The sequence below is a fragment of the Panicum virgatum genome, chromosome 8N (genome assembly GCF_016808335.1).
Source record: "Panicum virgatum strain AP13 chromosome 8N, P.virgatum_v5, whole genome shotgun sequence".
NCBI lineage: Eukaryota > Viridiplantae > Streptophyta > Magnoliopsida > Poales > Poaceae > Panicum > Panicum virgatum.
In genome coordinates, this window is record NC_053152.1 from 32,379,939 (window position 1) to 32,452,027 (window position 72,089).

The window sequence follows — 72,089 nt, forward strand, 5'->3', positions numbered from 1 at the left end:
GAGTAGTTCCTCTCTTGGTAGTGGAGCTGTAAGAATTGGCGGTGACTGGAGATGATGCTCAAGGTTCTTGAGTGCTTCCATGGCTTCTGTAGTCCACTCAAACTTATCTTGTCGTTTGAGGAGCTTGAAGAAGGGTAGGCCCTGTCCACCAAGTCTAGACAAGAACCGATTTAGGGCTGCCATGCAGCCTGTAAGCTTCTGGACATCCTTGATTGTTGTTGGAGTGTCCATGGCCATGATGGCATTGATCCTCTCGGGGTTAGCTTCAATTCCTCGGTGACTAATGATGAACCCGAGTAGTTTTCCAGATTGTACGCTGAAGACACACTTTGTTGGGTTAAGTTTCCAACAAAACTTTCGGAGGCTATTGAATGTTTCTTCCAAATCAGATATGAACTGGTCCTGGCTCTTAGTCTTGACAACGACATCGTCAACATAAGCTTCAACATTGCGATGTAGCTGGCCAGCAAAACATAGCTATATCGCACGCTGGTAGGTAGCACCAGTGTTTTTTAACCCAAAAGACATGGTCTTGTAGGCGTATGCCCCGTATGAAGTGATGAATGCCATCTTGATTTGGTCTTCTTCTTTCAGGGTAATCTGGTGATAGCCTGAATAGCAATCGAGGAAGGATAGTAGGACACATCCTGCTATTGACTCGATTACTTCATCAATACAAGGTAGCCCGAAAGGATCCTTTGGGCAAAGCTTGTTCAGATCAGTGTAGTCGACACACATCCTCCAATCATTGTTGTTCTTCTTTTGGATGAGTACAGGGTTGGCCAACCACTCGGGGTGGTAAACCTCTTTGATGAACCCTGTTGCGAGAAGTTTTGCCAGCTCCTTCTTGATGGCTTCTCGCTTGTCTGGGGAGAAATGTCGTAGTCGCTGCTTCTTTGGAGTAGTTGTGGAATCGACCATTAGGGCATGCTCGGTCAACTCCTTGGGCACCCCTGGCATATCCGCTGGCTTCCACGCGAATACGTCTCCGTTAGCCCTAAGGAAATTGACGAGTTCGAATTCCTATTTGTCGCTCAGGCCAGCTCTGATAATAGCAGTCTTGGAATCATCTCCCACTTGTAGCTGGATGGACTTGGTGCCCACATCTCCAGCTAGTTTTACCGTCTGGATCGACTTCTTTGAGGGCATTGAGTCCTTGTTGAGTGATAGCTCCTTGGAGGCAGCGAGTATCTCTCTCACGGAACTGGGTAATTGGATGCTGGAGGCATGGACAATTACCTCCTTGTCACACTCAAAGGACTTGAGGAGGTCCCCACGTAGAGAAAGGACTCTTGTGTTTCCTGGCATCTTGAGGAGTAAGTAGATGTAGTGAGGCACGGCCATAAATTTGGCCAGTGTTGGTCTTCCCAAGATGGTATGGTAGGATGATTCTAAGTCGGCTACTTCGAACTTAATGTACTTTGTCCGGAAGTTTTGCTTCGTACCAAATGTGACTGGTAGGGTAACCGAGCCAATTGGTGTAGAGGAGTTTCCTGGAACGATGCCGTAGAAGGGAGCTTTACTTGGCGTAAGTAAGCTCATATAGTTGAGGCCCATCTTCATCAATGTGCTTGCAAAGATCAGGATGAGCCCACTACTACCGTCGATAAGTACTCGATTTAGCTTGGAGCCCTGGACGACCGGGTCGAGTACTAGTGGGAACTTTCCTGGTTCAAAGAAGCTGGTCCATTAGTCCTCCCTGGAGAAGTAATGGGGACCTCGTTGTATTTCTAGGGTCTCTGAATTGCAGGCTCGACTGAGAGGATTTCCCTTAGTAGTAGCTTCTGGGCTCACTTGGAAAAGCTTGGGTCTCCTCCAAATATGACGTTGACCACGTTTTCGGGCTTCTGGAACACGTCAGGGTCTTTCTTGTCATCATCATCCTCCTTGTTGGGCTTCTTCTTGGGTGCATATGGCAGCGGGTACTGGAAGGACTTGCGTATGATTGTGCACACGAACATCGAGTGGTTACTCTTGGGGTGGATCGGGCACCTCTTGTTATGCAGGATCTTGTCGAACTGATCCTGAGGCTTTTCTGTTTTCTACCGCGCGGGGTGCGATCCATAGTGCCGACGGTATCGTCCGACTTGCGCTTGCGCGTAGGATCCTGCTGGTTACTGGGGCCTCCACAATCATTGTTACGCTTCCCATTGTTGTCGTTGTTACAGCGTGCGAAGCGGTTGCGCTCTTGTTCCTCCTCATCTGCCCATCGCTGCATCATGTCGCGTAGTGCCACCACCGTTTTGGGATGGTTACGCCCAAAATCACGGTAAAGTGATTGGGTGGTTATGCTGTCGTGGAAGTAGTGGATGACATCTTCATCAGAGACGTTGGCGATGGTTGCCCTTGTGTCGAAGAAGCGCTTGATGAAGTACCTGATGCTTCGCCTGGCTGTTGCTTGCAAATTGCAAGAGCATGTCAAGTAGCTACTCGATGTAGAGATCCCTGGAAGTTGTCGATGAAGACCTTCTTGAGATCCTCTCACGAGTGTATGGACTCGCGTGTCAAGCTCTCCAGTCAGGTGAGAGGTGCGGGCTCTAGGGCCATCGGGAAGCAGAGGACCTTGGTGTAGGTGTCTCCTCCTACAACATTGATAGCGGTCGAGTATAAACGTAACCATTGAGCAGGGTCTTGCTTACCGTCGTACTTCTGGATGTTTGTGGGTTTGAAGTCCTTTAGGTACTCGATGTTGTCGAAGATGCTACTCAGGGCTGGAAAGCATTCGAAGTTGTCTGCAAGATGTGCTTGGCGTCTTGCGTTGATGATATCCCGTGCATCCATCCTAGAGTCGGCTACTTCTTCATGGTTGCGTCCAGGATTGTTGTTGCGGTTCTGTTGAGGCCTCAGAGCTTGGATTGCTGCAAGTTGTCCGCCCCAAGGGCGATGGCTGCTAACGACTGCTTGGTCCTCTTGGTTTCTTTGGTTTTGCTGTTGTAGTTGACGGTGATTGCCTCTCGGGGTGCGGCTTGCTTGAGGTGCTGCTGTTGCAGTAGCCCTGGATTGGGTGCCATGAAGTGAGGACAAGGGATGTTGTCTCTCGAGTTGTTCCACGGCGTGGCGAGTAAGCTGTATGATGCACTCTGTTTGTGGGTTGCGTGGCATCTGCATGAGGCGCAAGGTAGCTTCTATCACTGCGGCGATGGGAGTGGTGAAGATTGGATCTGCTACGTTGTCGAATTCCCGGTTAAGATTACACGGGTCGATGTGAGCGCGCTCGGTAGCTCAGGCCCTGTGCTCCCCCCCTGCGTTGATTTCTTGCTCTGCAGGCTATTCGAGTAGCTTCATCTTCATCTTGTGGGGCTTCTACGATCAGATCGTCGTCTGAAATCAGATATGGAGTTTCATTGGGATCATGCTGACTGGGAGCGCCCCCATCTTGTCGATTAATCACGGAGACCAGACGCTCAAGGGTGTAGCTTTCAAAGTCTGATTCATAATCAGCTAGTTCAGTTCCCCTGGAGTCGGTTTCCCGTATGGGTGTAAGGGGGGTACCATGTTGGAATAGAAGATCATTGATGCTGGCAACTTCTCGAAGGTTGTCGAGTAGTTCCGCAAATGAGTAATCATGGCAGGACTTGAGTTGGATTTTCGCCAGCGCATCGATTAAGGGATCCAGATTGTCATTGGATGACTCATCTGAGTCCGAGTATATGTCAAAAACGGGTGCCCCCCGGCTGGCAGTGGCTGAGAAGTTCTCGACGCATAGTGTTTGATCCGAGCTATCTTCATATGAAGAGTAGAGGGATTTGATCATCCACTGGTAGGCAGATGACGCATTGTTCAACCCAAAGATGGGTTGAGAAAAAAGAGTCTCAACCCGAGTAGGACCCAAGCAGAAGTCGATCTGAGTCCGAGTAGAACTCGATTTGTCGTCGAGTTTCAGCTCGATCTCTTTGGCGAGATTGGGAAGCAGCATGTCGCCGTGATCATCTGATCCAGTGATGGCATTGCAACTTTCTGATGAGATTGTCTTCGGCTCGACGAGATTGGCTAAGTGGCTATCAAAGCCACCTGAGCCATTGGCGATGCAGACCCATCAGTCGAAAATGAAGGTGGTGCCTTGAGGAAACGCCATGGTGCTGAAAGCGAAGGTGGCCATCGAATTCGCCGATGAACTCGCCAATTCCCCTACCTGGCGCGCCAGCTGTCGGTGTTTACTGCCAAGCTTGCTTAGGGATACCCTTAGCAGTAGGATTGTAGGTAGGGATTGACTGCTCTAGAACTCAATGGTGCAAGGGACACAAGGATTTAAACAGGTTCGGGTCGCGAGGTGCGTAATACCCTACGTCCTGTGTGGTTGCTTGTATTGCCTTAGGTGTTGATGTGTTTCAAGGGGGGTCCCTGCCCGCCCTTATATATACGGGGGGGGAGACAGGGTTACATGGAAAGTCCTAGCCCAATATTGTTGGAGTCCTACTTACAACACGGTCGGGTAGTTTCCTTGTACTGCAGCTAGTTCTATGCCTATTCGGGTAGTTACAAGAGCGGTAAGGTACATCCATGTGCTATCCCTTACTCTAGAACATTCTATGCCAATAAGCAGTCCCGTTACCCCGGGTCTAACAGTGCTTGCAAGAAATTAACAGAGCAACTATTCATCATTTCCTTTAAGCAAGGATATAAACAAGGTTCTAGCATTATAGCACGGGAGTGAATCTTATTTGTTGAAAACAATTTTATTTTGGTTTTTTAAGCAAATTTGTATGCATGTTTTATTTATTATTTTTTAATTTATTTTTATTAAAGGAGAAAGACAACTCTCTTTACTTTTATGGCATTTGCAGCAGGAAGCATGATAGGAATGTAAAGCACGAGGCACTTGAGGCACTTACCTAGCGGATTCTCCCCCAAGCTTAGACCTTGTTGAAGATTTACCTTCAACGGCCACCATAGTGCTCCTTGGTATTCATTGTTCCACATTTCAACCAGGGATTCTTTAATGAATATGTCAAGGATGCTTGTGTCAAGCATCGGCAGGATCTCTTTGATTGTGAGTGCAGCTTCACCTATGAGCTTAAAATACAATCTTCCTCCTTGCGATTGATGTTGAGCTAAGTTTCTCAGTCTCTATTCTTTGATCATCTTCGCCTTGCTGCGGAACTGTCTCTCAAATATGAGAGGGTATCCATGTCCAACTTGTGCGACGAAGTGTTGCGGAACTGTCTCTCAGAGTTGAGATGGTATCCATGTCCAACGTGATGAGGTTGTTCACATTCGCTATGCTTATGTTGCCCTGCATACAGGGTTCTTCGGGAGCAGCTCTGTGTCTAGCACGCGAAGTTCATGGGACGAAGATATTCTGGTGTGGGCACAAATCTTGTTCCTTTAACAGTGCGCGCGATACGCAAGACACGCTGCCAAGGGACTTGGTCACCGAATATCTTCTGCTCCTCATGGTACGAACCTAATCGCGTCCACCAACTCTAGCCACGTTGTAGTGGGGACAAAGGAGTATGACTATACTTGAACTTGAGCATTTTGCCGATAATTGCTCCATAATCACCCAAGGGGTTTTCAAGCTATTGTGATCCACTTGAGAGTGATACCGTGTGTATCATGGATGCTTTTTCTCTTCTCGGATTGTGTTGGGTAGGGTTGCACTGTACTGATAACAGGTTTTCTTTCTGACAGCACAAGAGGCGCTGAGCCATACTGCTGTCGGACTCGCTGGGTTCCATCTTGGTTCCCATTCTCCGGAGAAGTTTTCCTGGTAGACTTTTTGAAAAGTCAACCATGCATAGGGTGGTCAAGCCCTAGTGATCCAAACTCTCAGTGTGCCTTGCATATCATAAGGAATCCATCTAGGTAACTTTTCGCTATTTGAGTGCTGGCCTCAATCTAGTTCCACGTGCAAATTTCATTGAACTAAGGGGTGTTGGTGACAACATTCTTTAGTCTTTCCTGCAAAAGTTTATTGAACAAATACCCGAAGGTCCAAGAGATACTAGAATCTAACTTGATGACCAGGAGTAGTTGCTCCTATGCTAGCCTCAAAGATTTAGTTAGCATGGTCCTTATTTGTTGCCAAAATTCTATTGGTTTTTCTATTTTTATTTGTTGTTCACCATTTATCTTTCCTTTTTTTTGGCATATCTCAAGACAAAGTCTGAGGACAAACTGCAACAACATGAGGTATCTAATTATGAAAATGAGGGGTGTTTCCGTAATGTACTCACAGCGATATGTCTCCTTATATCCTTTGCTATGTTGATGAAGTGTGACTTCAGACCTTGCTTTATCTTCATAGTGAATTGAACTTGGAGACCTTCCCACTCGAATGAGCCTCCTACATGGGTTAGTCCACACCAATACACACGTGACATCTATGCACGTATTTTGCTCTTGATTCATTAACCATTTTCAACTCCATGTCAAATTTGATTAAAGAAGGCTAATTAATCGAAGCACCACGCTTAATTTAAATGAGCCTATAAGCATACCGTACACAAGTACACTTAAACTAGAGCATACGAGATAGATGAAGCATAATCATGGAAGAGCTCAATTCATATGGAAATAAAGATGAGCAAAGTTATGGCAAACCTCGGGCGACCTCCCGGAAGGGCTCAGTTTTGGGTCAAAAGCAGGACCTCTCACATACTCGAATTCGTTTGATGCCAGCAGTCCGAGGACAGAGAACCTATTGAACTTGCTGCAGCATTGATTCCATCTTGCATCTCCTGATTATATGGTAATTCCTCTTCTTGTGCATTGCGATGATTATGACCTTGAGTTGAACAACCCGCATCGAAGTTCCTGCAGTTGCACAGAGGGTTTTCCAAACATCCTAGACTAGGAATCATAGTCTAAGTCCAAATCATGGTGGAGTGCAGTGTGTTTTTTTTTATAAATAAGGGGAGATGGTGTGTGGAAATAAAAAAAATAAGGTTTTTTTATTTTCTTTTTTAGGGGTATGGAAAAAATTGGTGGTTTTGAACGAAAAGGTGATAACAAAAGACAAACGATAAAATAATATCCAGCTCATCACTTCCCGATAACAGCGCTAGAAATGCTTGCTGCCATTTTATAAGCCTTTAGAATAACTCCAGAAGTGCACAGAACACCATTGTAGCATTTCACTCAAGAGTATTCCAGAGTATCGCATTTCCCATGGGAAGCAGTTGAGCAATGGATACTATGTTATCAGTCATCTAAATGTCATCACCTATTCCAAACAAATGGTATGGAAGGAAGGGAAAGATAATGGCACGCATCCTCACCACAAGGATACTGATAGCCGGGAGTGAAACAAGTCAAGAGCATGGTTCCTATGATGGGTCATTCTCATGCCAAGGGGTAGGAATGTAGGTTAAGGTAGCACTGTACGAGAGGTATAGAAGCTGCGAGGGAGATGGCTTGCTATAGAACCCGAACACAGTGGAAATGTAATCTAGGATTATCTTTCATTCACTTTGGCAGCCTAAGAGAAGGACTCAAACTGGGATGCGAAGAGAGTCCAATGTCCGTCGGCAACTACTGCTATGAAAACACCAGAACGTGGTGGACTGCAAAGGATGGACAGGGCTGTCACCACCTGTCACCTACCACTGCGATGCCGTGGGGTGGAACACAACCCAAGATAACTATCAAGTCTAAGCACCATGCCTAAACTGTCAAGTCACTGACTTCTGCCTCACGTTAAGGAAAGAAGAAATCCCAAATGGATAGAACTTGCTACCACGCGGACAAGGGATCCCGGGAATGAAAGAAAATACTAGAGAACAACCCAGCAACTTAACTCCACAACTATTCCGGTACTAATCTAAACATTAGAAAGTACTGTGGAATGTAAATAAGGCATGGAAGAAATACGGAGAAAACCACTATATTAAACAGGCAAAGTCTTACATAAAAGTAAAGATACAATGGAACTCATACCAAGACTCCTGAAGACAACTCCAGAACCGAAGAGAGCTCCTGACTCTAACTCTCGAACTAACCTTTGAATTACGCGGGGAAGCGCCACCTGAAGAGGTGCCTCCCCAAGTGGGAGAGAAGTGGTGAGGGATGGTACAAGTGAGAGTGAGGGGAGAGGGGTCCTATTTATAGCTTGGAGGTGACTTGGGAGAGTGGAGATGCTCATGGAATCCAAAGGGAATCCTCTCCTCTAATCATTCTCCTGCTGCCACCATGCGTGGGTTCCACCACCTCCAACCTCCTCATGTCAGTTACTTGCCACCATAAAAAGATGGGCTGATTGCGTGGAAAAGTTGGGCCAGCCGGCCTCACCTAGGCTGGCCGACCTATGATTTTTGGCCTTTGCTTTGCATCTTCTGGATTTAGCTTCTGGAGGCCATCAACTTGCTGCGCAAACTGATGGTTATCGATTTCACTGAAGTTGGGGCCGGCTGGCCTAGATGAGGCCGGCTGTTGACATTTCTTAGCGTCGCCACTAGGAGGGGTTAGTTCCTAGCAACGGTGCCACGGAAATGCCGTTGTACAGTTGACATTTCTTAATGTTTACAGAAGGATCCGCAAGCGCACGGATATACCGTTGTAGCATTTCACCCGGAAGTATTCAGGGTATCGTTATTTATATTTTCCCAAGGGATGGCAAGGTTGTGTAAAGTTTATTTACTAGTTCCATAATCATGACACATATGAAGTAAGATGAAGACCACTAACTATACAGGGGTAAGTGATAAATAATAGATAATCAGGGGTAATGTGACACACACAGAACAAACAACTCTCATGAATAAAGAATAAACAAGCAATCCTAAGGTTAGTGGGAGCATAGGCAAAGATCCTAGTATACTATTCATGTTAGCTGATAAGTTATGTTAGTCACATGCTTAGAACTACAGGTGCCGGGAAATTAGGGACATCAGGGAGAATGACCCGCACTGGAGAACATCCAGTCCCATTTCATCTTTGCATGAACTCCTACACGATACCCGAACATCGGGGAGTACGCTAACTGAGAAGCAGCTTCCCGGCGGACCGACAGGCTTGTCACCACCTGCGGTCTACCCCAGTCACACCGTGGAGCACCGTCATATCTGAAGGATCCCGCATACCCGGGCACCATGCCCGCATATGAGGTCACTACCCTAGCACCCCCGGGTCCCCCAACCTTCGGAACGACAGGTAAGATGCTAGAGCAAGCCCGAAAGCACAATTAACCGATATCCTTACCCAGATCATTTGGTCTAAGCAAGCAACTACTATAACTTGAATAAGCACAGATCAAGGCTAAGCAAGCTACTAACATAGCAAGATAACCAAGAACGAACTCACTATGAATAGTGTTGGCGCTCCTTAAGTACCCATTTTACTATATGATTAGGAGTTGTTTTGGTAAATTCTACGGGATGATTCATGTACTAACCCACCACTTGGCACCCGAACTTGACCTTTTTCGATTTTGTCCTGAATTTTGGAGCATGTTGCATTTTGACAGGAAATTGGACATTATCGGATATGTTTTGACGCATGGTTACAACTGGGCTAAGATGAGGAATAAGAGAAAGAGGCCACACGCGAAAGATGGGACCGAAAGGGGCCAGAAAGGGCCCAGGCCGGCCGGCCTGGAGCCCTTGGGCCGGACGGCCTAGCCCATTTCGGAGCCCAATCGGTCTCAGTTTCCTTCAGCACGAAGTATGCATCAACCCTAATCTATGTTTTACCAAAACCACCGACCATATCTGCCTATAAATGCCCCGAAGCCGCCGTCAAAGGGGGGCATCTAGAGGATCGCAGAGAGAGGAAGCATCCAGAGACGAGTTTCAGAGATCCATTCGAGTTAGACACAAGAGAAAGGCGACTTCGGAGGCCTCATCGTCCCTCGGTGCCACTGCAAGTTGGAGGACAGCAAGGGATCCATCCATTGCAGGAGATTTCGTCACCATGATCGACAACGCTTCGCTTAGCTTCATGGGGTAAAGTCCTCGTTTGTTCATGGGATTGTAAGGAGATCTTGAGTTGTAATTGTCGAATCCTTTATGAGATTGATCTATCATGATTCATGTTGATGATGCTTTGATGCCTAATAGTTCGCGACTTGGCTTTGGGTTTGCTTTGCTCTTGCATGGTTTACTTAGATTACATCAACTATCATGTTCTTGTTGATTCGTTACCGATTATCCTCGTGTAGTGACAGTATGCGGGAGGGAAAGGTTTTGATCTTGGAACACACCTTTTGGAAGATTAGATTCGTTCTTCATTGCTTGGTAATTACATCTCTAGTGATCCTAGACCCTATGGACAAATGCTCTTCATATCTCGTGCACACACCTACCATTGCTCACTAGTCTAGATTAGATTAGATTGGTTAGATTAGATCTATTTCACAATCAATCATTCAATATAGATCTTTTACCAACATCATTAGTGCTTAGTTAAGCATAGTAATACACTTGTTCCGTGGATTGATAAACCTTGGGGGAATACCCTAAGGGAAAAGCTACACGATCCGTGCGCTTGCGGTACGTAAATTGGCGCTCTAAGGAGCGTCAACAAGCTTTTCTGGCGCCGTTGCCGGGGAACAAGCGATTTTGCTACGTTTAACTTTGTAATAATTTTGTTGGTTACTAACACCTAACCTTTTTCTCTAGAAATTTTTTTTGTTTTTGTTTTTGTTTTGATTGTCTAGATGGCCCATCTCATTCAACACGTGGAGGAAGGAGAAAAATCACTAAGGGATTATGCAAGCCCGCTATCGGAGGACTTCGACATGCAAAAATAAGATTCGGTGTTGCGAGCCACCGAATACGAGATCAAGCCTCAAATCATCAAGATGGCGGCGGCAAACCCCTTTATAGGAGATGAGACGGGCAACCCATATAGACATATCAAGTGGTTCACAATGCTATGCAACACGGTACAACAAGATGGAGTTCCGCTAGCTTGGTTTAGATGGAATCTTTTCCCATACTCTCTTGCGGAAGAAGCGAGAAGATGGTTTGCACTTGCATCCTTCGAGGTAAAAGGAAATTGGGATGACTTGATGAAGAAATTTTGCGAGCGGTTCTTTCCGTTAAGCAAGGTTCAACATATTCGGAAGCAAGTGATCAACTTCGCACAAGGAGAAGAAGAAGGGATAGATCAAGCATGGAATAGATTCAATGGATTGATTGAACAAGGACCGAAGCTCGGATTTTCCGGTGAAGTACTCTTGCATACCTTTTACTTTTCCCTAACCCCCGAGTGCATGCAGTTTGTTCAAATGTGTGCAGGAGGAGATCTCATGGAGAAAACACTCACGGAAGCCGCCCAACTCCTACAAAAAATAAGCAAGGGTGTGGCAATGCAAAGAGATTGGGAAAAACGATGTTCGGCAAGCTCCGAGGAAGAGTCTCAAGTGCGGGTGCTTGCTGTAATTTTCAGAAAAGAGGCATCAGAAGCGAGGGAAGAACAATCGAAGCATGGGAAAGTCATAGAGACAAACCACGATGAAGAAGCATCGATCCGGAGTGCAACGAAAGACGACCCGAAAAAGAAAGGAAGAACCATGGGCACCGCCAAATCGCTAAGGGAATTCGAGCAAATGGATTGGATACCAATTGACTTCGAAAGAATGTTTGACAAAGCAAGACCGCATCCAAATCAGCGAGGAATGGCGAAGGTGATAGCGGAAGACTTCCCGCCGGATAATCACACGGGATATACATTTGGCAAGGAATCAGCCGGTGATATTATTCGGAAACTTTTTGAAGAAAAAGAGGAAGAGATTGACTTGGACGAAGTGCTGGAGGTCAAAAAGATCATGGGAGTGAAATCGGAATCATCACCCTACGTGCACATAGCCCAAGTATATGAGATTGGAAGCGATCAAGGCGAAGGTAATCCATCACCCACACCTCGTGTTGATTGCATGATAGACGGAACAAAATGTTGCAATGTTTTATGTGACGTTGGCGCCATGTTAGTGTGATGAGTTCCAAGGTTTATGTTGAGCTTTTTAACGAAGCATCAAACCTAGATGCCACATTCATTAAATTGACCATGGGAGATGGTAGATTAATCAAACCACTAGGAGTGCTTAGAAACCTAAATGTTGCTATAGCGGGTAAAAAAATTCCTACCGACTTTTTTGCGATTAATGCTAGCGATGATGAGCATGAAGGCATAATCCTTGGAAAACCCTTTCTCAAATTAGTAAATGTTGTTCTAGATGTTAGAAAAGGGATTGTCACTTTTGATCTAGATGGAGAAAAGCGCACATTCGAATTTCATTCGAAACCGTCTTTTGCTTCACCTCTACCTCTTGATAACGAAGAGGTAGAGAGCATTCGTTCCATTGATTCTTTCAGGAATCCTCTCCAACGTGCTTTGGAGAATGGAGATGCTCAATATGATCAAGACGGAGAACTAGTGGAAACAATGGAAGAGTTGAAGCCGCAACACGGGAATTTGGAGGAAGAAAAATTTGAAGACATTGGAGAGTTAGATCAAGAAGAGGATGGCGCGCCCGATGTTGAGATGAAGCCACTCCCCAAGGGATTGAAATATGAATTTTTGGGAGATGGCAAGACTTTTCCGGTGATTATTAGCGATGAATTGAGCCCGGAAGAGACGGAGAAGTTGCTGAATTTATTGAAGAAGCACAAAAAGGTGATCGGCTACTCGATTAACGACTTGAAAGGTATTAGCCCCACTTTTTGCACACATCGTATACAACTCGAGGAGCAATACAAGCCGGTCATAGAACATCAAATAAGGTTGAGCCATGCTATGCGTGATGTGGTGAAGAAGGAGGTTATCAAATTGTTGAATGCCCGTATAATATACCTCGTGCCACATAGTGAATGGGTAAGCCCCATTCATTGCGTTCCAAAGAAAGGAGGACTCACGGTTGTGAAAAATGAGAAGGAGCAATTGATACCGCAAAGAACCATCACGGGATGGAGGATGTGCATCGATTATAGAAAATTGAATAAGGCAACAAGGAAGGATCATTTTCCACTACCATTCATCGACGAGATGCTAGAAAGGTTGGCAAAGCATTCACACTTTTGTTACCTTGATGGATACTCGGGATTCTTCCAAATACCTATTCATCCGGATGATCAACATAAGACCACGTTTACTTGCCCGTATGGAACTTTTGCATATCGGAGGATGCCTTTTGGATTGTGCAATGCGCCCGCTTCTTTTCAAAGGTGCATGATGGCTATATTTTCATATTTCATAGAAGAGATTATGGAGGTATTCATGGATGATTTCTCGGTGCATGGTACTAGCTTTGATAATTGCTTGGGAAATTTGGAGAAAGTTCTTAAAAGATGTGGAGAGGTTGATCTTGTGCTTAATTGGGAGAAGTGTCATTTCATGGTGAAAGAAGGAATTGTTCTCGGTCATGTTATCTCTGAGATAGGGATAGAGGTGGATAGAGCAAATATAGAAACCGTGGAGAAATTGCCACCACCTACGGACATCAAATCTTTGAGGAGCTTCCTCGGTCATGCCGGATTCTATAGGAGGTTCATAAAGGATTTTTTAAAAATCACCAAGCCATTGACACAACTTCTCCAAAAAGATGTGGAGTACATTTTTGATAGTGATTGTCTTCACACAATTCGAATACTCAAGTAATCCCTCATAAGTGCTCCTATCATGCAATCTCCGGATTGGAATCTACCTTTTGAAATCATGTGTGATGCAAGCGACTACGCCGTAGGAGCCGTTCTTGGACAAAGAAAAGAGGGGAAGGTAAATGCTATCTACTACACAAGCATGACTCTTAATGAAGCCCAATTTAATTATGCAACAACGAAGAAAGAATTGCTTGCCGTGGTATTCGCCTTCGAAAAATTCAGATCATGCATAGTAAATTCAAAGGTGATAGTTTATACCGACCATGCGGCAATCAAGTATCTCTTGTCCAAGAAAGATGCTAAACCACGCTTGATTCGATGGATCCTATTGCTACAAGAATTCGATGTGGAGATAAGGGACAAGAAAGGAGCAGAAAATGTTGTGGCCGACCACCTATCAAGGATGAACCATGGAGATGATGGAAAAGAACCGATCGAGGATCAAATGAGAGATGATCATCTATATAGAATTCTCGACAAAGATAGTTGGATGAATGAAATAATAAGGGCAATAAAAGGGATGCCCTTGGATCACTTGGACAAGAATGCAAGGAAAATAGTGATCGCGGAAAGAAGAAAATACTATTGGGATCCACCATACTTATATAGATATGGAGAAGATGGGGTCCTAAGAAGATGCATACCGAGGGAGGAACGTGAAGAAGTTCTAAGGAAGTGTCACTCATCGGGATATGGAGGACATTATGGGCACTTTAGAACTCAAGCTAAGGTATGGGCTAGTGGATTCTATTGGCCCGAGATGCATGAAGACGCGAAAAGATTTGTTTCAACTTGTCCGGAATGCCAAAGGACGGGGAATATCTCGCAAAGGAATGCCATGCCGTTGAACTATAACTTGCAAATAGATCTATTTGATGTCTGGGGAATTGATTTCATGGGACCATTTGTGAACTCACATGGATTTGAGCATATATTGGTGATGGTGGACTATGTTTCAAAGTGGGTTGAAGCTATGCCATGTCGGAAGGCATCAATGGAAGAGTCCATAAACATGATTAAATCAGTAATCTTCCCTCGATATGGCATCCCGAGAATCTTGATAAGCGATGGAGGAACACACTTCACGGGCAAAGACTTTGGTAGATGCTTGAAGAAATTGGGAATTGAACATAGAGTGTCCACGGCTTATCACCCCCAAACAAATGGACAAGCAGAAATTTCGAATAAGCAATTGAAGGATATCTTAAAGAAGACCGTGGCAAAAGGAGGAAAAGATTGGTCGAAGAGACTAGATGATGCACAATGGGCATATCGTACGGCACACAAAACCCCGATTGGTATGACTCCTTATCAATTTGTTTATGGAAAAACATGCCACTTGTCGGTTGAGCTAGAACATAAGGCGTATTAGGCGATGAAGGAGATGAACTTTGATGCGAAAGCCGCTGGAATTAAAAGGAGAATCCAAATAAGCGAATTGGAGGAGTTAAGATTGAAAGCGTACAATAGTGCATCAATTTACAAGGAAAGGATGAAGAGGTGGTACGACAAGAGATTACAAAACAAGGAATTCAAAGAAGGAGACAAGGTTCTACTCTACAATTCAAGATTCAAACTTTTTGGCAAAGGAAAATTGCAAAGCAAATGGGATGGACCGTACGTCGTACACTCGGTTTCACCCATGGGAGCGGTGACAATCATGGATGTGAAAGGTGATCAATATGTGGTGAACGGACAGCGACTAAAGGTATTCTTGGAGCCCGACGTCGTGCCGCTTCATTATATCGACATATACACCATGGAGGAGGAACCGGAATGTCAAGCCTAACGACGTTAAGCAAGGTAAGTTTGTAAATACTCTCTTCTAGATTTTATTTTCATAGCTTTATTTTTATTTTGGACGAAGTTTGAGTAAAACATAGGCTTCTAATTTATTGCTGAGCACCTCGGAAAAAGTTGGAGTCTAGGGGGCTGAAAAACCCCCTGGGCCGGCCGGCCCAACACCCCTAGGCCGGCCGGCCCAACACCCCTAGGCCGGCCGGCCTGAGCCTTCCCGTGTGCGAATCGGTCTTGATTTTTGGTAGGTGCGAGATAAGGAAATTTCAAACCTGTGCCTTATAGATTTCGCATGCCAAAACCAAAGAGATTTTGGACTTCTCGTCCAAGTCTTTTCGGGATATAAATAGAGGCGCGGGTTAGATCTATTCTCTCATACTTTTCAATCTACACCACCACCTCGTGAGAGACGTCGACAATGGCCGGTCCAGCGAGCGCAAGAGCTATGATTGAAGTGATGGAGATCAATGAGAGGGGCATGATGCCCGACACCCCCACGCCAAGGACATCTAGCCCCATCTCGGCAACCGGTGCGCAGCCCCTCCTTGTCGAAGCAAAGCGATGTGAAGCGAAGGCCCCTCCGAAGAAATTCAATACTCAAGCAAGGATGAGCGTCGAAGGGAAGGGCCTTCAATGGTGCAACGAGAAGCTAGCTCAAGCCCAAAGGGTGGTCGTCGTCATCAGCAGCGACGAAGACGAAGGCGAGAAGCGACAAGACAAAAAGCCACCCGTGCCTAGGCGTTCCTTGCGCCTCCTCGAAGTTAAAAGAAAGAACTACATCGAGCACACCCCGGAGCCGAAGGATTATGCGGGGGACAGCGATTGGGAGAGCATCATGAGCCCTAGTTCATGGGGTGCCACCGGTCGTGACTACGATGATGATTGGCCGGGGTGGGCCGACGAGGAGAGAAGGAGGAAGATGACCCCTCCGAAGGTGACAGCGGCAAGAAGAAGAAGAAGAAGGACGACGACGAGCCCGAGGATGACAGCCCTAACCGCAGCAGGCATCACTCCGGGTGCTGTTTCAAGTGCTTCAATGAAATCGCGGATCTCCGCGCCACCATCGATAGGTGTCATGATCAAATCGTGGCAATGGATCGAAGGATGGACGACATCGAGAGCTTGGTTGAGAGAGATTACAACTTCCTTGTTCGTAACATAAGGAAGTTATTCGGGATGGTCGGAGGTCTACAAAAGCGAGGAGGGCGCCCTAGATGCAATTGCCTTAGGTGCCGTTGAGAACACCGACGAGCGTCACACCCGTATTTTATATCATTGCGACGAGGACGCCGCATAATCTAAGCATGGGGGGAAAGGTGTGACGTCGTAGATTGAATTTTGTTAGTCTTTGTTTACTCGAAAGTTCGTCGTGTGCGTGTCTTTAATTCCGCATGTGTGAGAGTCATAGTTTAGCGTTGTGTGCTTTATTTTTCTCTTTTGTGAGAGTGAGTCTTAAATTAGTGTTGAGTCATGAAAACAAAATAAAAAGAGTCTTTGTTTTCTATTGGATTGTGCAATTTTATTTATGCATTTAGTTTTACTTTATTTTCTTTAAAGCAATTGTTCACGAGCGTTGTCATGAAAATTAATTCGTATTTGTGGAGCTTAGTAAATTATTCGTTCATGTTAATACCCACACTTGAGCTTTGATCTAGCACTTGGTTTTGATTACGCTTGCGAGTAAGGCATGATTTGGAGGACTTTAATTTCATAAAAATAAAACCCCTACAAACATAAGGTTGATCAAGTTCTTGGCAAGTTGAGAGTAAAAATCCTATCATCCACAAGCTATATTCGTTCCACCATAAGTATCGGATGTACATTGAGTTGAGTTAGGATTTCTTTCTCTTGGGAGTTTTAATTTCGAGCAATGATCATGTCCGTATTTTTCATCTCTGAATTGCTAGCCACATCAATATTCGGTAATGAGAATACCTCATTGGAACAACTCATGAAATCTACCGGATTCCAAAACCCGAACCTGAGATTATCTTGTTTATTATCCTCTTCCTTGACCACAACCCAATTGTGAGGATATGTTCTGTTTCTGCGCGTGATTTATATAAAACATAATTTTGGGACGAAGAAAGGAAGGAGTACTGGAAAGATGGACCGAAGCCGAGCTGGGAAAGCCCCAGGCCGGCCGGCCTACACCCCTTCAGCCGGCCGGCCTAGGCCCCTCTGGCCTCGGCTCGGGCTTCAAAAAATTCAGGGAGCCACTTTGGAGATTTTCCTATCTATGTTTTATAGAAAGTGTCCTATGAAAAGGTTCGGAGAAGAGAAAGAAAATTCGGGAGAAGAGAAAGAAAATTCGGGAGAAAGAAAGAAAAACAATGTATGAGAAGAAAAGAATAAATGAAGGGATTCTATGGTTAGAGAAGTGCAAAGAGATATCGCCTTGTTGTTTGAGAACAATATCCTCAATTCCAACCATGTGCAATCCAACAACGAGGACGATGCTTGTGCCTTGAAGTCAATCTTTTTGTATGCCTTTGCACATGTCCACCATTCTAAATCTTCTTACCCTTGAACCCTTTACTTTATGGAGAAGCTCTCATGATCATTGGCTCGGAAGGTAAGCAACCATTAGAAGGTTTTCTTAATTTGACAATATATGTATATACTTTGCTAAGCCACACCTATAGCCCCACTTTATACTTGAGAGACTTTTGGGAGATGAGAGTTTGCAAATAATAATAGGATAGCCACTTATATCGAGAGACACGAAAGGACTTGTGCAAGAATTTTTGGTCTAACCTTTGTTGCAGGGTATTTTGCTTCTAAAAAAAAACCTCCAAGGATGGCAAGAAAAGCAAGTGTTGTCGATATTCGAGTTGCCGGTTAAAGGTAAGAGTCGTGGAGTAATATTGGATGAGTTTTTAAACGCCCATGATATGATTATCCTCGCTGCTCCTCTGACATTTGTTTGAAGAAATATTGTTAGACTTGTTTGCATAAGTAAATTTTGCAGTTCGAGAACTCTTGAGTAACCCTTGGAAGGATTTGATGATTTGATTTGCTCGAGGACGAGTAAAAGCTAAGCATGGGGGGAATGTTGGCGCTCCTTAAGTACCCATTTTACTATATGATTAGGAGTTGTTTTGGTAAATTCTTCGGGATGATTCATGTACTAACCCGCCACTTGGCACCCGAACTTGACCATTTTCGATTTTGTCCTGGATTTTGGAGCATGTTGCATTTTGACAGGAAATTGGACATTTTCAGAGATGTTTTGACGCATGGTTACAACTGGGCTAAGATGAGGAATAAGAGGAAGAGGCCGCACGCGAAAGATGGGACCGAAAGGGGCCTGTAAGGGCCCAGGCCGGCCGGCCTGGAGCCCTTGGGCCGGCCGGCTTAGCCCATTTCGGAGCCCAATCGGTCTCAGTTTTCTTCAGCACGAAGTATGCGTCAACCCGAATCTATGTTTCACCAAAACCACCGACCATATCTGCCTATAAATACCCCGAAGCCGCCGTCAAAGGGGGGCATCTAGAGGATCGCAGAGAGAGGAAGCATCCAGAGAAGAGTTTCAGAGATCTATTCGAGTTAGACACAAGAGAAAGGCGACTCCGGAGGCCTCATCGTCCCTCGGTGCCACTGCAAGTTGGAGGACAGTAAGGGTTCCATTCCTTGCCGGAGATTTCATCACCACGATCGACTACGCTTCGCTTAGCTTCATGGGGTAAAGTCCTCGTTTGTTCATGAGGTTGTAAGGAGATCTTGAGTTGTAATTGCCGAATCCTTTATGAGATTGATCTATCATGATTCTTGTTGATGATGCTTTGATGCCTAATAGTTCGCGACTTGGCTTTGGGTTTGCTTTGCTCTTGCATGGTTTACTTAGATTACATCAACTATCGTGTTCTTGTTGATTCATTACTGATTATCCTCATGTAGTGACAGTATGCGGGAGGGAAAGGTTTTGATCTTGGAACACACCTTTTGGTAGATTAGATCCGTTCTTCGTTGCTTGGCGATTACATCTCTAGTGATCCTAGACTCTATGGACAAATGCTCTTCATATCTCGTGCACACACCTACCATTGCTCACTAGTCTAGATTAGATTAGATTGGTTAGATTAGATCTATTTCACACTCAATCATTCAATATAGATCTTTTACCAACATCATTAGTGCTTAGTTAAGCATAGTAATACACTTGTTCCGTGGATTGATAAACCTTGGGGGAATACTCTAAGGGAAAAGCTACACGATCCGTGCTCTTGTGGTACGTAAATTGGCGCTCTAAGGAGCGTCAACAAATAGCATAACAAAATTCGGAATACAAAGCCATACCAGAGGCCGAGGATTGCTCGCCGACCCCGAGGACGACTGGATTCGCTAAGGAGATGAAGTACTAGCCTAGCTCCACTACCCTAAGGAGTACAAGTCACTAGTGAGTGTGAGAAAGAGGCCTTCAAGTGGTGTGCGTGGTGAGAGTGGTGGGAGGCCCCTTTTATAGCTTGAGAGGTCGGTTCCCGCCATCTCCTTGTATGGAAACATGCCAAACCACCATAGGGAGGATAAGATCAGGCTTCCCGCCAAAACTCAGCCTCATTGGCTGACAAGTGGGGTCGGCCGAACCCCCCTTGCCGCCTCTGGCCACCATCCTTCTCTGGTACACATCCTGGTGGGTCCTGATGTCAGATGGTCAGTGCCAGGGCTTGGTTGGTCGGTTTGGTCTGGTTTGTGGGCCTCCTTTGCTTGTGTTACACAGGATGCCATCGTCTGTGACTTCTGTCTGCGTATTTGTTGTGTTTTCTTCTTATTCTGGACTTGTGCTCCTGAAATCATAAATCTTCGAAAACAACTGTGGAGCTAGGTTAGTGATACAAATATGTGAGTAAGAGGTATAGTTTTTCTTCTTTTATGAGTATAGTTGACGGTCATATTTCACACTTAACGACCATCAACAACACCCCCAAGCTAGCCTTTTGCTCGTCCCGAGCAAAACAAGGCGCTCGTTGTTGATCAGGAGTTGCTACAATGTTGAATTTCCAACTCATACTTAGGCACAACCGAATGCTTCTTACCTTGATTTTGAATAAGTTGGCCTTTGTTCTTACCTCTAACCTTACTCCTGTGGAGGTTATAGCTTCACCTCATCTTTGGCGGTTGAGAGTCAAAACAGTATCATAGAGTGCTCATATTTCTTGCTCTTTAGTTCAACCGTCAATCCGGAGGTTTTGTAAAGTTTTTCAAAAGAAATTTATAAAGTTCCTCGGATGATCTCTCAGATCGCTCAATGTGTATGATTCCTTACCAAGGCTTTTTATTGTGCCTTTCTTCCTCAACCTATCTCTTATGGCTATTTTTTTTTTGGAGCTGTAGGTATAGAAGATTGAAGGCATACCTGCTTCTCACATTTTTGCTAAGTCAAAGACCGGATCCAAAGGAGAAATAAGTCATAAACCTTGATCAAGATGTGCAAGTGTGTGGATATTTTTGGTGGATGGTGTATGAACTCCTTTTGTATGCACCATCTCTCCTTTTTCTCTCTTCTTGGATAAGGGGCTATCTTATTCTTTTTTTTTTGACATGCCTAAGCATGTGGCAAACCTTCTTTGGGTATGCATCTTTTCCTCTTTCTCTTTTTTTTTGACATTCCGAAGCATGTGGCATACCTTCTTTGGGTATGCATCTTTTACTTTCTTTTTGCATAACCCCATATCCTTGACATATTTTTGAGAGAGAGAGGTGTCATACATGGACTTGGAGTTTTATTTCGTGGATGGATGAATTTTTGCTTACTTCTAGTGTAGAAGCATAGCATGTGGTGGAAACGTGTACGTGATCTTGATCAAGGGAGTATGAAATGAATCTCACTAAGGGTCACAACAATTTGACAAAGCTCAATGAGATAACAAGTTGCATATGTGGAAGGTTTTTGCAATGAAAAACAACATATGGCTTTGGATAAGAATTTTCATATCATCGAGGAACTTTATTATATTTTTGTGTTTTCAAAATTAAATACTCCGGATATCAAGTATCACATAAGAGAAGATCATAGCAACTCTACTTAACATATCATAGCTCCCAACAACTTAGATTTTGTTCATGTTTTTTGCTACCCACAAGTTTCAAGTTTAAGGTTTGAACATTTTAAGCCACCAAACCCAAAACTAAGTAGAGCATAAAGTTGTAACTAAGCATATGAAGAAAATTATAGAGCAACTATTCATCATCTCAACAAGGAAAACTTACACCATGCTTACTACACATATTAAAAGAAATATTTTTGGTGTTTTCTAAGTTTTACAAATTTTTATTTGTTTTTAGTTATGCAAATTTTTATGGGTTTTCTGATTTTGCAAATTTTTATGGGTTTCATGCAAGGTCATGAAAGCAGTAAAGATAAATGATATAAGTTACCTCTCGTGGGAGTCCTCCCTCAAGCTAGCTTCAGGCTCACTATGGTTGATCGGGGTTGAAACCCGTCCAGCGGCAGTACGCCCTCCACTCCTGCTGTTGCTGCAATTGCAACTGCTCCATGTCGTGGATCCTTTCGCAAGTGTGACGCTGGCATGCTTGGGTAGTATCGATGTGTTGGTTTAGCATCTCTTGTACGTTGTTGACCTGCACCCGCAGTTCACCTAGCTGCTGGGTGATGGCACCGAAACCTCGGGACGAGGACGTCCGTCTGATGAGGTTCGGGGTTCCACCGGAGCTGGAACTGGTGGACCGGTGGCCTAGTGCATGCCGTGTCCACTTCTCTGTGCTGGCACTATGCCATGATGAACCACCGGCCTCATGCTCATGTGAGTGATGTGGATGCTGAGGCGGTGGTGTCGGATCTACTTCTCTTCTGGTCCTGCTTCTTGTCATCCTGCCAGGCAAACCAGAAGATCTATGCCTACGACCTCCTTCTCGTGGAACGAGAGGGATGGATAGAGAATGGCAATTATACAAATGGAACTCCGCATTGGGCAGTGGAATCTCATTTGTATAGCCCAAGTAAAAGAAAATCAAAGAGTCATTCGGGCCTTTCTTGAGTGTGTGACCTTGGATCAAATAAGCCTCATCGATATACATACGGTCGCCCTCAATAAAAGGAATAGAATTCCCCTCTAAGGCACCGATACGTGTAGCGATATGAGTAATCAAAGAAGTGCACTCAATTGGACCCGTCATCTTGAAATTCAAAAGCCATTACTTAACCAAAGCTTGCGCGGGGGAGATTTTGATCTCGTTGACCATGGCATAAAGAATGAGCAACTCATCGTTGCACACGGGTCGGACATCATCTCTTGGAAAGAGAGTGATGGTTAACCACTTGTGCATCAATTGAAGAGTTGGATTATGAAGGTCGCCGCACCGAGGTGCGAACTTGCCATGGACAACTTTGACCCGAAATCTGGCCCCAAAATTCATGACGATTAAAACCGCGGCAAGCTTGATCGAGAGAAATCAGCCAGCGTTTGTTGAAATCGAGGTGGCCGGCAAAAGTTTTCCAAGAAAGCAAATACTCTTCCCCGAAAAGTCGAAAATAAACCCCATTTTCCACCTCCCAAAGAGTGCAAAGAAATTGGATGGTGAGGAGTCGAGAACCATACTCCTCAACGGGAACAAAGTTATCCCATCCAATCGCATGCTAAACGTTAGAGAAGTCTTCATACATACCTGTTTTGATGAGGAGGTCCTGATCAAATGCTCAGGTGTGGATGAAGCTTCTGTTCTTGAGGATGTCGTAGCCTTGTTGTTCACGATCATCTCACAAGTCGAGGTACGGTGCATCTTCCACATCAATCTCTATGACCTTGGCTTGCGGTTCGGCTTGCATCTCTTCATATTGTTCTTCTTCCTCGTAGTTCATTGTGCTTGGTGTAGGCATAGGTTCGGGTGTGTACAAGCTTGAGCCACCCCGAGAACGGGATGAACATCCACCCATCATCTTCTTGAATGCATCGGAAACCTTTTGCCCTAAGCCTTTCATGATGGACAAAACACGTGCAAATCGAAACAGGTTACGTTAGTGAAACCGAAATGAATGCTCTTACTCGTGAGTTGCTCCTTCTTTCCTGCAGCAAAGAAATGAGAGAGAGAGAGGTCTCTTGAATCCAATGAAAACCCAAGAGCAAAGTTTGAGAGAGTTTGAGAGGGAGTGAGTGAATGAGAGTTGAGTGTGAGAGCTCAAAACTCACCCCTTGGCCTCTATTTAAAGAGAGAATGGCCGGGCACCGTTGGAGGAAACCAGCCACGACGGCTAGTGACCGTTGGAAAAAGCTGGGCCCACTAGCCGTTGGCAGGGGGGCCGGCCGACCCTAGGGTTTGGCCGAACCCTAGGTGGGCCCCCCTGCTGACAGCCAGGGCCCAATGCCCTTCTAACGGTCAAAAACTTTTTAAACTTTGGTGCCAGCCAAACTTTGCTTTGAAAGATTTTCAAAATTATTTTTCAAAGGATTTTCATGCTCGGAAATATTTTTTTGGATTTTTGTGAAAAACAGAAAAGTGCTAGAAAAGTTTCTAGCATGCATGAGTGTTTTCAAAATTCAAATATGCAGGGTAAAAATCAAAAAAAATTGAGAAAAGTAAAATGATGGAAAAGTAAATATGAGATATGTACCGATTTACCTTCGGCAAGGGCTCGTCGTTTAGAGTCTGATGAGCAGGACCTTTCTCCTGCTATGTTTACCACTGCTCGGCTTGTCCTGGAGAATTGGACGAGGACGAGCTTGCGACCTAATGCCACACCTTCTTGGTTGTCTTTGTGGATCGTGTGGTCGTAGGATCTTGATTGGGAGGTGTTGCTTTGGCTTTTTCTTGTGTGCTTGGCCCGAATTTGATGTTGACCATTGAGCATTGTTCCTTCTTGGGCCGGAATGGGAATTTTTCTTCTTTCCCATTGATGTTGAAGCGGATTTCCCCCACTCCAACATCGATGTGTGCTCCGGCAGTGCTCAGGAATGGCCGCCCAAGGATGAATGGTGTCTCTTTTGATATTTCCATGTCGAGCACTACGAAGTCAACTGGGATGCAGTAATCTCGAACTCTGACTGGAACGTCTTCAACTATTCCCTCTGGATAGCGGAACGAAGAGTCTGCTAGCTGGAGGTGCATCGGTGTCGGCGTCAGATGCGTGAAGTTGAGTTTGTCGAAGACGACCTTGGGCATTACGTTGATGCTAGCTCCAAGGTTACACAAGGTGTTGCTGAAGTGTTGAGTGCCAATCGAACAATTAATCATTAGGCATCCCGGATCTTCTTTCTTCTTTGGAGGTTGGTTGAGCATAGCAGCGCTACATTCTTCTGTAAGCTTAACAACCTCCATTGTGGGCAGTGGTCGCTTGTTGTTGATGATGTCCTTGATGTAGCGGGCGTAAGTTGGTACATGCATCATGTCCAACAATGGGACATTGACATGTATCTTCTGGATCATCTGAACAAAACGAGCAAACTGCTCGTCTGTGGTCATCTTTTGTTTTTGGGAGGCAAACGGGAGGAAGCTTGTATCGAAAGTTTTCCGTGGATTTTCTTCCTTGGGTTCTTCAAAGTCATCTTGTTCTATAGATTCTTCCTCCTCTGCTTGTGGCCTTGCTGCTTTCTCTGCATGGTTAGGATGCGGTGGATCACGAGTGGACTTACCACCCCTCGTGGTCACTGCATTTATCTTTTCTGAAAAGGGAATAGCAGCAGCGATTTGCACAAGTTGTGTTTCTATCATTTTGTTGAAACTTAATTGATTTTTAAGAGCAGAAGAAAGAGTTTCAACTTTTGCATGTATACCTTCCAAAATTTTATCGTTGGTACCAAGCTTCTTGTTCAAGGATTCGTTTATTTTAGCATGGCCAAAGACTAGATATCTCAAGGAGGGTTGGTTTGAATTGAAGTTCGAATTGAAATTTGAGTTAAAATTATTACCTCCTCCTTGGAATGGTGGGCGTGCCTGACCCCACCCCTGGCCTCCTTGTGGATGGAACCCGATGTTGTTGTTGTTGATGTAGGCTGCATCTTCTCGGGTCTTGGGGCAGTCATTCCCTGAATGTCCACCGTCACCACAAACCTCGCACGTTAAGTACGAGTTCATGGCATGGACGGGAACAGGCATCTGTTGCCGGTTCCCTTTGTCGAGTTTCTTCAGTAGGAGGTCCAGCTTGGCGGCGAGCATGTCTGTCTCTTTGACGGTATGCATTCCGCCCTTTGTTCTGGGTTGGGAACGTTCCTCGTTCTAGCCCTGGTTGGAGACTATATTTGCAATCAAGGCCGTAGCCTTGGCAATTGTGAGGTCCAGATAGGTTCCTCCAGCAGCAGCATCAAGATGGGCTCTGGATGTTGTCGTTAGCCCGTTGTAGAAGCTTTGGAGTACGAGCCACTCATCCATCCCATGATGAGGACAGGCGAGTATGCATTCTTGCAATCTCTCCCAAGCTTCTGGGATGGATTCCATCCCTGTCTGCTGGAAACTTGAAATTCTTCCACGTAGGGCATTTGTTTTGCCCAATGGAAAGAATTTGGCGAGGAATGTCGTGGAACACTTGTCCCACGTGCTGATGGCTTCCTAGTTCTGATAAAAACACTGTTTCGCCTTCCCTAGGAGAGGGAAAGGAAACAGGCGGAGCCTGATGGCGTCAGCTGTAACGCCCCGTATGGTTACGGTCTTGCATAACTCCAGAAAATTCTGGAGATGGGCGTTGGCGTCCTCATTCGGCTTGCCACAGAAAGGGCTAGCCTGCATCATGTTAATGAGGCTAGACTTCAGCTCAAAGTTCACATCCCCAACATCAACATTGGGTCCAGTTGCCACATTGGCAGCTGAGGGGACGGAGAAATCGCGGAGAGTCTTCTCAGCCATGAGTTCGTTTGATGGTGCTTGGAAAGCTGGTTCACTCGTCGACTACGAGATCGGAGGAGGGATGACGTGAGGTTGGACCCTTCTCACGAGCTTCTCTGGATTTTCAACAAAGTTTGTCGGCAAGGATAAACCAGACATACACTACCTTGTTTTCATCCAATCAGGAGAAAACAAAAAGATAAACACATTAGCCTATATAAGCAGTAGCTACCTCTTACTTATATTGCCATGTTTATGTACTTAGTAATTAACTTTACACCTAGTGACATCCCCGGCAATGGTGCCAGAAATGCTTGTTGACATTTCTTAGCGTCGCCACTAGGAGGGGTTAGTTCCTAGCAACAGCGCCACGGAAATGCCGTGTGGTATGTCTTAACGTTTACAGAAGGATCCGCAAGCGCACGGATATACCGTTGTAGCATTTCACCCGGATGTATTCAGGATATCGTTATTTATATTTTCCCAAGGGATGGCTAGGTTGTGTAAAGTTTATTTACTAGTTCCATAACCATGACACGTATGAAGTAAGATGAAGACCACTGACTATACAGGGGTAAGTGATAAATAATGGATAATCAAGGGTAATGTGACACACACAGAACAGCCAACTCTCATGAATAAAGAATAAACAAGCAATCCTAAGGTTAGTGGGAGCATAGGCAAATATCCTAGTATACTATTCATGTTAGCAGATAAGTTATGTTAGTCATATGATTAGAACTACAGGTGCCGGGAAATTAGGGACATCGGGGAGAATGACCCGAACTAGAGAACATCCAGTCCTGTTTCATCTTTGCATGAACTCCTACACGATACCTATTGGCATTTGCTAATGCAAACAGATAAATCCGCAAGCGCATGAATGCCCTTGTAGCTTTCACCCAAAAGTATTCCAGGATATCGTATTTATCCTTAGGGAAGCAATGGTTAAAGAAGTTGATAAATAGCCATCACGTAAATGCTAGCTAGTATACCGACTAGACTAATATGGGGTAAGAGATGGAATAAGAGTTTGGATAAGTAACACACACAGGAGAACTCCGGGATAAGATATCAGAGCAGACAAGCAAAGCTAGGAGGTCAATGAGAGAGGTCAAGGCTACTATTTACTTCTCCATTACTGTGGTTCTACTCTGGTTCAATCCAAAGGGGTCAACTAAGCAAAGGTCTAACATAGCAATCACACATTGGCACATCGGGGCGATGGTACCATTCCGATCCTCGAAAAGACTGGGAACGGGTGATCAGGGTCAGGCTGCCAATAGCCCTACGAAACACCAACCCGGTCGTGGTGGAATACAAAGGTCTGATCGGAGCTGTCACCTCCGGGGCTACCACAACTATCCGTGGGGTTGGGCGCAACCTCAGGTAACCGATAGTATAGACACCACGTCTACACTATCGATTACTACACTAGCTACATATGACAACTAGAGCATTCGGACGAACGGAGATCCCATGCCACAATATAAACACTACACTTAACCATGCTTGACTAACACACTAAGGTATGAAATAGATAACCGTGAAGACATTTCAGTAAATAGAGAAGATAAGCATAAAGCACTTGAGTCTTTCAAAGGGGCCCTGATGCCAGACCTCCGAGTACTCTTCCGAAACCTTGCACTACTCTCCCTAACTCCCAACTCCAACTAGTACTACTCTACTACATCTTGGATTGGTGGTGTTGCTCCTTGGTCGTGTGTGTGTTATGAGGGGTGAGGGAGGCCCCCTTTTATAGCCCAAGAAGGTCGGTTCCCGCCAGAATTAAATATGGAAACACTGGGCACCGCCTTCAGGAGGATAAGGACGATCTTCCCGCCAAAGATGAGGCTGAATGGCGCCGACATGGGGCCGGCCGACCCTGTGGTTCGGCCGGACCATGAGTGGCGCCTCTCGCGCCGCCTTTCATCCTGGACACTACCAGGTGGGCCCCCAACTTGTGTATGTCGGTGTCGGGGCTTTGTACATTAGTTTTCTATGTCAAATGGGCCTCTTTTGGATGTGTAACGCAGGCTGCAATGTTTTGTATATTTCTGTTATGTCTTCTGCGTGTTTTCATGTTATTCCCGACTTGTGTGCCTGCAAACCAAGAATCACCAAAACTCGTGGAATTCGTTAGTAATAACTCCTACCACTATTGTTGATGTTCATTCTTCATGTCATTATGCAGGAGTTGACGGCATAAATTTTGCGTTTAAGTACCGTTAACAAGTTCCCCCACACTTAATCTTTGCTCGTTCTTGAGCAAAGTCATATGTAACCTTGAAGCATGACTTCAAAAGATGTGATGCTAGCATAAAAGTTATTCCATGTCATTCCTCGTACCTGTGGATTTTTGAAGTTTCTACCATGTTGCCTTGAGCGGTTGAGAAGTGAAATGGCTTATACACCCAGGCATCACTACACAACTATGAAGCATACTTGGAGTTTTTATGATTTTTGTAAATGAAAACATAGCTCGAACTTCTCCTCAAATGGTACTCTCAAATCGCTCAATGGTGTTCAACCTCACCAAGGCTTTGAAAATTTGCCTTTGTTTTCCATCCTACTCCTAAGGCTTCTTTTTGGTGGAGCTGTAGGTATGGAGGGTATAAAAACAAACTTGCTTCCCATATTTTGCTAAGTCAAAAACCAGATCCAAAGGATAAACAAGTCATAAACCTTGATCAAGACGTGCAAGTGTGTGGTAATATATTTTTGGTGGATGGTGGATGAACTCCTTTGTATGAATCATCTCCCTCTTGTTTCTTTTTCTTTTTCTTTGGATAGGGGCTATCTGTTTTTTCTTCTCTTTTTTTCTCTTTTTTTTTGACATGCCTTGTGGGCATGTGGCATACCTTCTTTGGGTATGCATCTTTTATTTTGAACATGCCAAAGCATGTGGCATACCATCTTTGGGTATGCATCTTTTATTCCTTTTTGCATAGCCCCATATCCTTTGTCTAACTTTATGAGAGAGATTTCATACGGTGACATGGAGTTTTTATTCGGTGGATGTATGAGTCGATATATTGCTAACTTCCAATGTAGAAAGTGTAGTATGTGGTAGTGGACGTGTATGTGATCTTGATCATGGGAGTATGAAATGAATCTCACTAAGAGTCACAACAATTTGACAAAGCTCAATGAGTAAACAAGTTGCATATGTGGAAAGTTTATATCATAGAACACATTTGGCCTTGGTAGGAATTTTCACCAATGAGGAGAAGTAAGGCTATTGATTTTATGTTTTATCAAGAAAGGTAAATCTCCAAGAGCTTACATAGAAAAGATAGGATTTCTTTAGTCTTACCATATCTCACTTCACAACAACTTAGTGACATGTTTTCCTAATAGAGATGTATGCACATGTAACAAGTGTATGAACTAGGAATAAAGTTTATTCTGGCCAATCTTTATAAAGTTAATTTGAAAGTTTGGCAAGATTTATTTCATGTTGTAAGTTTGATTAACATGTACAACACTTTTAGGGCATAATCAAACTTTATAGGAGCAAAACATGGGTGAGAAAATGGTGTGCAAACCAGTGTGCCTGCGAGTTGGCATAGTAGGGTCGGGTTCCCCCACACTTGATTTTTATGTCATTTGACACTAAAAACCAAGGGCGGATGTTAAAGCTTCTCCGTAACGTGAATTACTGCACCCATGATCCTAGACATCATTCGTCCTTCATTCCTGTAATTGTTAGTGGCAGAGAATACCCGAAGGGAACTTGTCTAGCACCAAGATTAAGTTTATTATTATGGGAGATAAGGGAGGTTATTGTTATATTCTAAAGTAGTTTATTATTATTTTTATTTTATTATCATTTTTTTATTTTGAAAGGATGAAGATTTTTTTTCAAATATATTGATGCATTTCCAAAAAAAGATTTGAAGTTAAGAATGCATCAGAAGTTTGATAACTACCGATTTACCTTCGGCAAGGGCTTACCATTTTAAGTCTGTTGAGCAAGATTTCTCCATTTGGATTTAGCTTGAATGCTCGTTATCCAGTCCCGGAGATGTGGATCTAGATCATTGCACTTCTTGCCTCCGTCATGCCATCGTGATATTTTTTATGTGGTTTTTGGCTTGGCGGGTGCATGATATTTTTTTCTTTTTTTATTTTTTTAAGGTTTCATTCAAAGCTCAAAAAATGAATTTTGATCTACCTACATTTGAATTCATCTCAACAGACTTACCTTATAGTTTTGAGAAATTCCTGCAGGGGTTAGTCCAGGCATGCATCCAATGTCTATACTAGCAGCTTTGGTTCAATTAATCAAATTAAACTCCATGTGCAATTTGATTAAGGTAGGCTTTTAACCCAAGCACCACGCTTAATTTAAAAGCCTATGGAAGTATGTGCAGTACTCCCAAACTGAAGCACATTAGAATAGGAAAAGGTAGCATGAAAATGATAGATTTGAGATTGATTCAAATGGTTGTGCGAACATTGAATGATGGATTAGAGAACCATTTTTTTATATGCAAAATAGTGTAAACGGGGTGGATGAAATGCATTTAAACAAACATGCCATGGTTTCAAAAAAAGAAATTAAATGAGTGATGAGATGCATGAAGATCTAGGCTTCAGCTTTTGCTCGTAGCATCGACCATCAAGCGAAAACACCATATCGACTGGCATAGCCAACATATGATGCCGAGATGGTCCCGTTTAACATCCGTCTACTACGAAGCTAGACTAGGAGCATCGAATAGATAGATAACAATAAAATTGTCATCTACCGAGACTAGGCATGGCGCCCGAAAATAGCTCAAAGACTAGGAGCCACCCGAGGAAAGCACTAGATATATGATGAATTAAAAACATGCAGTGGTGAAAATAAACTTGGGAACCAAATGTTTTTGGATTGGTTCTCTTACCTTGATCGATTCAGCACTCACAATTTATGATTGAATTGTGAGTGATGCAATGTAGTCGTTCCGTCACATATGATGGTCTTATTTTCTCATGACAGCGATCTTCTCTCCACCTACATAGAGCAGGGTGTGGTTTGATTATTCATGAAAGATTAGGCACCATGGGCTCGTAAAGATACTCTTTTTTTTATATGTCTACAAAAGCTAGTGGTAAACTAGGCTAGCAGATATCAAGGTAAATATCAAAATCTTTAGGCCAATTGCTTCCCCGGCAATGGCGCCAGAAAGCTTGTTGGCATTTGTTAACGCAAACAGATAAATCCGCAAGCGCACGAATGCCGTTGTAGCTTTCACCCAAGAGTATTCCAGGATATCGAATTTATCCTCAGGGAAGCAATGGTTAAAGAAGTTGATAAATAGCCATCACGTAAATGCTAGCTAGTATACCGACTAGAGTAATATGGGGTAAGAGATGGAATAAGAGTTTTGGATAAGTGACACATAGGAGAACTCCGGGATAAGATAGCAGAGCAGACAAGCAAAGCTAGGAGGTCAACGAGAGAGGTCAAGGCTCCTATTTACTTCTCCATTACTGTGGTTCTACTCTGGTTCAAACCAAAGGGGTCAACTAAGCAAAGGTCTAACATAGCAATCACACATTGGCACATCGAGGCGACGGTACCTTTCCGATCCTCGAAAAGACTGGCAAGGGGTGATCGGGGTCAGGCTGCCAACAGCCCTACGAAACACCAACCCAAACGTGGTGGAATACAAAGGCCTTGTCGGAGCTGTCACCTCCGGGGCTACCACAACTATCCGTGGGGTTGGGCGCAACCTCAGGTAACCGATAGTATGGACACCACATCTACACTATCGATTACTACACTAGCTGCATATGACAACTAGAGCATTCGGTCAAACGGAGATCCCATGCCAAAATATAAACACTACACTTAACCATGCTTGACTAACACACTAAGGTATGAAATAGATAACCATGAAGTCATTTCAGTAAATAGAGAAGATAAGCATAAAGCACTTGAATCTTACAAAGGGGCCGAGATGCCAGACTTCCGAGGACTCTTCCGAAACCTTGCACTACTCTCCCTAACTCCCAACTCCAACTAGTACTACTCTACTACATCTTGGAATGGTGGTGTTGCTCCTTGGTGGTGTGTGTGTGTGTGTGTGTGTTATGAGGGGGTGAGGGAGGCCCCCTTTTATAGCCCAAGAAGGTCGGTTCCCACCAGAATTAAATATAGAAACACTGGGCACTACCTTCAGGAGGATAAGGACGATCTTCCTGCCAAAGATGAGGCCGATGGGCCCCTGTGGTTCGGCCGGCCCATGAGTGGCGTCGCTCGCGCCGCCTTTCGTCCTGGACACTACCAAGTGGGCCCCCAACTTGTGTATGTCGGTGCCGGGGCTTTGTACGTTAGTTTTCTATGTCAAATGGGCCTCTTTTGGAAGTGTAACGTAGGCTGCAATGTTTTGTATATTTCTGTTGTGTCTTCTGTGTGTTTTCATGTTATTCCCGACTTGTGTGCCTGCAAACCAAAAATCACCAAAACTCATGGAATTCGTTAGTAATAACTCCTACCACTACTGTTGATGTTCATTCTTCATGTCTTTATGCAGGAGTTGACGGCATAAATTTTGCTCTTAAGGACCGTCAACAATACCTGAACGTCGGGGAGTATGCTAACCGAGAAGCAGCTTCACGGCGGACCGACAGGGCTGTCACCACCTGCGGTCTACCCCAGTCACACTATGGAGCACCGTCATATCCGAAGGATCCCGCATACTCGGGCACCATGCCCGCATATGAGGTCACTACCCTAGCACCCCCGGGTCCCCCACCCTTCGGATGGACAGGTAAGATGCTAGAGCAAGCCCAAAAGCACAACGAACCGATATCCTTACCCAGATCATTTGGTCTGATCAAGCAACTAGTATAACTTGATAAAGCATAGATCAAGGCTAAGCAAGCCACTAACATAACAAGATAACCAAGAATGAACTCAATATGAATAGCATAACGAAAGTCGGAATACAAAGCCATACCAGAAGCCGAGGATTGCTCGCTAACCCCGAGGACGACTAGATTCGCTAAGGAGATGAAGTACTAGCCTAGCCCCACTATCCTAAGGAGTACAAGTCACAACTGAGTGTGAGAGAGAGGCCTTCAAGTGGTGTGTGTGGTGAGAGTTGTGGGAGGCCCCTTTTATAGCTTGAGAGGTCGGTTCCCGACATCTCCTTATATGAAACATGCCAAACCACCATAGGGAGGATAAGATCAGGCTTCCCGCCAAAACTCAGCCTCATTGGCTGACAATTGGGGTCGACCGAACCCCCCTTGCCGCCTCTGGCCACCGTCCTTCTCTGGTACACTGCCTGGTGGGTCCTGATGTCAGATGGTCGGTGCCGGGGCTTGGTTGGTCAGTTTGGTCTGCTTTGTCAGCCTCCTTTGCTTGTGTTACACAGGATGCGATCGTCTGTGACTTCTGTCTACATATTCGTCATGTTTTTTTCTTATTCCGGACTTGTGCTCCTGAAATCATAAATCTTCGAAAACAACTATGGAGCTAGGTTAGTGATACAAATATGTGAGTACGAGGTACAATTTTCCTTCTTTTATGAGTATAGTTGACGGTCATATTTCGCACTTAACGACCGTCAACACCGGCCGGCCTGGGATTTCCACCAAATTCGTCCATCCAAAATTCATTGTGTAGTGGATGGGTAGCATAGACTAGCCACACTTGGTTTCACTGAATTTGATTCAGTTTGCTTCGAGTTGTGGTCGTCCAATCCATGGTGGAAGCCTTCCGGTCGTATCCTTTGTATTTGCTTGTATATCCAGTACATAGGGGTCCATTGGAGGGTCCCTAATGGTCTTGTGGCAAGTTATAATGTGCTTGGCAAGGGTGTGGGACCGGCCAGCCTTGTCCAGGCCGGCCGGCCTATGTCAGGCCGCCCGGCCCGGCAGGGCCGCGTCGGTGATTTTCCCGGAGGCATAACTTTTTCGTCCGGACTCCAAATTGGGTCATACAAGTGTCCATTTTGATCATATCGACGAGCTCTTCAACATGGCAATGTCAAATTTATCATTTGACAATATTCATGGTGGTGTCATCTTATATCCATGTTTCGCAATCCTTGCATATGCTCCATTTAGTGTTGTTTCTTGCATATTCTGAGCATAATCCTACAAAACACCTCAAACCAACAAAACTTGTGAAATTTATTAGTTTAAAGCAAATAATGCATAGAAATATGTTTATACTCACTTTATTTACCGAGAAGGTGGTGGTCGATGTTGTCATTATCGACCACCAACAACGACCCTTCCTAAAAGACGTCAGAGCTAGGATCGATGTTGGGGCTTGAGAAATCCAGTTTCGCATTGGAGTCGACAACATATTCTTTAAATTCCTCTACAGGAGAGAGCAGAGGTTTGTGTTCCAGCAGGCTCACGATGGGAGCCTGCTCTGAGGTTCACCAGAACCCCAGCCTGAAGAACCTACGGCCACATGATCCAAGAGAAGATGTGCAAAGAAAGTGTGGCATAAGGTTGTGAGTTCGTCCTCGTCCACTTCTCCAAGACATGACAAACAATGGTAAGAAAAGCAGGAGAAAGGTCCCGCTCATCGAACTCAAAACAATGAGACCTTGCCGAAGGTAAATCGGCACGTATCTCATATTTGATTTCCGCCAATTTTGCTTTTCTCGACTTTTTGATTTTTCCCACTGCATATTTGAATTTTCAAAATACTTTTGCATGCTAGAATCTTCTCTAGCACTTTTTCTGTATTTACAAAAATCCAAAAATATTTCTGAGCATTAAAATCCTTTGAAAAATAATCTTGAACATCATTTCAAAGCCAAGTTAGAGAGGCAGTAGGCATATGACCGTTTCGAAGCAAATAATCTTGAAAAATGCATATGACCGTTAGAGAGGCAGTAGGCCCTGGCTGTCAGTAGGGTGGGCCACCTAGACTTCGGCCGAACGCTAGGGTCGGCCGGCCCCTTGCCAACATCTAGTGGGCCCACCTTTCTCCAACAGTCACTAGCCATTGAGGCTTGTCTCCTCCAATGGTGCCCGGCCATTCTCTCTTTAAATAGAGGCCGAGGAGTGAGTGTTGAGCTCTCACACTCAACTCTCATTTCACTAACTCCCTCTCAAACTCTCTCAAACTTTGCTCTCGGGTTTTCATTGGATTTTTCCTCGAATTTGATTTCAAGAAACCTCTCTCACTCTCATTTCTTTGCTGCAAGAAAAAAAAGGCTACAACTCGCGGGTAAGAACATTCATTTTGATTTCACTAACATAACCTGTTTCGAGTTGTACGTGTTTGTTTTCGTCCATTCATGAAGGGCATAGGGCGGAACATTTCTGGCGCATTCAAGAAGATGACGGGTGAAAGTTCATCCCATTCTCGGGGTGGTTCAAGCTCGCACACTCCCGAACCTACGCCGACACCAAACATGATGGACTATGAAGAAGAAGAACAACACGAAGAAGTGCAAGCCGAACAGCAAGCCGAGGCCATGGAAATTGATGAAGATGACGCTCCCTACCTCGACTTGCAAGATGATCATGAACGACAAGGCTACGCCATCCTAAAGAATTGAAGCTTCGTCCACACCCGAGCCTTCGATCTGAAACTCCTCATCAAAACAGGTATGTACGAAGACTTCACTAATGTTTGGCTTGCAATTGGATGAGATAACTTTGTTCCCGTTGAGGAGTATGGTTCTCGACTCCTCACCATCCAATTTCTTTGCACTCTTTGGGAGGTGGAAAACGAGATTTATTTTAGACTTTTCAGGAGAGAGTATTTGCTTTCTTGGAAAACTTTTGCTGGCCACCTCGATTTAAAAAAATGCTGGCCGATTTCTCTTGAGCAATCTTGCCGCGGTTTTAATCGTCATGAGTTTTGGGGCCAGATTTCAGGTCAAGTTGTCCATGGTAAGTTTGCACCTTGGTGCAGCGATATTCATATCCAACTCTTCAGTTGATGCACAAGTGGTTAGCCATCACTCTCTTCCCAAGAGATGATGTCCGACCCATGCGCAACAATGAATTGCTCATACTATATGCCATGGTCAACAAGATCAAAATCTCCCCCGCGCAAGCTTTGGTTAAGCAATGGCTTTTGAATTTCAAGATGACGGGTCCTATTGAGTTTACTTCTTTGATTACTCGTATCGCTACACGTGTCAGTGCCTTAGAGGGGAATTTATTCCTTTCATTGAGGGCGACCACACGTATATCGACGAGGCCTATTCGATCCAAGGTCACACACTCAAAAAAGGGCCAAATTACTCTTTGATTTTTCTTCTTCTTGGGCTATACGAATGAGATTACACTACCCAATGCGGAGTTCCATTTGTATAATTGCCGTTCACTAACCATCCCTCTCGTTCCACGAGAAGGGGGCCGTAGGCATAGCACTTCTGGTTTGCTTGGCAGGATGACAAGAAGCAGGGCCAGAAGGGAAGTAGCACCGACACCACCGTCTCAGCAGCCACATCACTCATATCAGCATGAGGCAGGTGGTCCGTCATGGCACAATGCTAGCACTGAGGAGCGGGCACGGCAGGCACCAGGCCATCGGTCCACTAGCTCCAGCTCTAGCGGAGCCCCGAGCCTCACTAGATGGACAGCCTCGTCCCGAGGGTTCGGCGCCATCACTCGGCAGCTAGGAGAGATGCGGGTGCAGAGTGAAAACATTCAAGACACGCTGCACTAACACATCGAGACATCACAAGCATGGCAGCGTCACACAGGCAAGAGACTCCACGACATGGAGCAAAGGCAGCTACAGCACCAGGAGGAGTGGAGAGCCTACTGCCATTAGACGGGTTTCAACCCCGACCAGCAGTAGTGAGCCTGAAGCTAGCTTGGGGGAGGAATCCCACAAGAGGTAACTTATATCATGTATCTTTACTGCTTTCCAAATCTTGCATGAAACTAATAAAAATTTGCAAAACCTAGAAAATCCATAAAAATTTGCATAACTAAAAACAAATAAAAATTTGCAAAACTTAGAAAACACCTAAAATATTTCTTTAATATGTGTAGTAAGCATGGTGTGAGTTTTCCTTGTTGAGATGATGAATAGTTGCTCTGTTAATTTTCTTCAGATGCTTAGTTACAACTTTATGCTCTACCTAGTTTTGAGTTCGTTTGCTAAAATTCAAACCTTAAGCTTGAAACATGTGGGTAGCAAAAGCATGATCCAAATCTAAGTTGTTGCGAGCTATGATATGGTTAAGTAGAGTTGCTATGATCTTCTCCAATGTGATGCTTGATATCCGGAGTATTGTTGATGCTCCTTACCACCCCCGATTTATATACCGCAAGCGCACGGTTTCGTGTAGCTTTTCCCTTAGAGTATTCCCCCAAGGTTTATCAATCCACGGAACCAAAGAGACAAGAAACAATCTACTAGCATAGAGATTCCTTTGTGTTGAGATGGTGAAAACGAATCTAATCTACTAAAAACATGACAAACACCGAAGGTAGCAAGAGAAAGTTAGAGATTACCAATCTAGATCACTTAGATCATGCATATGTTGTAATTCCAGCTAGATAAAGTGAAGTAAGATAGATGTGAATCTCAATGAAAAACCTCTTTAAACCCAAAATCTCTAATCCGATCCCTCGATACTCTGCCTACTCTGTGGAGACGGCATGTCACGACGCCCCCCTTTTGAACGAAATACCCTGAAGCAAGTCGAACCCCCTTTGGTAGTTCCCTCATGAACCTCTAGCCACCATGACTACAAGATCTTGCTAAGCAATCTATCTCGATAATAGATCTAGGATGAAGCGAACCCAAAGAAAAGAACGAAATCGAAAGAGAGAACATGGTCGCTAAACATTCGGAATCACAAATAACTTCACCATGAATGATAGTACATCACAAGATCACAACCGGAGCCCTACCTTGATCTCGATGATCCTAGCTCCGGAACTCCGATGTGGTCTTCCTTGCAAGGTTCCCACGTCGGCTAGGGCGAACCCTAGACAACTAGCACGTCCCTCGGCTCTCCGAGAGGTGTCCCTCTATCTTCTCTGCTCCTTGGCGTCGTCTCCCGAATTGATCTCTGGGTGAACCTTGGGGAGGGGTCTTTAAATAGCCTCAGGGAACCCTCGGTCAAAGGGGAGGTCGAACCGACCTAAAAAAGGGCTGGGCCGGCCGGCCCAATGAGCCTAGTCCGGCCGGCCTGTCACTTTCCTTCGCCGGCTCGTGTTCATCTTTCTCCCCAAGTCTCCTAGAATCTTCTAGAGTTTATGTCTTTCACGATTGCACCCCATTAGATGTCGTTATCTTCGAGATTTCTTCGAGGAGAAGGATAGGATGGAAAATCCTTCCTTAAATATCTCTTTGCTTTGCTTAGCCCCGAAGTATCTTGATCTTATCTTGTGGGCTTTGTCTTTTGGGCTTCATTGGAGGGTGGATTGCATGAACGGGCCTCTAATCATCATGGCCTTCGATCCTTTATTCGGGATTTGGCCTTCGTCTTTCTTCGTATCATCGCGTGATCGTGGGCCTCGCCATTTCATGCTCCAAAATTGTTCAAAAACCTGCAAAAACGAAGTACCTCCAAAATATATGTGCAAACGTGAAAACGACCAATAATTGGGCCGAGGTTAGGATGGTTAATGATTCTGATATTAAATTCATGCCATTATCAAAGTTAAACAGGGGATGAAATGGATACTTAAGGAGCGCCAATATTCCCCCCATGCTTAAACCTTGCTCGTCCTCGAGTAAGTCTTTGATAAAAATCAGCGCTGCCTTTTAGTGTCCAATCCCTGCACTTGATCATACACGAGAAAACACAATGCTCCCAAAAATATTTTGCAGTTAATAGTTCAAGTTGTAACCAGCTTTTTCAATGTGGAAGGTAGATACAAGTTAAATGCTTCCCCACAATTATTAAGCACATGCTCTCAAAATTAAACAAGTCTCAGAATTAAGAAAGTAAGTTCCATAAGTAATGCTAAACCAAGATCAATAATTCAAACCTCATTGCAATTTGCTCATGGAAACTCTCAGCTCATCTTGTCTCTCAAACTTGCTAGAACTCTCTCCTTTCTTTATCTCATATGTATGTGTGAGGCTTTATCTGGAGCTCTGGAAAGGTTAGTCCTAACAAAAGATATTATAATCAAGATATTATCAAAATAAGAAATACTTCTTATGGATTTACCGAGACTCGTCAAAAAGACCATTGGAAAATAATTTCTTTGTGGAGAGGGAGAGAATGGAACACACACTTTAGATGGTGGAGATGTGCAAATGGCAATGGTTGATCCCAAGGCACGACTGAAGTCCTTGTTATCGGATTGCACTTGGTTGGAATAATTGAGTATAGAATAATCTTCAAAGTACTTGGAGTTTAATGAAGCTAAAGGAATTAAGGAGCTTTTCATCATCATTCATTTTTTATCTTTTCTCTCTCCTCTTTTTTTTCTTTCTTTCTTTTTGCTCCTCAGAACCATTGGCAACACAATGCACTTACTCCACCTCCCCCCATGCTTGAACTTTTGCTTGTCCTCAAGCAATGAAGTGATGATAACTTGATGGAGTGAGTGCACAAAACCTTTATCAATTCTCTGGACTCAACTTTGGAATTCAATGGAGCATCTCCTCGTGAAAGATTGAAGCCAACAGAGGAGGAAAAAGAGCAGGCCGGCCGGCCTAAGGGTGTTGAGCCGGCCGGCCTACTGCCTGTAAGCCTCCACTTCTTCGGATTTTTCTTCCGCGAACTCTTTGATGCTTCCCAAGCTTATGTTTTACTGAATTTTGCTCTTGATTCCACTGTTTTGCCGTCGAAATAAATATATACTCAATATATAGGTTGTGGTCAAGGAGGTGTTTCACAAAAAGATGTTTTTGGTTAAGGGTGGATATCTAGCGAGGTTTGCGAAGTTCCCGGTATAGAAACTCACAATGCATGGATAGAATGGCTAGCAAAAGAGAGGTACGCAAAAATACGGAATGGTCAGCTTCTTAGTCTCGTACCAAAGAAGATAAATCCTAAATTAATTCACCTGAAAATAATTCTTGCTCTATGGTTTGTTATGATATATCATTTAGGCTTGTAGAAGGGTAGAGCAATTGCAAAGGGTATCATTGACAAGGTTAGCTCATAATTCAATCCAAAATAAATTTTCCTTCACAAGCTTAAGTAAGAGAGCAAGAGTAAAAGATATGGGTCTTAATTTATCATAACCTCCACAATTGAATTAGCCGGCATTTAATTAATTTTCAGATCATGTTAGAGAGAGCATTAGTTTAATCATGCATAAACCAAGCACAAGAAATTAGACAAAGCGGCAACGATCATCATATTTTATCATGGTACAAACTTTCTATCATCATTACTAACCATAACATTAAAGCGTAGGTGATGCATTTATTTATCATAGTGATGAAAGCAAAAGAAAACAAATTGCACACATGCTGAAAAATAAATAAAACAGAAAATTGCTACGCACACACAAGCTTGCACACATGCTGAAAATAAATGAAAAGAAATAGAAAATCCAAACCACACGTGCGAGCATTTTATTCATGGTCTTGCCGTTGATCAATCTCCTTGATTGGCACTTGCGTTGTATCCTTGGTCATAATACTACTGAAATGCTCCTCCATTAAATTGTTCCGGTGGTGCCAGGCCTAGAAGTCCCATTTGATATGCAATTCCCGCAGTTCCATCTTCTAGTTGGGTTGTATGCCTCTGGATGGCGTCTATATCTTCCATGTTTCTTCTCGCATAGGCACCCATGATTCTCATTCCTTGTTCCGGTTGAGGGAGGTCAAAATATTGTGCTCCAAATGACGGGTCGGGCATCTCTCCTTGATATGACGAGGGTGGGTAGCCGTAGTTGCTAAATGGTGGGGGTGCTGCCGCAGCGTGCCCCCATGCTTGTTCTTGGCTTCCTTCCCATTGACTCGTCCATCCTTGTGGGTATCCCTGTCCACTTGATGCACCTTGAAATTCATTCCTCCAATAAGCGGAACTTGGCGGTGGAAGGTTTACTTCCAAGTCTTCTTGTTGTGCTGATGCCGATGTCCCTTCAATTAACCTTCCTCTTTTTGATTTCTTCACTTTTTTTCCCATATTTTCAACTCGCCAATCAGTCCTGCCTCTTGCAAATAATTTCAGCCTTTGATCGGGGAGGGAAATATCCATCTCAGAAATAGTGAATCCTTTCTTTTCATCCCCTCCGATATAATGACCTTGCCTCAAATGATCAATCCCAATATCTCTTCCCGGGACATAAAACTTTTGGATCACTCGTAACCTCGGATTCATGGCTCGGGCTATCACTGTGAGATAACACCCTGAACCAACTTCTCCCGTACCGGATGATGCTTCACAAATCCACCTTTCAACCATGATGTAGGTGGAACAAATCACTTGTTTCTTCACCAATGCAGCATACATCCAATTTAATTCTTGGTCGGTGACCTTCGATTCTCTCATCCTCCCGACGATTCTCTTGCTCAACCTAGAGTGGAATATTTGGAGGGTCACATTACTTATATTTTTCCTTTGGCGGTTGACATCTTTTGCTATTTTTGTCCAAAATTCATCAAGCTCTCCATCTTCAACTTGCGCCATTTCATATGCATTACTTTTGAATCCGAGCAAGCTTCCTATTTCTCCATAGGTGATTACTTTCTCTTCATTCTTGAGCCTAAATTTCAGACATGGAACTTCTTCATCATCCACCACTTCCGTTGATTTTTCTAGTGTCATGAACATCTTAAGAGCCACTTCTTCTTGCATGTCAACCGTGACACCGTCGGAAAATAACTTCCAACCGATGTTCTCCAAGAGCTTATAGATGTCATGATGAAATCCCAGCTTCACCAATGCTTCATCATCAAAATCATAATTTGCTCGTAGTCTTCCCTTCATGAACTTGAGCCTTTCTTCTTCTTCCTTCGACAAGATAATAAACCCATAATCTGAATTCTTGAGCTTGTATGGTGGTGGTGCGGATGACCTTGTCGAACGCCGTGGAGGAGGTGGCATCCCTTCGGTGAATCTCATGGAGGAGCTTCTCGGGTCTCTCATCCCACCAAGGAGCAGCATGTCACTCCTCGGTGCGGGGTTGTCTTCCTCCATGCTCCACGGAGACTCGGAGACCGAGTGCCTCCGCGAAGAACTTGCCGATGCGTCGGATGTTGATGAACGCGTCCTTCTCCTCCCGGCGATGAACTTCATGAGGCCGCTCATGGTGACTCCTTGCTGCACACACTCAAAAACAAACACACCGGGGGTTTCTTGCCGGCGGGAGAACAATATATCGATGAGTGGAACAAACTAGGAATTGTGGTGAATTTTTTGAGATTTTTGGAGTAGATTTTGGTGGACAAATTTTTCAGGGCTCTAACTGACGTTTCTGGGCGAAGAACTTGAAGAACATAAGCAAGGAACTGAGTGAGGAGTATACCTGCCAAAGGGGAGAACCAAAGGGGTTAAATAGGGGCCAGGCCGGCCGGCCTAGGGGATTCCTGGCTCCTCTCCACTTCAATTTTCTCTGGTGGCTTCCTGGTGCAATTATTCGCTTCTGTCCAGTACATCTTGCATGCTTTGCACCGTCCAAATCCTGTGAACCACTCCATCTTTGCCTTTGATGTCCACTTGCAACAATATTCCTCCACTTTGTGTCATTCACCTTGTCCCATGCTTCATCATTCATCACATGGTGCCATCTTTGCTGAAAATCACATGTCCTTCCCATGCATGGCTGCTCCCTCCTTTGAATTATTTGCATGTGGTGGTAGGTAGAGAGCACAATTCTTTCCCGAGAACTCACTTTGATCAATGGATGTTAATCAAGCACATAAACCCTCTCCAAATCATGCTTAGATGTTTAATCCTCCTCTAACTTCGAAATTTCAGAATTGACTCAAAGCATGCAATGAGTTTAAATGAATAATTAGAGGGGAATTGAAACATCTTTACATTTGTAAGTCGAAAAATATTTCCCGACTACATTAATTTTGATTGCATCGGAACCGTTCACTTTTATGAATTGATAGCGAACAATCTCAAATTCAACCGTGGGCCTTGGGTTTAGGTTCTATTTTTTGCCAAAATGAGAGAGAGATTTTTGAAAAAGAGGATAATTAAGGTTAGGAAAATTCTAATCCTATGGTGATGAAAACTGAAAATTCTCTCTATGTTTGTGCGAACCTACGCATCAAGAATTTAAGTAATATAAACATAGCGCGGCTCTACTCGTGTGTTTTATCTCAACTTGGTCCGGCCGTCATGGACAGGACGGTCGCCAAAAATAGGTATGGAATTTTGTATGTGTCTTTCTCAAGAAGAGGCAAATAAATCATAGGATGGCTCATGTCATTGGTTTAGAATAAGAGATAACATCGAAATGACTGAGCGAATAAAATCCAAATCGAATTGTTTGACCGAACTACCAATTGTTCAAAAGTATATCATGTTCTTGCGTAGCAAAATTCTCAACTCACTTACCTAAACCTTTCGCGGGTTGTCCTCCCGGCAGCTTATTCTTGACTCGACGAACGGGTTGCCTCCCGCAAAGCGCTTCGTTTATAGTCTATAGCTAGACTTTCTTCTTCTTCACTTTGGACCAACGCTCGGTGATGGCGCTGCAGTCTTGGGTACCCTTTTCCGCGCAATCTTTGGTGTGGGTTTGTCTTCTACATTAGTCTTCTTTTTGGTCTTCACAGGCGGGCTTTTAGCTTTCTTCTTAACGGGTGCAACGATCTTCTTTGTCGCGATGGACGCGACGACTTCTATCTCCTTCTTCGCTTCCTTCTTGTTCAGCTCCTCTTCTTTCTTTGGCTTCTCCTCTGTGACACAGTGGTGAGGCGGAACATATTTGACATTGATCATGTTGCATACCTCGAGGCGTGGACGAAACTTGAATTCGCTTGTGGTGCCATTGATGTCGAACTTTATCTCCCCCTTGCCAACGTCGATGTTTGCCCTTGCGGTCTTGAGGAAAGGCCTCCCAAGTATGAGAGGCGCCTTGCCCCCCTCTCCCATATCGATAATCACAAAGTCAACGGGGACTAAGTGTTATCCAATCTTCACGGGCACGTCTTCGGCGATTCCCAAAGGATAGCGAACAGAATTGTCCGCTAACTCTAGGCACATGGCGGTGGGCTCCGGCTCCGGTAAGCGTAGCTTCTCAAACACATTCTTTGGCATGACGCTCACACTTGCACCGAGATCACAAAGTTCCCTTTCGAACATAAGAGATCCAATGGAACACGGGATGGTAGGACATCCGGGGTCCCTCTTCTTTTTAGGAGCTTCATTAGCGATTGCCGCGCTACATTCCTCGGTTAGCTTGACAGTGCTTGGCGGTATCTCGCGCTTGTTTCCCATGATGTCTTTGAAGTAGCAAGAATATGTCGGAACTTGTAGAGCGTCCAAGAGCGGCATATTAATGCTCAACCTGTGTACCATGTCAACAAATTTGTTGAATTGCTCATCTTCATGTTTACCTTTGCGGTATCGTGGCCTTGGCGGTAGAATCTTGGTGTCTATATCATCTAGCTCAAACTCCGGCTCTTCGGTGACTATCTCTGGCATAGGAGTAGGTGCCTTCTCCTTGATGATGGTCTCCACTTCAACTCTTGGCTTAGGCTTCCTTGCTCCTGCTGCATGTTCGGGTTCTTCGGTCTCCCTTCCCGAGCGAGTTTGAATTGCCTTAGCCGTCTCCGGACTTTGAGGTTGCCCGGGCAATTTTCCTTCGTTGCTAGATAGGTGTCCGGCGAGCTGGGCTACTTGTGTTTCTAGCATCTTCATCATGTTGAGTACTTGAAGGTTAGAGCTCCCGACCTCCGTCACCTTGCCATCAATGTTCTCCAAGATCTTGTCCATAGCCTTGAACTTGGTGACGGTGTCCTTGTTGATCTTACCTTGCTCCTCCATGAACTCCTTCAATTGTATACGAAGCGGCACCGAGTTTTGAATGGAAGAGCTTGCATTAAATTGGGGTCTACCTTGCCCGTAGCGGAAGTTGGTCGGCAGAATCCATTCTCCCTTCTTCATGTAGTCGAGCATCTTGGCTTCCTCCAGGCAATTCTTTTGGACATGGCCGTACTCTCCACATTCTTCACATGTAGACCTTGCTTCGGCCGCCTTTAAATCAATAGCTTGGGCTTCTCTCTTTTCCACTTCCATCTTCTCCAACCTTCTCATGAGCGAGTCGATCTTCCCTTCTAGCACTTCTTCGCGTTCCACTTGTAATACACTCTTCGCGGCGCCCACGGCTTGGGGTGGTTGTAGGCGCCCTGATGATGCCCATGTGTCATTGTCCGCCACCTTCTTGAATAGCTTGAAAACTTGAGTAGGCGTGAGCTCAATGATAGAACCTCCGACCAATGCGTCAATGATCCCCCTTGATGCAGTAGTGAGGCCTTGATAGAACTTCTGGACCACATCCTCCCTTGAGAACTTGTGATGAGGTACGGCGCGGATGTAGTCGTTGAAGCGCTCATAGGCTTCCGCAATAGTCTGTCGGGGTTTGCGCGAATGTTGCAATCTTGTTGCGCAGAATCTGGGTCTTGCCCGGCGAGTAGAACTCCGTCATGAATTCTTTCATCAAGGACTCCCAATTTTGCACCGTGCACGGTGGTAGAGAATGAAACCATTGCAGCGCTCTCCCAAGTAGAGAGAACGGAAAGAGCCTCGCTCTTATTTGATCTTGAGTCATCCCTTGCATGTCGAAGGTGCGGCATAGTTGGAGGAACGCTTGAAGGTGTAGATTAGCATCTTATTTTCCAGTGAAGGGCAAGCTTTGCACCATCCTTATGATTGAAATCTTGATCTCGAACGGAACTCCAATGTTGTCGAGATTTTGGATCGGCAAGTCCCGAGCGTCCGGAGTGCATAGCTCTCCGATCGTACGCTCTGGCTCCGGTAGCGCCATCCCTTGGTGAAGTCGCACCTCCTTTGGACTTGTTGGTGGAGTTGCTTGAGGTGAAGACGATGAATCGTCGGCTTCAACTTTTGGATCTACTAGTTCCGGCTTCCTTGATCGTGCTTCTCGTCTCCTTTGCTTGTAAATTTTTTCTGGATCATCCACAAAATTTTCGGGTTTGTTGGAGAGGCACCCGTCCATCTCCTGTTAGGGGTTAGTGAAAGAGAAAAAATATACGAGATCTAAAAGATGAATATACAAGATCTAAAACATAAAAGAAAAATAAAGCAAAATAAAGAAAACTCTAGATTAGATTGATTTTCGTGGAATAGATCCATTTTTTTTGTTTTTTTAGTTAGCTCAGAAAAATAAGAGATCTAAAAAGGTCAAAAAGAAAAATCAAGAAATATTTACGAATGCAAGTAAGATTGGATCTTAAATCGATGGTTCCCCAACAACGGTGCCAGAAAAGCTTGTTGACGCTCCTTAGCGCCCCCGATTTATATCCCGCAAGCGCACGGTTTCGTGTAGCTTTTCTCTTAGAGTATTCCCCCAAGGTTTATCAATCCACGAAACTAAAGAGACAAGAATCAATCTACTAGCTTAGAGATTCCTTTGTGTTGAGATGGTGAAAACGAATCTAATCTACTAAAAACACGACAAACACCGAAGGTAGCAAGAGAAAGTTAGAGATAACCAATCTAGATCACCTAGATCATGCATATGTTGTAATTCCAGCTAGATAAAGTGAAGTAAGATAGATGTGAATCTCAATGAAAAGCCTCTTTAAACCCAAAATCTCCAATCCGATCCCTCGATACTCCGCCTACTCTGTGGAGACGGCCTGTCACGACGCCCCACTTTTGAACGAAATACCCTGAAGCAAGTCGAACCCCCTTTGGTAGTTCCGTCATGAACCTCTAGCCACCATGACTACAAGATCATGCTAAGCGATCTATCTCGATAATAGATCTAGGATGAAGTGAACCCAAAGAAAAGAATGAAATCGAAAGAGAGAACATGGTCGCTAAACATTCGGAATCACAAATAACTTCACCATGAATGATAGTACATCACAAGATCACAACCGGGGCCCTACCTTGATCTTGATGATCCTAGCTCCGGAACTCCGACGTGGTCTTCCTTGCAAGGTTCCCACGTCGGCTAGGGTGAACCCTAGACAACTAGCACGACCCTCGGCTCTCCGAGAGATGTCCCTCTATCTTCTCTGCTCCTTGGCGTCCTCTCCCGAATTGATCTCCGCGTGAACCTTGGGGAGGGGTCTTTAAATAGCCTCAGGGAACCCTCGGTCAAAGGAGAGGTCGAACCGACCTAAAAAGGGGCTGGGCCGGCCGGCCCAATGAGCCTAGGCCGGCCGGCCTGGCACTTTCCTTCGCCGGCTCGTGTTCATCTTTCTCCCCAAGTCTCCTAGAATCTTCTAGAGTTTATGTCTTTCACGATTGCACCCCATTAGACATCGTTATCTTCCAGATTTCTTCGAGGAGAAGGATAGGATGGAAAATCCTTCCTTAAATATCTCTTTGCTTTGCTTAGCCCCGAAGTATCTTGATCTTATGTTGTGGGCTTTGTCTTTTGGGCTTCATTGGAGGGTGGATTGCATGAACGGGCCTCTAATCATCATGGCCTTCGATCCTTTGTTTGGGATTTGGCCTTCGTCTTTCTTCGTATCATCGCATGATCGTGGGCCTCGCCATTTCATGCTCCAAAATTGGTCAAAAACCTGCAAAAACGAAGTACCTCCAAAATATATGTGCAAACGTGAAAACGACCAATAATTGGGCCGAGGTTAGGATGGTTAGTGATTCTGATATTAAATTCATGCCATTATCAAAGTTAAATAGGGGATAAAATGGATACTTAAGGAGCACCAACAAGTATTTAATTTTGAAAACACAAAAATATAATAAAGTTCCTCGATGATATGAAATTCCTATCCAAAGCCATATGTTGTTTTCATTGCAAAACCTTCCACATATGCAACTTGCTATCTCATTGAGCTTTGTCAAATTGTTGTGACCCTTAGTGAGATTCATTTCATACTCCCATGATCAAGATCACGTACATGTTTCCACCACATACTATGCTTCTACACTAGAAGTAAGCAAATATCCATCCGTCCACGAAATAAAACTCCATGTTAATGTATGACACCTCTCTCTCAAAAAAGTTACATCAATGATATGGGGGCTATGCAAAAAGAAATAATAAGATGTATACCCAAATAAGATATGCCACATGCTGCGGCATGTCAAAAAAAAAGATAGAAAATAAAAGATGCATACCCAAAGAAGGTACGCCACATGCTTAGGCATGTCAAAAAAAAAAGATAGCCCCTTATCCAAAAGAAAAGGAAAAGAGAGATGGTTCATACAAAGGAGTTCATACACCACCCACCAAAAATATCCACACACTTGCACATCTTGATCAAGGTTTATGACTTGTTTCTCCTTTGGATCTGGTCCTTGACTTAGCAAAATATGGGAAGCAAGTATGCCTTCAAATCCTCCATACCTACAGCTACACAAAAATAAGCCATTAGAGATAGGTTGAGGAAGAAAGGAACAATAAAAAGTCTTGGTAAAGGAATTATACACAATTGAGCAATCTGAGAGATCATCCAAGGAACTTTATAAATTTCTTTTGGAAAACTTTACAAAACCTCCGGATTGACGGTTGAGCTAAGAGAAAGAAATATGAGCACTCTATGATATCGTTCTGACTCTCAACCGCCAAAGATGAGGTGAAGCTATAAGCTTCACAGGAGTAAGGTAAGAGATAAGAACAAAGGCCAACTTATTCAAAATCTTGGTAAGAAGCATTCGGTTGTGCCTATGTATGAGTTGGAAATTCAACATTGTAGCAACTCTTGATCAACAACATGAGCCAAGTTTTGCTCGGGACGAGCAAAAGGCTAGCTTGGGGGTGTTGTTGACGGTCGTTAAGTGCAAAATATGACTATCAACTATACTCACACAAGAAGGAAAACCATACCTCTTACTCACATATTTGTATCACTAACCTATCTCCATAGTTGTTTTGGAAGATTTATGATTTCAGGAGTACAAGTCCGGAATAAAAAGAAAACACGAAGAATACACAGACAAGTCAGAGCAAACCGACCAAACAAACCCCGGCACCAACGTATCAGAGATCAGGGCCCACCAGGCAGTGTACTAGAGAAAGTCGGTGGCCAGAACCGACAAAGTGGGGCCAGTCCAGGTGCATTTTGGTGGGAAGCTTGCTCTGATCCTCCTGAAGGCGGTTATGAATGTTTCAATGTATAACTTGGCGGGAACCGACCTCAAGTGACTATATAAGAGGCCTCCCACCACTCACGCCACACACACCACTTGGAAGCCTCTCTCTCACACTCTCTTGTGACTTGTTCTCCTTAGGGTAGTGGAGCTAGGCTAGTTCTTCATTTCCTTAGCGAATCCAGTCGTCATAGGGTCGGTGAGCAATCCTCGGCCTCTGGTATGGCTTTGTATTCCGACTATCATTATGCTATTCATAAAGAGTTCGTTCATGGTTATCTTGCTATGTTCTTAGCTTTCTTTGCCATGTTCTGTTATTCATCAAGTTATACTAGTTGCTTGCTTAGACCAGATGATCTGGGTAAGGATATCGGTTCACTGTGCTTTCGGGCTTGCCTTAGCATCTTACCTGTCCATCGGAAGGGTGGGGGACCCGGGGGTGCTAAGGTAGTGACCTCATATGTGAGTATGGTGCCCGGGTTTGCGGGATCCCTCGGATATGACGGTGCTCCATGGTTTGACTGGAGTAGACCGCAGGTGGTGACAACCCTGTCGGTTCGCCGGGAAGCTGCTTCTCGGTTAGCATACTCCTCGACGTTCAGGTATTGTGTAGGAGTTCATACAAAGATGAAACGGGACAGGATGTTCTCCAGTGCGGGCCACTCCCCCCGATGTCCCTAATTTCCCGGCACCTACAGTTCTAAGCATGTGGCTAACATAACTTACCTGCTAACATAAATAGTATACTAGGATCTATTGCCTATGCTCCCGCTAACCTTGAGTGTATTCGTTTATTCTTTATTCATGAGAGTTGGCTGTTCTGTGTGTGTCACATTACCCCTAATTATCCTTTATTATCACTTACCCCTGTATAATCAGCAGTCTACATCTTATCCCATAATGTTATGGTTATGTAACTAGTAAACATCTTTACACACCCTCGCCACCCCTTGGGAAAATATAAATAACGATACCCTAAATACTTCCGGGTGACATGCTACAACGGTATATTCGTGCACTTGCGGATCCTTCTGTAATCATTAAGACATACCACATGGCGTTTCATGGCGTCGCTGCTATGAACCTAACCCTTTCATAGTGACGGAGCTATGGAATGCCCACTGGCATTTCTGGCGGCGTTGCTGGGAATTAACCCCTCCTAGTAGCGACGTTAAGAAATGTCAACAGTCATGTAAACTAGTCAGACCGGTCTAGATAGCATTGTCAAATTGCCAATTGGACTGCACCATTGCGTATTTGCCAATTTGGAGTCTGATTGAGGAAGTTATGCCTCTAGGAAGACTGACACCTCGGTCTGAATGGTCAGGCTAGTCGAAACAGCCTAATTCGATATAGGATTTGTGTTTTGACACGGGATATGCATGGGTTTCGAGTCCCATCAGGTACAGACTCCCCACCCTATATATATGAAGGGCCACAGCCGATTGAAGGCATTCCCAATCGAATCAACACATTACCCTTTACTTTTATCTCCAAGCCCTAGCTTTTCCAACCTCATGCTATTCTTCCTTCGTCTCTACGGCGTTTGAAGGCCTCCTGAGTAGCCTACCGATCTCAGGGCAACCCTAAGTCCATTAGCTCTGACGGGATGCCTCCCGAGCTCATGGATTGAGGTTTTTGTTGTGTCTCTGCTCCAACCAGTCTGACCGGTTGGTACGACCGGTCTTCTCAGGACCTCACTGGTGAGGATCATTTGTGATCCGTGCATGCTAGTGCTTTCATGTGTTGACCAGATCCGCGTCAACAGCAGCACCTCACGATAATGACACCTTTAGTCAATGAACACTTGAGCATGATTCCATGCATAAAGTAATGGCCGCTCGGATGATTGGATCATAAGAGGGCACAAGCGTGGACTGACTGCATGGTTGAAGGACCTGGGTCTACCAGATGGGGAGACAGTAGAAGAGAAAATGACCAAAAGATTGGCAGCTGGCCCATCTAGCCAGGTACATCATGGTAAGGTTATGATATTAATGGACATCTATTGTATACTGCCACCAAGGCCAGTGGTGTTCGTATTGAGGCCTTAGATAAGTGAACAGGGCAAAGTACAATATATTTTAATGTCATAGATAATATATGGGAAGTGCACTATGGTTCCAATACACCAATTCCGGTCATTCGGTGTCGTTGGGTCAAACACCCAAAAGGTGTTGAGGTGGACGACTATGGGCTCACAATTGTCAACTTCAACAATGTTGGTTATAAAGATGACCCATGGGTACTTTCCTCATAGGTTGCACAGGTATTGTATGTAGCTGATCCTGCAAACAAGACAAAAGACATTGTCATCCCTAGAAAACAAGATATCATAGGTGTTGATGGTATGGATGATGTGGAAGGATATAATCATTATGATGAAATGAACCTCTTCATAGACCTACCATAGAAGACGAGGATTATGGAAGCAGACATAAGAAAAGATGACAAGCCATGGGCACGGAAAGTTGGAGAATCGAGAATTGTTACCGCTTAAATATATGCAGCTAATATCTCATGCATTCATGTATTCTAAAAAATTATACATATGACACTTATTAATGTGTGAAAGTGTTTGTAATCATGCCTTACTATAATGACACTTGGACTCATTATTTATATTGAAATATATGCTTGTTATTTTTTGATGTGTTTTTCTATATTTTGTGTTAGTACATATATGTACATTTATAATTTTTTAGTTATGTTTAAATTTTGTTTAAGCTTATTGTAGTTGTTTTTAATAACACACTCACACACTCTAACACACAAAGCCATAGGGAACAAATTTCACATTATTCTGATGTATTTTGATTTTTTCTATAATGACAGTTGGAATCACTACATATATGATAAAATATGCTGGTTCAATGCTTGTCAACTGAAAAAATATGCTTGGAATCCCTATGCCACACCGCACCCCTCCTTGCCGAGCAGTGTTTGCCCTCAGGGCCAGTGTCCTCCTCGGGGCCGGATCTGCTTGCGGCCCACCTCCCCTCTCTAGTGTCGAGCTCCTCCCCAATCTCCGGCCCTCCCCACGCTCCTCCCCTCCCCGGTGGTGACCTTCCCGCGCGGGTCCTCCACCTACTTCCCGGGCAGAGCGCTCAAGATTTCTTGAATTTTTTTCATATGATTAGTGCAAAATTAGTGGAGAATATTCTTAATGAATATGCGGACTAGTGAAGAACAATGGGAAAAGCTGGTTAATTGTTGGAAAATTACTAAAAAGTTTGTGAGTTAGTGAAAAATAGTGAAATATTGAAATTAAGTGAAAAGTTAGTGAGTTAGTGAAATTTCGTGTACATGTACTCTCAACTATAATGTGATTGTTTTGTCAATGTGAATGTGTATGTAATTTCAATTTTATATTTGAATATGGTTATTTTTTTTGCATTTCAATATGAAATTTGAATGTGAATTTTATATTTATTATTGTAATTATTGTAGTTATTTCTTTCAACATCAAATTGTTAACATAGTGAAGATGAGTGAATTATCGAATGTGTGAATGTCAAATGTCAAATTTGTTTTAATAGTGTAGATGTATCTTGCTGAAATTTCATGTGCATGTATAGATCTAGGTTTCAATCGTAGGTTAGTCATTTATTTTTCATGATTAATTTGTTGTATAAAAAGATATGCAATTATTGTGAAAATTTTATAAAACTAGCTATAAAAGTTTGTTGCATTTTAATAAAGCCATCAAAAGATAACACTTACTTAGGGTATGAACATAATCTAAGCATGTGTCGATGTTCTCGATTCGATTATAAGAAAAAATTCGCAATGCCCCAGTTCTTTTTCTCTCATTACGCGAGAGACAAATACATAGATACATACTAGTAGGGATGTGATCATTTGTGACGATTTTCTCATGACGCTGGTTGCTGTTGTCACAGAATAGATGTTTTCTGTGACGAAATTTTAGTATTCATCACAATTTACAAGTGACGAAGAATTGGCATGAAAATTAGTGACGAAAAAGAAAATAATGTCATAGAACAACACAAGCAAATCGTCATCGACTCGTGTTGATCGTGAGTTGCATTGTAGTGATGAATCATATTGGTCACAGATTAGATTTAATACCATCATAGCTAGTTTGACTTGTTTCGCCCACGTAATGACTAAACATATTCGTCACAGATTAGTACAAGTAGTCGTGGTCCCGCTCCACACAGCTTGGCATTTGACGACGTCGGCCTTTTTTTTGAGCAACAGTTGACGAACGTTTGCTGCACACAAAGCAGGCCGGGGTGATAGCTGGGCCAATCAGTGGGAAGTGGCCCGCACCAGATCAGAGCAGCGCGCGTCCGCGCTAGATGGCCGGGCCCATCAACGAAGAGGCCCAATATTGTCTTAAAACGATTTGAAAGAATGACGTCATCCGCCACGTCAGGTTCGCGTCACCCGCTGCGTTAGCTGCCACATCATCGATGATGTCAGATGCCACGCAATCAAAGACGTTAGCAGCCATGTCAGCATCCACGTCATCAGCCACGTCATCTGCCAGCATGGCACACGCCGTCCGGACTCTAGCAAACGGCCGGTTATGATGAGAAAACGGGTATATCTGTGACGAAATCGATTCGTCACCGAACACAGACGCCGTTAACGACACTGTCAGAGGCGACCGGCAGACGGCGGATTATGACGAAAATGGTGGTTCATCAATGACCAAAACCAATCGTCATAGATTGAATTAGCTTCTGTGACCACAGACATTTCGTCGTAGAATGGAGACACATCTATGACGAAAATGTCACTGTCGTCACAATAAATCAAATGTGACACATCTTCTGTGACGAAGTGATTTTCGTCACAATATCGTCACAAATGGAACTCTATGACGATCTAGGCGTCTTCAGTGACGAAAAGTGAGCATCACTGATGATCACATCCCTACTAGTGATACATAGAGAGACATATAGAGATAGTGATAATATGGACATTGTGGATTCTTTTTTATAAAAAGTACAATGTCTGCATAGTATAGAAAATATGTATGTTAATGTGAGTATATGAATGAGTTAGTCAATTTTCTATTTTGATGGGGTTTATTATTGTTCTATACAAGTTAATATTTGGTTAGCTATTTTTCATTTGAATGTTAAAGTTTATATCTCCTTGCAATTCTTATTGAAAGTGAATGTAAAATTTTGAATGTGCACGCAAAGTTGTGAAAGCAATGTTTATTCAACTTTGAATGTTAATTGTTCGTTATGAATTCAAATATATATCCAAATTATCTTCGATAGCTTTGCAATGTAGAAGTCGTAAATGGATCCTCCGTCTTCATCTTCCCCACGAAGAGATGATGCCGCACCTCAAGACGAGGATATGGAGCAAATTGTATCCCAGATGGAGTGGGACAACGAGGCCAACGTTGCTGTCCAATCTGGGAATGAGGAGTCCGACATCAGTGTCAAATCTGGGGACAAGGACGACCCTAGGATTGGACAAGGGGATTGGGTAGGAAATAGGTGGCATGATCGGCTTGATCCACACCCTGCTCTGCCAAGAGAAAGACATTCAACGGAGGCGTTTGATCCGGATTATGAACCGAATCCACATCAGGTAATAAATACACGATTAATTACAACTAAATATTTACTAACATTTTCATAGACTAAGTGTAACGACTTGCCGGATTGTATGATCCATGTACCCAGCTCCGACTGTAAGGAGTAAGCGCCGACGCTGACCCCCTAGCCACATAGAGAAAGATAATGAAAGCTCGGCTCCGAATCCAGCAAGTACAACCTCTGGTAGCCAAAACAAAAGGAAATAGGGTCAGAGAGGAAGAAACCGATACCCCAAAGGGCAATGAACATCAATGCAATTAGCGCAGCAAGAAAGCCCATAGATCCTCCGGAGATTGTAGCAAAGTTTCGGAATGCTATTGGTGCTGTAATCAGAACAAATGTGATTTTGGATCAAACGATCCCCAATTGAATGCTTGTTCCTGAGGGGAAGAAAGAAGTAATGTGTTAATTGTTGAGAAGAACTTTTATTCTGCCCAGAGGAACTAAAGATCAAGTAAAGCATTATGCTTGGAAGAGCCAACTGAATATACAGTATGTCCAGAAGGCTCGAGCGCCATTTGCAGATTACGGGGACATCGCACTATCACAATAGGAAGAGTTTGTTCAACAAATGACCACTAAAGAAGCTCTAGCCCTAAGCCAGACGCAACAAGATCTAGCACTGAGCAGCATACATAAAGTCCACCTTGGATCAAGTGGGTACAAAAAGGAAGGTCACCCAGTGGCGCCGCCATGAAAGAGAGGCGGCAATAGCTGCTGGCAGCTCGACTCTTATGAAGGCTTGGATGAACGTGCCTGGCTGTGGCTTCAAGCAAGGAAGTCAAAGATAGTTGGCAGAAAATCAAAATTTGATCAATCCGAGACTGAAGTGATGGCAGCAAAAATATTACAATTTGCCGAGCTTCAGAAAGGAGGTCAGTTAAAACCTCATAGGGAGAAGGATGCGCTCTGTATAGCCATTGGGTCCAAAGAGCATTGAGGCCACGTCAAAGGCCTATCCTCTAAGTTGAGCATCAAGGTAAATTAATTATTAATTTGGAAATTGGAAAGAAAAATAATGGAGAATGATATGCCAACGTAAATCCTGCTTACCTACAATATACCACCTGCATTTCCTAAAAAAACAATATACCACCTGCATCCTTCTCTCCGACCTAATGCAAAAGAATGCATCTACACAAGTGAATAAATGCGACGTGAGCCATTTTATCTCCCTATTACTCTTAAAGCGTAATGAAGGTAGAAACTAGAACGCCTTTTTTCACACCAGTACACCACTGATGTGCAATTGACTAGTGGTGACGCGGATTGATATTTTTTTTAGAAAAAATCTTTCAAACCTCTGGGACCGCATAGAGCCAATGCAACTTTATTCGTAGAGATCGATGAGTCGTCCCTTAGGGCACCTACAACGGCCATTGCCGAGCCGTCGACATGCAAAGACAATTTGCAAAACACCCCCGCGCGCGGCATTAACTGAGGAGCCGTCGAGTCGTTCGGCGACAGCCTCGGCGCGTGCTTCAAAGCAACTCGACGACTCGTGCCGCCCTTGTACGACAGTTGCTGCGGCTCGGCGTCGGCCTGATCCGGTGCGCGCGCCCGAGCTTTCGGCGCGAAACTTTACCGCCATCCTGAGTGGGCAGCCTTTCAGATGTCCAATGAAATAGTGATTTTATTATTATATCCTATATGTCATGTATTCCGGATATCATTTCAGATGAATATTATATACATGTTTATTTTAAAAGTCATATGAATTATTTGAATGTATTATCCATTCTCTTATGTATGCAACAAAATGACTACAAAGATTAATTGTGCACTAGATCACCATGAATTTGTGTGTCAGAGGACGAATTAATTGCTCTGCAGACAGCTAAACAGACAGTCCATTGTACAAATTGTCTGTTTGTGTCAAAAACACAGCACCTGTCTTCACTGTTGTACTTGCCCTTATCGACAATCGTATTTAACCTCATCCTCCCCTGGGATTGTTGAATCGTTTTTCTTCCTCTGGTAGAACGAGTCGACCATGGCCGTCCCGACGTTGACGACGGCAGGGCAGCCGTCGCGGTCCTTCTCCATCCGCACGCACGCCATGCAGTAGTACGCGTCCGCCACCGCTCCTCCTTCCCGGACGCCCCACACCACGCACCTCTCGCGCCCGGCGCCGCTGCCGTAGCCGCAGCCATCGCAGACGCGGGCCACCGTGCAGGGCCGCACCATGGAGTCGCAGGCCACGCAGCGGCCGTCTTGCGCCGCGCAGCGGCGCAGACGCGGCCCACGGCGACGCCCGGCAGCTGCGCGCACCTGACGAGGTCGGCCTGGTGCCTCGCCATGGGGATGGGGATCCGGCCGCCGGTAGGAAGACGGGCTGCTTGCTGTCACGTCGTTGCTTCTTGATGTGTATGTGTCGCGTGCATATTTATGGCGCGAAATGTTCTTGGAGGGCAAGGAAATAATGGCGGTAACGAAGCGTGGTTTCAATTTCTCTGGTGAGAATGAGACGGCTGGTCAAGTTGACCGTTAGATAGGTCGGTTTGCAGGCTTGGGCCAGTGCTAAGTTGAGCCTAGTGTTTCAGAATGTTACCGCCTCCAACGATGTGAACAAAAAAAAATCTATGCTAAAACTGTTCTATTTTCAAACGACATGCTACGTGCAAAAAGATTGGCACGTCTGCTTTGACTTTTGGTTAATTTCAATTTCTCATTATGCTCCCTAAGGCCAGTCTCAGTGAAAGTGCTATCGACACAGTTATCAAGATTGGAAACTTGAAAACTATGCTAGTGGAGTGTCATGGTGATTGTGCTCCTCACATATTTCATGACACTTATCTCTGCTCTCTTCTCATACTATTGGTACATGTTAGCAAATTTAATGTCTTTGACATTCCTATAATACTCCCACTGAGATTATCCTAAGAGACCACGCGAGATGTCCCATTAAATGGGCTGTCAGCCGAACAAGGTCACACGGTTTGTTTGATTAATCAACCAAGGTTCGATTTGACTGTTTGCGTATTTGTCCTAAAAGGGAAGAGTTGTGCATGTAAGAAAGTTTAGAACTTAAAAACTATAAATCTTAAACTGTATATGCAAATTAATTTCAAAATGCACTTAGCTTATAGTAAGATCTTCAGAACAAGATCCTAAAAATAAATCCCACTTGATTATAATTTGATGATTTTTGGTAAATTTCTTTATCAACCTTGAAGATTCTTTTTACAAAATATGTGCATTTGGAACAAAATCTAAAACTCACAGAACAAAGATATTTGTGTGTGTTGAAAAAATTATACAAACTCACAGAGCAAATTATATAAACCAGTGCAACAAATATATGTGCACCTAGAGCAAATCATACGACCTCATAGAATATTTTACATATAGAACAAACTGTGTGAACTCATCGCACAACAATATACACTCCTAGAACAAATTATATTGTTCGGGGAGAAAAATACCGAAGGGGTTTTCTTTATACGCGGGGGAAAATAGATTGCGGGTGTGCCAGTGTACCAAGTACACAAAAATAAATAGACAAAAAACAAATAGGAACACGTATTTTATTCATATTTTCCAACAATACAAATACAGGTTCCTTGTATATATGAGCACTCCATAGCCTGCGGTGGGGCAGATCGAACATGGGCGACGTGGTTTGCTGGTTCCTATGGCCTCGGAAGGCTCTTAGTTAATTACATCTGCGAGATGGCTCACAGAACACCTCCGATTAAGCTGCAATGGTCGTCTTCCTCGATCTTCACTTCTTGTCATCCATGCATGATGATGATTATGGATGAATGCAGGCATCGGCATTATCATGGCCTTGTCGGTCCATGGGGCGATGGTGACGCGATCGAAACGTCGATGGCGTCCGCCCGTGCCGTTCGGTCTCATCAGTCACGAACAACAAGTACAGTAGTATAGTTGTTGACACGGTGCATGGTGGCGCTCAGTTTGATCAGTTGGATGTCATGATGGCGTAATCAAATAGAAGTGTTTTCACAATCCTAGTAGGGGTGTTGACAGGCGTAGATCCAGCCAGAGTGGAACCCGCAACGCAGGCGAGGGGTCTCGGCGATTGCAGCCCATTGCGGCTTCTAAACCTGTACAGGCACGGGATCTTGAGCGGATGTGCTGAAAGACACCTTGGCATTCTTGAACAGATGCATCTCGGTGGCATGCATGGGCTGTTCAGGGAAGACAAGCTCCGATCCAATGACCGGCTGCATGGCGGCGTGTAACGTCCTGAAAAAATCACCAAGTTAAAACGCGCGCTAAAAATAATTTTAGCGTCGTTGAGCTCAGTCCGATCAAAATTCGTTCACCGCCCGAACTCCTAATCTCTCGAAAAGCCCTTCCCAGAATTTTTCTCTGTCCCGACACCCAATTTCAATCATCATTCCATCTCCATTTTCTCCTCATCCCGCATGCGTCGCCGTCCGACCGGCGTCGCAGCGCGCGCGTGGCCGACCAGGCCCCGCGGTCGTCGCCGCGATCAGCGCCGGCGCGAAGCTCTCCCTCTCTCCCTCCTCTTTTCCTTTTTCTCCTCCCCTTTTCTTTTTCCTTTTTCCTTTTCTTTTTCTCTCTCCCTCCTTCTCCTTCCTCCCTCCTCTGCCGCACACCGAGCGCCCCCGAGCGCCGCTCAGCCGCCGCCGCCCTTGGCCCACGCGGATGCGCGCGCGCCAGCCCAGCCCGGCCGCCTGCTCGCGCGTGCACGCCCCCCTGGCCCGCGCACCCCGCCGCGCCAAGCACCGCCGCTGAACGAGCACTGCTGCGCGCGCATGCGCACACGGGTGCTCCACGCGCACGGGCCACCCGCCGCGACGCCACTGCCAAGCTGCTCGCCGACGCCGCAGCACACGCCGAGCCTCCTCGCTGCCTCGATGCGCGCGTGCGCACGTGCTCCGCGTGGCCGTGACAAACGCCAGCCGCCCCGACCCCGCTCGTCTCTGCTCTCGGGCCTGCCCACGCGCACAGACCCACGTGCGACGCCCCGCTTCACCGCCGGCCGTTTCTGTGCTCGCACAGCACGCCTGCAGTGCTCGCCGCGTCGCCCGTTGTCAAGCACGGCCTTGCCTCTCCGCTGCACGACACTACCCGACACGTCCCGTCCCGCCTCGCCGCTAGCGCCGCTCCGAGCGCCATTATTGGCCTTCCTCGGAGCTCACCCGCCGCCCACCTGCCCTGGCCTCGCCACCGCCTTACTCCCCTATAAAGGGACCCCCCGCGCCGCTCCAGCTCCTTCTCTCCTAGCTCGCAGCGCCACCGCCGCGCACACTGCTGCCCGCCGCCGCCTGCTCCCGTGGCTGGCCCGCTCCACCGCCTCCCTGCTCGAGCCAAGAGCCAAGGTAGGACCCCCGCCACTCCCTTGAGCCCACCCGCTGCCCCTAGTCTCTCCCCCGCGCCCGCAACACCGCCACCAGAACCGCCGTTGGCCGCCACCACTCGCCACCGTGGAGACATCTCTATGGGTCGCCTCTGCACAAATTAGGGGGGAATTCGGTCTCCCGTGGACCCTTCTCCCTTTTCCCCCTGATCCCGGCCGCCGGCGAGGGCCGCCGCCGGCGCCCAGTGCCCCTCCCCTGCTCTGCGTCAAGAGGAAGGGGATGAAGGGCTGTTTTGCCCTTAAGCCCCTCCCCTTCTCTCCATTTCCTAAAGAGGCCCTCCCTTTTTTAACCATTTGGAAAAGAAACCCCCTCTTTTATTATATATCAAAATAAACTCTTCCACCATATAAACTTAATTTTAAATAAACCCCTACCTTTTCTAGAATGACCCAAATATTTCTGAAATTCTAATCAGATCCTTTCACTATTTACAAACAAGTCCCTGGACCCCTGTTTAGACCCTAAACACCCCGTTAACCTATCATTTTATGTGTCAAACAACCTCCGATCGATCCGAAACTTTACCACACCAATCCTAGCATAGTTTTGGCCATGGCATTAGGAAACCACCCAAAAATATTACACCCATCTCCGTATCTTCATTGTTTCCGAATCGAGCTCAGCGATAAAACTTTTATTTCTTTTTCTTGATTGTGTGTTTGTTTGTATGAGTCGTAGATCACAGTGTGAACGAGGGAGAACCCGTCGACGAGCAGTACTACGAGCAAGTGAACGAGGATCAGTTTCACGACCCCGAGCCCAAAGGACAGTACTTCGACCAGGACCTCCCGGAAGGCTTTGAAGACGGCAAGTTCAATCCCGCCCTTTGATGCATGTTTTGTCCTAGTTTTTATAAACACAACCTATTGACCTGTTTTATAAAACTGCATATGTTTTGCCTGCTGAAAACATGGTTGGATAGCCACCCCTTGAATTGTTATAACCATTCCTTGACCACCAAGATTAATGTCTGAATGTGTTTTGTTTGGACGTTAATCGTTACTAGAATGCTTTGGATCTTATACACAATACCACTTGTTTTATAAAGAAAATGTGTGTGTGTGTGTGGGAAGGGAGAAATGTGGAATTTCGGAAGATGAGTCTAGACGGGATGGATGGCATTTCTGTGTGATTTGCCGATTGGGTGCTCGTGCCTGTGTGGCAGAGCAAGAAAGGGAGATATCCATCTTGTCACAACTAAGGACCGAGTTGGTGTGTCGTCTCACCTAACTCCACTGTCGTGCAAACCACTCGACCGTTGAATGGGCAACGGCTTAGCATAAACCCCACTAGTTAGTCTGATAGCCATCAGGAGAGCTGAGAGCAATGGGTGATCAAGGAGAAGGGATTAGCTTTGTGTGACTTATGCCCCGGTTACAACCTCTGTGATAGGTCAATGACCCCTTGGTGGATCCCGTGATGGCTAGTCAGGTCTAGCTAAGGTGGGTAATGGCTTTGTTGGGATCTACACCGATACTATGGTGATCGAGTTGTGGTACCCCGCTTGTGGGTAAAGTTGCATACCTCTGCAGAGTTAAGAACCTATTCGAATAGCCATGCCCACGGTATTGGGCGAGTTACGGTGTGGTCACACAACTAGTGTTTCTTCTGGGATGGATTAGCGTGAGTTGTTTTTGGAAAAGTGTCCGGCAGTCATGCAGTGTGCTACGGCGGACGGGGAGTCTGGTAGCAGCTTAAAACTTGGGTCCTGTGTGGGCCAATATTATGTGTTACTCGATACAAAGAAAACTTGCTTTGAAAACTATTTTCTTTCGAATGAACCCCTGCATAAAAGTTTGCTTTCCGCAAATTAAACCCTAGCCTTATCCTTGATTTACTCTGTGCATTATATTCTGTTTGTACCCCTCCGTGGGTGTGGTTGGACTTGCTGAGTACGTTTGTACTCACCCCATTCTTAATTTTTACAGAGGAGGATCTAGACTTTGTTCCCGAGGACGTCGAGTAGGGGTTACGTTCTGCACCCAACCTTGCCTGTGGATTAGGGTCACCCGCAGGAGGTTCCGCATGACGCAAGACTCTGATGACCCCCTTTTCGTAGTTAATATCGTAGTGTGGGTGTTGGTTGTTATCCTCGCGATAGTGGCGCTTCACTGCCCACTTCCGCATAAAGTTGTACGGTGATGTACCATCTGATGTAATAAAAGTGTTATCAGCCTCCTGGGACTGATAATGTATCACTTTTAAGTCTTCTCTTATGAGGGGACGCTTCACGGCGAGCCGTAGCGACGATACGACGATGATCCCGGCGGCTGGCGACATGGCAGGCTGTTCATGGACGAGCTCCGGCGGCGCACGTGGTGTACATGAGACTTGCATAGGCCATGCATGGTCACATAAAAGCCCACATACACTAGACTAATTAGTGCTAATTCTTTACTAATCAGCCCGAGACTTGAAGCTTAACAAATCCAGTCCATTAAGAGCAACTCCAGCAATGGTCTCTACTTAAGGCCCCTAATTTGTCAAGTAGGGACTCCTCCTACCTTTATGGGCCTTCAATTTTACACTAAACTCCAGCATCAATGATTATATAGGGCCCACATGTCATTGTCTTATCTTTTTTCGTTTCTATTTTTATTTTATTTCCCGCACCCCACCTGCTTCTTCTATCTCGCGACTTCTTCTCTCCCTCCCTCTTTCCTCTCTAGTACTCTCTCCCTCCCCCACTCAAATCCCTCTCCCGAGCTTGGGGCTTGGGCCACCCGCTCTCCATGGCAGCGCAACTGGTGGTCTGGAGCACCAAAGCAACACCTTCTGTGCTTGGACGACGCACACATGCTTGAGCTTGGTGCAACAACAGGAAGACTTGAGCTCGGGAGTGGCGGCGGCGAGCATGCACCAACTCGGGATTGGCAGCGACTGGGCTGCAGCTCAAGGCCGGCGGGGTCGGCGCCGCAGGTCGGGCCAACAGTGAGAGGGATGCAGCTTGGGGCCGGCAACGCGGGCACCACATCTGGGGGCAGTGGCGCGAGCGCCGCAGCTCGAGCCGGTGGCGAGCGTGCCGTAGCTCAGGCCAGTGGGGGCCACAGCGCAGACGCCGCAACTCGGGGGCGGCGGTGCAGGCACCACACCTCGGGCCGGCGGGGCGGCGCGTGGGAGGCGGCGCGAGGCTGGGCCGGCGCGTGGCGGATGGGGAGGCGGCGGCGCTCCGGCGGGGGGCGCGTGGGGGGCGGGGCGGCGCGCAGAGGTGCGGCACGCGCACAGGAGATGGGAGGCTGGATCGGAGCCCCCTATATTCCCAGGGACTTGGACTGTTAATTTGAGAGCCCAATTAAAATATGAGCTCATTTAGGAAATCTGCACGAGTTCATTTTCTTTCTAAAGTCTCAAAATTTAGAGTAGGGATCCAAATGAGAGCTTGAGCTGGAGTTGCTCTAACGGCCATGCTAATCACAGGCTGCGTACATGCATTGGCCCAATCTATTTGTGCAACCTCTAAAAACAACATGCAGAGGACACGTCGGTACAGCTAGCATATGCGGGCTTCCTTACATGTTAACATCACATAGCTTGCTTCTCTTAAACCACGTACGAGGAACATGCGTGTACAAAATACGGTCGAAAAAATAATGCCCCCCCCCACCAAGTAGAGTTTGAGGGCGTAGCCAACTTAAACTCAACTTGGTGGAATATATCGATGGTTCTGTGCATCACTTTTCTTGCTAGTAATTGAAATCTTTACTGTTTTGCCATTTATCTTCTGCGAACATTTTGCATTAATTGTCATGTGGCTTCCGAGACATCAGTTTCAAGCTTATCCAGTTGACGTGGGTTCTCAATCGCAACAGAGAACAGAAGCAAAAACACACCACAAACAATCAGCCTGTATATCTTGCTTATGGGGAAAACACCAGTCATTATCCGCACACACGCGCTGCAACAACCAGCCGCCGGAGTTCGCCGTGAAATCAGCATGTGCTTCTCTCTCTTGCATGTTGACTAACAGAAAACATTTGTTATGATTCTGTCCACCTCTAGCTCTATAAATAGCCGCTACGCGGCAGACGATTTCTCCACCCAACGCCAACTCGCTTGCAGCCGCCTGAAAGTCCCACGTCGAGATCTTTTTGTCTCTAGATAACAGGTAACAAGCATTCGCTTGCAGCTTTATGCACTTAGTGAATTCACTTTATTTCTCGTACGTGATGCAATGTGTGCCTTTATTTCTCGTACGTGATGCAATCTGTGCCAATCTTGTAGTTTATTTCCATGGCGCCCGGGAAGTCGGGATCTTCTCGCCGTGATGGTAAGGACACCCAGGCGGAATATCGCGACACCAGGGATAATGCAGCGAGAAGAAGTGCAAGGCTCAGGCAGAATACCGCGACACCAGGGATGCTCCCGAATGCTGCGAGAGCAAGCGCAACGCTCGTCAAGATGACGACCGTGAGGACATCTGAAGCCGCGAGACTGGCCGCTCAGATTGGGGCTTCAGATCTCGCAGAAGTGTGGCCGGGCAATCCACTCTGGTCGCTCGCGATGTGCGCCAGGCCAAGCGCGCCAAACACTACGAAGGTATGTTGAAAGGAGAAAAGCAAGGTGGTTCATCTAATGGCGTTTCGCGTTCTTCTCGGGATTCCCTGCCCAGCACCTTACGGGTGCTTGGCCAACCTCCGCGTCCTTGCCGTGATTTGGGACATGGGGTAACCTTCACACTGTCACCGAGCCCTCCGAGAATCACTGGCAATGCTCGACGTACTCCGCTGACTGCGGTGGCGCGCCTGAAGCACCATGTGACACGCTGCCGACTGCACCGGCAGAACATTTAGACTTGGATCTTGAGGAGTTGACCAGTGACAAGGATGATGATGTGAGTATTGCCAATCTCCCTTTGTTTTACATATGTATACGTGTTTTTTTCCTTTCTGTCTTATTAACTAATAATAGCTCGATCTTTATGCAGTTCTCCATTGGGATAAATCCACATAACCCCACGGCAAATTCGATTGACGTGGATTCACTGGGTGGATCAGATGCACAACTCACCCCTACCGATCCTGCTGCTGCAACCCAGGAACCAATAGTGCAGTCGCAAAGTACTTGAAACTTTAGTTCTTTTCTTTTTTTCTCGATTTGTTTCATAAGATCATTTTGCCATATCAAGTCTAAACTCCGGCGACAATACCGCAGCTGATGATGATGATCAGCTACCACTCTCCGAGAGAGCCAAGAAGTTGAAGGGGAAGGATGCAGAGCAGACGGAGATATTAGAAGAACCAATCTCAGTTCTGGAGAAGCATGTTGGAGCAAAGGAAGGAAGGCTTGCCCTTCTGGAGAGGAAACTCAAGCTAAAGAAGAAGACGGAGGCATACGTCTCCGAGCTGGTCTCCGACGGGCCTCGCTTCATCATCAACTCGGTCCGTTCTTTGGATGGCGAGCCCATAAATCCTCCTCGTCGTCCTTCCGATGAGGACTCTGGAGGAGGAGCGGTCGGCATATATATAATCCATACTGATATCACTCCCCTCTTCCGTCTGTTCAAGGAGCCGCTTGATGGCGTCAAGGTAGTGCGGATGCTGAAACTTCTTATGGGCTAATGGGCAAGCACGTATCAGTCTCCACTTCCCGCTGATCTGGAGTTCCTTACTACACGCTTGGGGACGCTAGCCCAGCGCTTAGAGAATGGGGCTACCATCGAGAAGGTGACCATCGACAAGGACGAAAAGGATATGCGCTCCCACTTGCAGCGTATTGAGGCCGCATGCTCTGAGGTGGCGGCTAAGTTTATGCTCATTCAAGGGAACCGAATGGAATTCGTGAACCATAAGCAAAAGGCAACTTCCTTGCATGAGAAGTATGCTTCCATGGCCGTTGAGTACGAACAGAAGAAGAAATAGGCACGGAAGCGACTGGAGGAGATCTAGCATGTGGCGGACATTGCCTCGTAGAACCTTGTGGCCTTCGACTAGGATATCGATGGCAAGGACACCCGGGCGGAATACCGTGACACCAGGGATGCTTCCGAACGCAGCGAGAAGAAATGCAACGCCCAGGCAGAATACCGCGCGCGACACTAGGGACGCTCCCGAACACTGCGAGAAGAAGCTAGCACAACACCCATCAAGATGACGACCGTGAGGACATCCGAAGCCATGAGACTGGCAGCTCAGATTGGGGCTCCAGATCTTACAGAAGTGAGGCTGGGCAATCTGCTCGGGTCGCTCACGATGTGCGCCAGGCCAAGCGCGCCAAACACTAGGAAGGTATGTCGAAAGGAGAAAAGCAAGGTGGTTCACCTAATGGTGTTTTGGGACATGGGGTAACCTTCACACTATCGCCAAGCCCTCCGAGAATCACAGGCAATGCTCGTCGTACTCGCTGACTACAGTGGTGCCTGGAGCACCATGTGACACGTTGTCGACTGCACCGGCCGAACATTTGGACTTGGATCTTGAGGAGTTGAGCAGTGACACGGATGATGATGTGAGTATTGTCAATCTCCCTTTTTTACATATGTATACATGTTTTTTTTCTATCTTATAAACTAACAGCTCGATCTTTATGCAGTTCTCCATTGGGATAAATCCACGTAACCTCACGGTAAATTCGATTAACGTGGATTCACTAGGTGGATCAGATGCACAACTCACTACTTTCGATCCTTTAGCTGCAACCCAGGAACTAGTAGTGCAGTCGCAAGGTACTTGAAACTTTAATTCTTTTCTTTTTTTTCTCTTGATTTCTTTCATAAGATCATGTTGCCATATCAGGTCTAAACTCTGGTGACAACACCGCAGCTGATGATGATGATCAGCTACCACTTTCCGAGAGAGCCAAGAAGTTGAAGGGGAAGGACCGAGATACCAGAAGAACCAATCTCAGTTCCGGAGAAGCACGTTGGGGCAAAGGCAGGAAGGCTTGCCCTTCTGGAGAGGGCACTCAAGCTGAAGAAGAAGATAGAGGCGTACGTCTCTAAGCTGGTCTCAGATGGGCCTCGCTTCATCATCCACTCGGTCCGTTCTGTGGATGGCGAGCCCATAAATCCTCCAAGCCGACCTTCCAATGAGGACTCTGGAGGAGGAGCGGTCGGCATACATAATCCATACTGATATCGCTCACCTCTTTCGTCTGTTGAAGAAGAAGCTACTTGATGGCGTCAAGGTAGTGCGGATGCTGAAACTTCTTATGGGCTAATGGGCCAGCATGTATGAGTCTCCGCTTCCCGCTGATCTGGAGTTGCTTACTACACGCCTGGGGACGCTAGCCCAGCACTTAGAAAATGGGTCTACCTTCGAGGAGGTGATCCTCGACAAGGACGAAAATGATATGCGCTCCCACTTCCAGCATATTGAGGCCGTATGCTCTGAGGTGGCGGCTAAATTTACGCTCGTTCAAGGGGACTGGATGGAATTCGTGAACCATAGGCAAAAGGCAACTTCCTTGCATAAGAAGTATGCTTCCATGGCCGTTGAATTCTAACAGAAGTTGAAAGAGGCACGGAAGCGAGCGGAGGAGATCTAGCGTGAGGCGGACATTGCCACGGAGAACCTTGCGGTCTTCGACCAGGATCTTGATGGCAAGGACACCCAGGCGGAATACGTCGACACCAGGGATGCTTCCGAACGCAGCGGGAAGAAGCGTAATGCCCAAGCGGAATATCACGACACCAGGGACGCTCCCGAACGCTGCGAGAAGAAGCTAGCACAATGCCCGTCAAGATGTCGACCGTGAGGACATCCGAAGCCGCGAGACTGGCCGCTCAGATTGGGGCTCCAGATCTCGCAGAAGTGTGGCTGGGCAATCCACTCTGGTCGCTAGCGATGTGCACCAGGCCAAGCGTGCCAAACACTACGAAGGTATGTCGAAAGGAGAAAAGCAGGGTGGTTCGTCTAATGGCGTTTCGCGTTATTCTTGGGATTCCTTGCGCAGCACCTTACGGGCGCCTAGCCAACCTCCGCGTCCTTGCCGTGATTTGGGACATGGGTAACCTTCACACTGTCGCCGAGCCCTCCGAGAATAACGGGCAATGCTCTTCATACTATGCTGATTGCGGCGGCGCTCGAAGCACCATGTGACACGCTGACGACTGCACCGGCAGAACGTTTGGACTTGGATCTTGAGGAGCTTAGCAGTGACACGGATCATCACCAAGCATGGCCAATGAGGGACCGAAGCCGGTGACCAGAGGGGGGTGAATGGGAGCCGATCAAAATTTCTTCGAAATTCGAATCGTCGGCCTATATCCCGAAAATCACCCAAGCCCTCCAGCGTTCTGACCAGAGTTTGGAATAGCTATGGAAAAGCTAAACCAACACAAAAGGCCTCGAACGAGCGAGCGAAACCACGAAGCAAATCGGAAGCGAATCGGGAAAACTGCAGACCTGATCTGCTTGGACTGGTCTGACCGGTGCACTGGACCGGTCTGACCGGTCGCGGCTGTTCAAAAACTAGTAGACCGGTCTGGCCGGTATTGCCTACCGGTCTGACCGGTGGCACCCAGAAAACCCCCGAAAACTTGGATTCAAACGATGAATCTCAATCAAACGTCCACGAAAATTGATGAAACTTGGGGGATAGCATCGCCCTTACCCCCTGAACATATCCCTAAGAGATCTCATCCTAAAGATCAACAAATCTTGAGAATTCGAGGAGAGATCAAAAAGGATTGGGGTTTTCTCAAAAGCTCAAGAACTCCATTTCTGAAGAGCTAGCGATTCCAGAAGGTTTGTCATGAGGCTAGAAGCAGAGGAACCACTACAAAGAGCTCATGCAACCGTCGCAATCGTGTGCACCAAAAACGAAACCAAAATCCATCACAAACGGGCACAAAAACGACGAGATTGGATCGATTCAAAAGCCCAGAGGGCACAAGGAGGATGGGGCCTCCTTTCCCAATCAAATCCAATACAAAGTCTCACAAAACCATAATCAAATTCTACTCTAAAGAGAAGAACAGAGGAAGGGAGACACATGAGCGGCGGCCAGGAGAACAGAAGAGTTCACGAACTGATTACAAAAGCCGCTATTAACCTAACACAACTGAAGGGGTATTTATACCCGCGGGACCGGTCAGACCGGTACGCTGGACCGGTCAGACCAGTTGATTAGACCGGTCAGACCGGTGCCAGGGACCGGTCAGACCGGTTGGCCTGCAGCACCCCCTGTACACGATCTCATCCGACGGCCGAGTTTCTTTCTTCGAAACGAAGTCTTCTCCGCGATGCCACCATCTTGATGAAGATCAGGTCCGCGGTTTTGGAGGGTCCGCGAAACCCGGGTAGGTGGCCGGTTTTGAGAAAACCGCCAAAACCTCACGCGCGGGAAGATTCCCGTCTCCACACCGTGGCCCTAGACGCCGTTCCTGCCTCGGCCTTCTGACGGCCCTAGACGCCGCCCGACGCCCGTCACCTCCTCGCCCGCGGTGAGGCCCTAGACGCCGTCGACGCCCGTCGCCTCCGTCAGTCCCAAGACCGACGCCCGTGCCTCCACGACTTGGCGTCTTCAACCGCCGTCCGCCTCCTTGGTTTTGTGGCGCAAACCAAGAAACCCGCCTTCCGTCGCCGCTTGCGCCCTCGATCTAGGAGTGGACGCCACAGCTGCCACCCGGTCCGAGCTCCGGTCCCGGCTGCCCTTCACCGTCGTCCACCGCACGGTCCATCGGCCACAGCACCTCCATGGCAGCTCCCCGTCGACACTTGACGCCCGTGTACCTGCAATCCAAAGACCAAGCGCACGATCACACTGCACGGTTGACAATTCACTCATCACAGGTAGGATAGAGTACTCTCGTTCCTCAATCTCCCCCTTGATGAGTGCATTGTCAACACACCACCTGAAAGCAGAGAAGTGATAAAAAGAGAAGCAAGAAAGTGAAGAACTCAAGCAAGTGACACAAATCCCAGAAAAGCAGAAACAGTCACTTACTCAAGCAGAGATCGATCCCCTAAGACAAGGGCAACGGCTCGACGCAATCAATCAAAAGCCAAAACATGACTCCTCAAAGACAGAGGTAACGCTCGACGCAGTCATGCAAGAAGCAGAGGGAAAACGAGGAAGCCAGGAGCCAAAACCAAAGCAGAAACTCCCCAAGCAAAGTTTTTCCCTCTCACAAGTGCAACTCTCCCAAAATGATGCACTCTCAAAGCCCTGTGCACAACAAGTTTTTCAAAAATCAAACAGGTCTCCCCCTTGTTCGATCACTTCTCCCAAAATTCTCCCCCTTGTTGGCACATGCACACATCAAGTCTAAAAAGACCTAAAGCTCCCCCTGAAGCTGAGACTCCCCCTGAACAGATGCTATGCAATGAATGCAATGCAGGAGGTGTAAGTGAAAGCATTCAGGGATACAAGGATATGAGCAACATCTAGTCACAAGCACGTGTGCATCCATAAACAGGACCTGCATCTAGCTCAACAGGGTATATCAAATCAGTCTAGAGTTAGGCAAGTTCAGTTTTAGGAGAAATAAAAGCATCACCTATGATCTAGCACTAACAAGTAGGGAATGGAAAGCAGTGCTACTCAAACTCATACATGTGAGCCAAACTAGCCAAAACAAGTTGCCAACATTCATTTTTCAATCAAATTTATAGCAAACAGTTTTTAATGCCAGGGGTTGAAAGCTTGTCATGCTTTACTTAGCAACAAGGCCAAGCCTATGCCAAAAGACAATCAGAAGCTTAAAGCACTCATTTCAGTCATGCACAGCTTGCCGGGTTCTCACAAGTGCAAAGTGAGCCGTCCCGAAAGCTCGATAAGTGCGACAAGCAATCCCACCTGGATCTTTTCAATCCATTTCAAAAACAGTTCAAGCAATTTTATCAGATTTAGATCATTTCAAGTATGAATTGCTGAACAAAAGGCTATACTAGCATGAATAAGATAGCAAAGCATATCAACACGCCCTAACATGCTAGTAGCCAAGACAGGGTGATCATGTTTTTAGATTTTCAAATCAAAATAGCTTAACCCAGATGATGTCATATACATAGTGGAGCAAGCTATACATGATCAAGTTTATCAACTCACACTAGCAGGCACTAGAAGATCATAGCAATGTATACAAGAATGCTAGTGCAAGTGAGACAATGCAAAATGCAAACATGTACAATGCATATGCACAATGCAACTACCAAACCTAGAAAACAAAGAGAAGCAAATAAAATCTACAAGGCTAACCAAAGAAATGTCAGCAATCAAAAGGGGTAACAAACCCCAAGCTCCCCTCGCAAGCGAGCAAAGGTGTCCTGCTCAAGCGGTTTGGTGAGAATATCTGCGGTTTGCCTCTCTGAAGGGACATGGACCAAGTCTATGTGGCCTCTCTCATGGTTATCTCGCAGGAAATGGAACCGGATATCTATGTGTTTGGTTCTGGAGTGTAGGACAGGGTTCTTTGCAATGTTAATGGCTGACATGTTGTCTACAAAGATGGGAACCCTACCGAAACTCAAGCCATAATCTTGCAAGATTTGCTTCATCCCAAGGATCTGGGAGCAGCAACTAGCAGCGGCAACGTACTCAGCTTCTGTGGAAGAAAGCGCTACGCTAGCATGCTTGCGAGAGGACCAAGACACCAAAGATGTACCGAGAAATTGACAAGTGCCGGAAGTCGACTTGCGATCCAACCGACACCCACCGAAATCGGCATCAGAAAAGCCCACCAAGACCAGAGAAGAATCCGCAGAATACCAAAGACCAAATTCAGGGGTGAATTTCAGATACCTGAAGATGCGTTTCACCACTTGCCTATGGGAGGTGCGCGGCGAAGCCTGATACCGCGCGCAGAGGCAGACGCCGAACTGGATGTCCAATCGCGTCGCTGTCAGGTACAGGAGAGAGCCAATCATGCTCCTGTACTCCTTCTGGTCCGCCGCCTCGCCGTCCAAGTCCTCATCAAGCGACGTAGATGTGCTGATCGGAGTCGGCTGAGGAGACAAGTCACTCATGTCGAACTTCCGCAGCAAG

The 72,089-nt window shown here is 45.6% G+C and overlaps 1 non-coding gene and 1 pseudogene across 1 annotated transcript; one reads left to right on the forward strand and one right to left on the reverse strand.

Annotated features, from left to right (window-relative positions):
- The first annotated feature begins 25,656 nt into the window (after positions 1 to 25,656).
- LOC120686997 lies at positions 25,657 to 25,763 on the forward strand. Its single transcript, XR_005680502.1, has one exon. It is a non-coding gene; the product is annotated as a small nucleolar RNA R71 (small nucleolar RNA).
- A 30,961-nt stretch (positions 25,764 to 56,724) lies between these two features.
- LOC120684954 lies at positions 56,725 to 57,110 on the reverse strand (annotated as a pseudogene).
- Between the last annotated feature and the right edge of the window lie 14,979 nt (positions 57,111 to 72,089).